Source organism: Amphibalanus amphitrite, unplaced genomic scaffold (genome assembly GCF_019059575.1).
Source record: "Amphibalanus amphitrite isolate SeventyFive unplaced genomic scaffold, NRLGWU_Aamphi_draft 000439F_arrow, whole genome shotgun sequence".
Lineage (NCBI taxonomy): Eukaryota > Metazoa > Arthropoda > Thecostraca > Balanomorpha > Balanidae > Amphibalanus > Amphibalanus amphitrite.
This window is the reverse complement of record NW_024881933.1, coordinates 159297-220764: the sequence shown is the minus strand read 5'-3', so window position 1 is coordinate 220764 and position 61468 is coordinate 159297. Positions and strand designations below refer to the sequence as shown.

The 61468-nt window shown below is 49.5% G+C and overlaps 2 protein-coding genes across 22 annotated transcripts; both read left to right on the top strand.

Annotated features, from left to right (window-relative positions):
* The first annotated feature begins 4621 nt into the window (after window positions 1–4621).
* LOC122391470 (aldehyde dehydrogenase family 3 member B1-like) lies at window positions 4622–33363 on the top strand. 11 transcript variants are annotated; one of them, XR_006258355.1, is made up of 13 exons: window positions 4636–4665; window positions 5489–5590; window positions 5771–5826; window positions 13921–14064; window positions 15851–15946; window positions 24095–24480; window positions 24904–25134; window positions 26299–26499; window positions 27772–27887; window positions 28732–28847; window positions 31216–31351; window positions 31739–31889; window positions 32447–33363. XR_006258355.1 is itself a non-coding variant. In XM_043385399.1 (12 exons), the coding sequence occupies exons 2-12, from the start codon at window positions 5533–5535 to the stop codon at window positions 32486–32488; spliced, it is 1617 nt and encodes a 538-aa protein (XP_043241334.1). In that variant the 5' UTR covers window positions 4622–4653; window positions 5489–5532; the 3' UTR covers window positions 32489–33363. The 11 variants fall into 11 exon arrangements, 10 of the variants coding, with proteins under 10 accessions (XP_043241334.1, XP_043241332.1, XP_043241333.1 ...); XM_043385399.1 differs by lacking the exon at window positions 27772–27887 and having other exon boundaries at window positions 4622–4653; XM_043385397.1 differs by lacking the exon at window positions 28732–28847 and having other exon boundaries at window positions 4624–4653.
* Window positions 33364–34241: 878 nt separating this feature from the next.
* On the top strand, window positions 34242–43109 carry LOC122391476 (ubiquitin carboxyl-terminal hydrolase 14-like). Of its 11 annotated transcripts, none has more exons than XM_043385412.1 (10): window positions 34242–34471; window positions 36081–36166; window positions 36457–36635; window positions 37011–37239; window positions 37491–37654; window positions 38019–38116; window positions 38384–38546; window positions 39120–39245; window positions 39459–39693; window positions 42683–43109. In XM_043385412.1, exons 2-10 carry the CDS (start codon window positions 36151–36153, stop codon window positions 43009–43011), a joined length of 1539 nt encoding a protein of 512 aa, XP_043241347.1. In that variant the 5' UTR covers window positions 34242–34471; window positions 36081–36150; the 3' UTR covers window positions 43012–43109. The 11 variants fall into 11 exon arrangements, with proteins under 11 accessions (XP_043241347.1, XP_043241348.1, XP_043241355.1 ...); XM_043385413.1 differs by having other exon boundaries at window positions 34257–34471; window positions 36068–36166; XM_043385420.1 differs by having other exon boundaries at window positions 34270–34295.
* Window positions 43110–61468: the final 18359 nt, after the last annotated feature.

Genomic DNA, 61468 nt, shown 5'->3' with positions numbered 1-61468 from the left:
TTGGACCAAAAGTCGGCAGTGCCGGCCCCCCTTAATTGAAGATGTTCCGCCGCTACTGCCCGCCGGACCTATTTGTTTTCTACGGCACACGCCGGCCGAGGGGGCGGGTACGACCCCCCCCCCCCATCGCCGTTTCGCCACTGGTGGAGCTAGCGCGTCGCGGAAAAAACGAGCGTGTGCGCCGCTACGAGCCGCAGAGATTAATACCCGATTTTAAGGCCTACTAGGTCAGGGGTCGGCATACGGCCCGCGGGCCGGATCCGGCCAGGTGGGTGACGGTTGGATCCGGCCCGCGACCATCTGACGTCCGGCCCGCGGCTGGTATCAGCGACTTACATCGTGTTCCGGCCCGCCCCCCCCGCCACACACACACCGCCTGGAAGGTTAAGCGAGTAGACCACGTGAAGCCGCCAAGTGCACGCAGCTGCAGCAGTCGTTGATGCTACGCGCAAAAGCTGCTGACCAAATCTTACCGTTGCAAGTTTTGTCTAGAAGTAGAATTAGACAAAAACACCCGCAAATGGTGTTGATAAACTCATGAAGTGTGCGAAGGAAGAACTGTTGTGCCAAAGCACATTTGAGTCACTTTTATATCGGAGTCGATTTATGAAGGAACCGCGGGCCGGAACACGATGTAAGTCGCTGATACCAGCCGCGGGCCGGACGTCAGCTGGTCGCGGGCCGGATCCAACCGTCACCCACCTGGCCGGATCCGGCCCGCGGGCCGTATGCCGACCCCTGACCTAGAAGGCCTTAAAATCGGGTATTAACACGCGCACTGCAGGAGGGGGTTGTTTTCAACCCCCCCCCCTGTGGTTTTTCGCAAATCGCGAGAAAACGGCGGCGCGTAGCGCCGCCAAATTTTGCATACCTGTTCTCGGTTCTCCCAACTTTTGCACACCTTGAGTAAAAATTTTGAGCCCAGGTGACCTATGGTCAGGTCACCAGGTCAGATCAAGTGACCCTACCTCGAAACGTAAATTTCGAAGGTTGCAATCCCACCAAGCCCACAGTTGTTGAGATATGATCTTGAAACCCACAGGAAATAGTAAAGTCATCACGAGCTACAACTTGTATATCTCAGAATTTTTATATCGATGACCTAAGGTCAGTACATTTTTGCGACCGGCCCATTATAAGTCAATGGGAGAAATTTCAACTTACTCTGAATGCCATCCTATGACTTCAATACGCTCAGGATCATAGTATTACAGGTCCCTGTTGGTGATTTCACCGAAACATATCACTTATGACCTTTGGAAGGTGATCTCCAGGTCATCTTAGGTCACCTGAGGTCACCAGCGGTTTTTCTGCAATAACTTGAGATTGAATAGAGATAGAGACTCCGTTCGACGTTTATCGTGTTTTTCTCGTCAATGCGGATCGAATGATATGCAACATGACCTATTTCGGTCAGGTCATGACCTTGACCTGAGGTCAAATTTTCAACTTGACCTTTCGAGGTCATATTATATATCATTCAATGCGCCTTGACGAGCTAAGAACGATGGCGTTCGAATCGATCCTCTGTCTTGTGTGCAAGACATGTTATTCAAGAAAAACTACCGCGAAATTCCTGTTGTGAAAATCGTAACATTTTGTCTTCGGTGACCTCTGGTGACCTCGTTTTTGACCTGACCCAAAAATGATCTTAGTATTTCTTGTAGATCTCATCTTAACCTATCCAACGCCGTTTACCGCTTGTCGCTACGTTGCGCCGTTTTCGAGATCTCAGGGGGGGGTTGTTTTCAACCCCCCCCCCCTGCAGTTCGTGTTCGGCTCAGACCCGCTGCAGTGCGCGTGTTAATCTCTGCGGCTCGTAACGGCGCACACGCTCGTTTTTTTCCGCGACGCGCTAGCTCCACCAGTGGCGAAACGGCGATGGGGGGGGGGGGGGTCGTACCCGCCCCCTCGGTCGGCGTGTACCGTAGAAAACAAATAGGTCCGGCGGGCAGTAGCGGCGGAACATCTTCAATTAAGGGGGGGGGGGCACGGCACTGCCGACTTTTGGTCCAATATGCTTTCCATGCAACGCCCATAGGGCTACCCAGTAAACATGCCGACGTCGGCCCGACGTCGGCTGACGTCGGGATGACGTCGGCAACTCGGCATCGACATGCCGACGTCGGCCCGACGTCGGTCCAACCTCGGCACGACGTCGGCTGGATGTCGGATATGCCCGCATGTTCCGACGTCCAGCCGAGGTCCAGCCGACGTCGGGCCGACGTCGGACCGAGATCAATTGCTGAGGTCCAGCCGACGTCGGGCCGACGTCGGACCGACATCGGCCGCTGTTTTGACCGTTAAAATAATATAAAATGCATGTTTCATGTTTCATAAAGAGCTTCTGTATTCAAAATATCCTCAGGAAACTCTTGAAACTTTTTTGAAGGTGTCCTTTAAATGAAAAAAGGTACCTTATCTTCCTCCACGCCGCAACCCCCTGATCCGGACTGGGCGGGAAACTTTATCCCATTTGGGATTGCCCGTAAGCCGAGCTCGCCCGTAGCCGGGTGCGGTGAGTGCTTGGGGGCTGCTCGGCCTATCCTTTGGTCAGGCTCAGCCCCGGCAACTCACCAGGGCCGGGCCCAGTTCATATAGAAAGGCCAGTCGGCAAGTGTCACTTTGCCAAAGTGCCACTTATCAAAGGGACACTTTGGGAAACGTTGGTGCAGGTGTGTAAGAGTGGCTATATGAATCCATTGTGGGATCGCCCTTTCCAATAAGTGTCACGTACCAGCAATGGGACAGGGACTCATATGAACTGGACCCAGGGTGCTCGCCAAGAAGACCAATGTCTCCATCCTATGATCCTTCCGGCTCTGAAATGGTCTTGTCAGACCGAAAGGGCATAACCCAACAAAACAAACCAGTTTCGTTATCCGGCTGCGTGGTGTAGTGGTTAGCGCACTAACCTCGCGTTCAAATGACACGGGGTTCGAATCCCATCGCCGGCTGATGCTTTTGGCGTGTTGTCCCAGTAAACATGCCGACGTCGGCGACTGGGCGGCTCGAATCCCGCCGCCGGTTGATATTTTTGGCGCGTTGTCCCAATAAACATGCCTACGTCGGCCCCGTCGGTCCAACGACAAACGATCTCGTCAACCTCGGCAAACGATCTCGGCCCGACGTCGGCTCGACGTCGGCTGGACTTCGGCTGGACGTCGGAACATGCGGGCATATCCGACGTCCAGCCGATGTCGGGCCGAGGTTGAACCGACGTTGGGCCGACGTCGGGCCGAGCCTCGGCCCGACGTCGGGCCGACGTCGTCATGTTTACTGGGTACTGTTAAAAGGCCAAAATTAAAGAAGGGAACGGTGCCCCGGTGCCCTCCCCGTTCCGCCGCCTATGCCGGCGAGGGTACAAGTGATTATATTGTCATTCAACGACCGCAAAAAAGAATGCCCGGGACACAAATGAGGAATATTACGATTGTCGGCTCCCAAATACAATAGCTTCACCTGGCTGACCTCATCTACCTGTCTTCAAAAGATCATCCATTCCTTGCATTAAATTCGTCATTCACTTGACTGTCTGATATTTCTTCATGGTTTTATTGAACCACATTTGTGGACGAATATTTGCGGAGACGAAGATAGCGCAGACAAAGGTTTGCGGACGAAGATTTGCGGACGAAGATTTGGTTGGACGAAGAAATGCGTGGACGAAAAATGCGGACGAAAATTTGCGGACGAAGATTTGCGGACGAAGATTTGCGGACGAAGATTTGCGGACGAAGATTTGCGGGGACGAAGATTTGCGTGGACGAAGAAATGCGGACGAAGATTTGCGTAGACGAAGAAATGCGTGGACGAAAAAATGCGGACGAAGATTTGCGGACGAAGATTTGCGGGGACGAAGATTTGCGGACGAAGATTTGCGCAGACGAAGATTTGCGTGGACGAAGAAATGCGGACGAAGATTTGCGTAGACGAAGATATGCGTGGACGAAAAAATGCTTGACGAAGAAATGCGCCGACGAAGAAATGCGGATACGAAGAAATGCGCTACGAATTTTTGCACCTACGAAGAAATGCGAGACGAAGTAATGCGACACGAATAAATGCGCCGACGAAGATTTGCGGACGAAGAAATGCGGACGAAGAATTGCGCGACGAAGAAATGCCATACGAAGATTTGTCCTGGAATCGTTATCGATCACCGTTCATCAAATCGCCTCCGATCAGTCGGGGATTCTGTTCCATGCGTTCCATGGCTGTTCAGGTACGCAGGAGTTGCGAATATTCACAAATCAGCTGACAGCATAAGCCGTTCACGTTTGCAAACACAGCTTCTTTTTTCAATAAAAGAACATGACAAATTATTAGTTTTGTTGGTCACTTTTTGAAATAATTCTGGCCACAAGTATCTATGACGTCACTAGTTAAATACCAAAATTAATCGAAGTATTTCGTAAATATTGCACGAAATGTTTTGCATTGTGCTTAAATTTTCGTATGATATTTTCTTTGCTGTTTAATTTTAAAGAAACTTGGCTTCAAAACCTGCAATTTAATCCCAAATAACTCTTTAATTTGTACGAGATCTGTGACGTAAAATGATGTGTTTTTTTGAACAAATAACTTCTATATTTTTGTTCCGACAATAACAACGCGTCTGTTTCAAAATATTTTAATGCCTTTTTGTGCTGTGTGCGTTGGACGGTCGATTTTCCCATTTTTTTTGTATATTTCAGCTGAATATAGTGCTACAAACTGTAAATAATTTTATCAGTAGCAGCGAAACATCTTCAATTAAGGGGGGCACTGCCGACTTTTGGTCCCATTCTTTCCATGCAACGCCCATAGGGGCCATAGGGCTAGTGTTAAAATGTCAAAGTCAAGGGGGGCACGGTGCCCTGGTGCCCCCCCCGTTCCTCCGCTTATGAATTAAATGCGCCTGATAACCTGCTAACCTTATTGTATCTTTCACTCAGCATTATCTTTCCTCGTATCCTTTAATCTGCAGCCCAGGCGTGAGCCGTGAAGGCTGAAGGCAGTTCCTTTTTTACGTATGTACCTGAACAAAATGGATTGCCAGCTGGAGCTGGAGTCCAAACCTAACACATAGTTTGAATGTGTGAATATGGATTGACAGAGCTGGAATCCAAGCCAAGGCTGAGATAAAGCAGAGCTTGTCATGACTGGTAGAAAAACACGAAAAAATAGTGCATGGACACCTTTCGATTATTAAATCTTGATAGTTGATCAGCATGACATAACCACAGAGAAAACAATGTATCTTATTTTTCTTTGGTTATGTCATGCTGATGAAGATTTAGTAATTGAAACGCGTCCATGCACTAGGTATTTGTTCTGTGCTTTTTCTACTTGTCTCTATCAATATACACTCTTCATGACTGTCATGAGCAGACTACAAGGCCTTCCAGTTTTAGAGTTTTAGGACAAGAATGCCCTGCAATTACATATCTCATGTCAATGTGATTCCTATCAACACTTCACTCTGTGCATGTGATTTATCCTACAGGAGCAAACCCTCAACCCAAGAAACAGTTAACTTTGTGAAAACATATGGTCATCATGCCTGAAAAAGATAAGTTGCTGAAGGAAAATGTTGGAGATGGTCCTGGTAAGTAGTTTTGCTTGAACATTTGATATAATTTCATGTTGAACTTTCAATTCAGTTGATATTTAAAGCATACTTAACCTAAAGCATGTCCATCATTTGAATGTGCATTGTTGTGCATTGAAATAATACATTTTTTTTGTTCAGAGCCCAGACATTCACTGCATCTTATTTATATTCCAGGAAGTCGATCTAGTTCCAAAGGAAGCAGCTCTCCAAAAGTGCTGGACATTCCTTTGGTAAGTAAGAACACATCTGGCCATCTGAGACCAGACCTGACAACTGTGAAACAGACAAGCTCAATCAACTGCAAGATAACTGATCTCATCAGTACCTCTTTTTAAAAACTAGTCTTAACATCAAGCATTTTACTGTCTTGTTTGTTACACTATGCTACCTAACAGTCACCATGCAGTCAGTTTTATAATCTATAACATTATTACTGCAGACTGCAGGGACAGAGAGGCAGTGGCGGATCCAGGGGGGGGCAAAATGGGCATTTGCCCCCCCCCCCCAACGGCATGATTTTAACATTACGCCTATGGACGATGCATGGAAAGAATCGATAAATTTTTATGGTTTGCCCCCCCCCCCCAAACCTCTGAGCTGGATCCGCCTCTGCAGAGAGGAACTGTCAGTGGAAACTGGGAATACTTCAACTTCCAGTAGCATTTATACAACAATACAAATGCTACTAAGTTCACTTTTTCAGGCTTCAGCTCATTACATATGAATACTTAAAAATTCCTGATGTCCCCGATTAGATGAAAATGACACATGCAGACAGGAGAAGGCCTGTTCAATGCCGTCCTCGTTACTCCCAAATTACCTACGGACTTGGGATTGGGCGTCGTTCTGCCTTGGTTCTGCCTCATATTTCGCCACGAATATCGGCTGACTAGAAGATACGAAGTAGCAACGAACCACCAACCAACCTCACAAGTCGCAACTCGGTCGCTTTAAAACAGAATCACCCCCCCCCCCTCCCTCCTAAACATAAGTCTCTTAGGCTTACGACTAATCAAATATCTAAATGTCGGCAATGATATCTTGCAGGCCGTTTCCTCCATGCCGCCTCTATGTATTGATGGGACAAGTAAAGCAAACCAATCGATATGCGCTCACGATCTTGAGGTGAAGATGATCGTAGTTCAACGGGTAGCGGAGACGGATTTTCCTGTGTTATGACTGATGAGCCTTTTCCGAGGTATTCTGGATCCCCCCCCCCTTCCGAAGAAAAATGTGTTTGTTGTTCTTTATCGCCGAAATTGATTTGGAATAACTGACACTTCTTCTTCTTCGCATCGTCTGGCCCGGACTCAGCTCGCTCTATCCGATGTCATACCCAACAAAGTGCCCTCTAGTTTCGATAGATCGGCTGTCCTCTAGTTTCGATAGTTTCCAGCTGCCCTCAGCTGTTCCGATGGTCCAGCTGCCTGCTAATTCCGATAATCTACCGACTCACCGGACCAGCCTGTCGCAGTGGGACCGGTGCGGCCGTCGGGGTGGTTCCTCCCACTGCGCCGGTCCGGCCGGCAACGACCCGGGGTCGGGACCGGGACCAGGACCGGGACCAGTCGTGGTCTCAGTCTTAGCATTCATCACTGAGCCGTCAACCGGTCGGCGAGACTGGACCTGACCGCGCTGACCTCTGATCCTTTGATTTGTCTCCTCCGCGGCTCCTCTGCCGGGCCCGAGATCGGACGCAGGCGTGAGGTTTTGGTGCGTTCGTCCAACATTGATAAGGCACGTGGGTTTGCTTGTGCGGTAAAGGCACACTGCTGTGCACTGCTGTTACAACATTTAGGCAAGATGCATTGCTGTAAGCAGGATCGTAAACAATGCCTGAACACGTCGCCCGTTCCAGCTGTTTTATTTATTTATTTGCTTTAGGTTTTGTTTTTGTGAGCCACGCCGTCCACGATGCAACCTCGAGCACTCTCAGGGCCCGGGGGCGCTCTCAACTGTCCAGTTTTCCGTGGTGAGCCATCCGGTGCGGCGCCGCGGGTAGCTGGTTATGGACCGGGACTCCCATCGACCTGGTAGACTGGACGGCTTAGCCCCCACCCCCCTCCTCCAGGGAACTGAGCTCTGAGGACCCCCCCCCCCCCCCAACTGACACGTTATGTAGCGGGTGTTGTGGCCTGTGATGGAACGGTGGGGGGGGGGGGGGCAGATACCGGTAGCTTTTATAGAGGTCGATGACCCACTAGCAAACATAGTGGGTCTACTCAGTGTCGAGCACTGTGAAGATGGCAGCTCAGCATTGGGATTACCTACTTCCTGAGCTTCGGGATTTTGTTCGTTCATAATGCTCAGTGAAAACACATGAGTACGATGTTTCGATGCATCGTAACTGCTTGCTACTAGCCAACCATGATGATTGATGTGTTGTTCATTGTGCTATGCATATTGTGTGTTATTGTATTTTTATGCATTATGCATGGGCGACAATGCTTAAACCAGGGCACTAAAGAGTCGCTTAAACAAAATGCACGTATGCTAAATGAAAACGTGAGAACTGGATTCGTTTGTTTAGTTTTTCTACCTCGCGAAATCCGATGAAAAGTAGGCTCAAGCCTAAGGTGACGGCCAACATTCCTGACCCCACTGCTGAGCTGAAGCTGGTTTGGTGGTAGTCGTGACGCTGGAGAATGAAGACTTCAGTTCTCAGGCTCATGATGATTTGGGTAGTTCGCCAGGGGCTCAAAACACCGAACGTGTAAAATGTGAAATGTCTCACATCGTCGGAAGACGGCGTCGTTCAAACGTCGTCGGTATCCTGTGGACTGGTCCGACTAGTCTGGCTCGAGAGCCAGTGTCATGATGTCTCAAGTCAAAGGTGTCCATTTGACCGGTTATTTATCTTTAATTGTAGTCCCTGTTTCGTTCGTCACTTACTCTCCATCCGCGCCCATCTCTGAGCTCCCCTGTCTAGTTTGGTTTCTGGCTGCGCCCCTGATCCGGCTATCAGCTGACAGTGAGTGGCATTGATGATAATCGATCCGATAGACCCACCTGATGGCGAGGCCTGGGACGGCTTTAAACGGCCTTATACATTTTTTGCGTAAAGCAAAGCAAGACGAGTTTTCACTTCTTAGATCCCACTTCTTAGAGGTTTTTGGAGCTTAGAGCTCTTCCATTCAAATGCTTCACAATTTATTCACGAATCCAAGCCATTTTGTATTGGGTTCCGCACTTCTTCCTCAGTGCTCAATGTTATAGGCATTTCTTGTTTTTGACGGTATTCCGACTTAAGCTTACGAGCTCGGTTCCTTCCACAATAGAACAAGTCCATCCTCAGTCTGTTGCCATGGATCATGGCCCTCCACCACCGTTTCCCCAAACTATGATGACTTGTCGTTTGTCGTGCTCTTGCGGACTTCGCACTGCCCCCCCCCCCCCTGCCGTCGGCGGGGGGCCCGCGGTGCGTCCTTGGCGTACAGTCGCTGTAGTTGTGACGTGGTTGGTCGGCGCTCGGGCTGGTCGGGCCGCTCGGACTGCCGCACTCGGCGGTCGGTTGCGGTGTGGTGTGGTTGCGCTCCGGTGAGGACGGTGCAGTGAGGAGGAGTGTGAGGACGGAGGAACTGCTGAGGACGATATGGCGGCGGAGAGGACATACGACATACCTGCGGTGAGCGATGAGGATGGGGTCTCGTCACTCGTGGTGTCCTCACTCTATGCCAGATGCCTGCGTCCATTCGGCGTGGCACTGCTGGCTCGGGAGAGTCGTTAGACACAATTTATCTTGTGAGCAGTCACCCTACAGGCCGGCGTATGATTGTATCGCAGATTCCGACTCCTGCATGCAGCATAACTCCTTCCATCGCATACTGATTGAAACCTGCTGCTAATTAAACGCACACTTTGAATTGTATTTGTAGGTTCCGGTATCGTTTTTGGTGCTCTTGTTTGTAGTTGACGGATGTAGATTTATTTGATGTGCTGTGCCACTATCCTTTGGGAAACGTTCTTTGGTTCCCCACTGTTCAAAAGTAATAAATAGCGCATTCGAAAATTCAAATTACTGATCGATATTGTATTGAGTATTGAATTAATTGGCACTAACTGCTGTTGAATAACGGAGTATTCTGCGAGCGTTTTGTTCGCTTATTGCGGCCTTAGGACGCGCCTACTGCAATGATCACTTGCACCGATACATTGGACGTTCAGACACTTTTCTGGCCGACCTGGATAGGTACTGGATGTTGGAATTTCTTGGATCACAACTTTGCTGATAACCAACTTTTGGCGACACTTCGAGAACGTCCTTTGCTAGTTTTCAACATTCTGCACCGCATGTTGCGACGGTCTTTCCCCGGCATCCGGCTAACGTGCTGACGCCATCGTTCCTCCCATGATACACATCCGTTCGACAACGGGAATTACTTCCTGGATGGTATCTGCTCCGGGCCGGACCTGTCCTGCCATGCTGCGCAGTTACGACGGTTAACAGCAGTCAATAGTGACCGTCTGTTGTCCCAATTAAGGCGGCACATACCACTGCTTTTTTCGACAGTTGATGTCCCACCAAACCGGCCGAACTGCCACGCGTGCTGTGGTCAGGGCGCTGACCTGTGCTGAGCTCTCAGTTGGGAAGGATTACACCCGGCTCGAGCCCGGCTCAGTGGCTTATTAAATGCAAAGGCCCGCTGACCGGTGTTTGAGGCTACTGAGCCTCGTTACTAATGCGATTTGACGTGTGTGACACCGTCCCGTATGCCACCACTGTTGGGGTGAAGTGTGTGTGAACCAGTTTTGGAAGGCGTGCTAACAAAGTACGAACGTCTTGGCGTCGTGGGATGCTCGATCGGCGCAATTATTACAGAGCTTCCTGAGCGCTCTCCGTATGTGTTGTAGTGAATAAGCCTTAAGAATCCACTGCAATCATTTTTAATGTGATGGCGGTCATCGATTCACAGAATAAGTCGATACTAGCAACGTAATTAGACAGGACATGCGTTATCTAGAGTGGAGTACATTCTCCCGCTTCAAAATTCGTCCAACCCGCACCTGGAATTGACATCAGCTGTGCTTTATCATGAAGATCTTTTCTTTTGTCTCTTGTGAAGCGTCCCCGAAGCCTTGATCTGCACCGTGGCCTTATTCAGCTGCCTGGGCTCTAACGTTTTGTCTCACCTGAGCTTGATACCGGCCTGGCCAGATACATCTATCTGTAGGTATCAATCTGGTCGACGTCGCGCGCTCTTTGCACTAGTTCGCCGGTCTCCCGTCCCAGCCTGAACCCTTATCGGCACTTGAGGCCAAGTGGCCTTCCATGCCACTATCCACTAGACTCCGGCGGATGCCTCCTCCCCGCCCATCCGCCCTGGGTTGGGCGGGGGCGGGGGCGGGTAGGTACCGCCGCCGGGCCGGACCGTAGTATGGGCGGCTGGTGCGGCCCGGGTCGGAGCTGGGGATGGGTGCGAAAGGCGGTGGGAGCGTCTCCGCCGCGCTCCTCACCTCACCTTTACCCCGCACCCACCCTCCCCGGGCTGCTGCCGCCCCACTCGACCCTCCCCGCTCCGCGCTGGGCAGTCCCAGCCCGCAGCGGTCCGTCCGCGCTCCTCCAGCCGTGAGAACGACTCCCGCCTAACCTGAATGGCAATAACCTGTTGTAGACGGGATCATAGCAGATCCTGGGTTCATGAGTTCAAACTTTGATCGGATCTGGACCAGTGATCTGTTCGTCCCGAGCCACATTGCAGACGCGTTATGGTTTCGGTGTTTGAGTAAACCAACCACTGGGCTTGGTCGGGACACAGTTCGAACCGGTGTAAGTGTCACGGAGCGCAGCAATGTTACCAATCGATCATATAGAATCCAATCTGATGAACTGGTTTGACCGCTACAGGACTGGCTTGAGGTCCAGTTTTTCCACTCCTACTGTTTTACGCCGGGATGGGTCAGCGGTACGCACCACATATCGGTAGTTTTGCCGATTCAGTGTGATGACGCTGGCCTGAGATCTTCACATAAACACTGGATAGCTGTTGGCGTCTGGGGCGTTTTTGGCAGCCATACCAACCATTGGCCGTCCAGGGGCCGTGGTGTGTTTGCTGGGCCACATTACGGCCTCTGCTTGGCATTTCAGAAGAAAAACTGCTGTGCCCTGTAATGCAAAGCATTTATAACCTCGAAGACATTTCTGTTCTTTGAATGAGTTCATCGCATAGCTTTCTTCAAGGGCATCAAACCGACAGACATGCCCTGAGCTGATGGTCTGATGGGATTAATTCGACTACCGCTCTATCAAATATCAGAACTTCATCTAATGTCAGGCACCGTGCGGAGGTCGGGCAATTCAGCCGGCTTACGAGTAATCCAGCAGCCGGTCGCTTTAGCAATGAACTGCCCAGTGATCACGGAAGTGTCGAGGTCGACGGTGATGTTCCGTATCCGTATAGCTGCAGCTCCCTGTCAGCGGAACGGAGGGGAGGGTGGGACGAAAAACGCGAGCGGCTGCGTGGCTGACCGGTGTGTAGACGGGTTTTTGTTGTGTCTCGTCTGTCTGAGTGAGGTTTAATGGGCTGGCAGTGTGTCCTCCCCTGTGAAACAGGTTTTCACAGTTACCTACTACAAAGGGTGGCGCATACTCAGCTGTCTGTATTGTATTGTATTGTATTGTAGGTGTATTGAATGGTATTTGCGACCATGAGCGATCCACACATGGCGTTTCGTGCCATGAGGGCTCGGGAACACAAACCTCGAATGCATTTAATGCATGTGAAGACTCCTCTTATTCACATTCACAGTTGCATAATCGTTGCCAGCGTTTCGGTTATTACAGGAAATACTCTGTATGCCATATAGGGATTCCGGGTGTCACTAAGGTATGCCGGTTGCGGGAGAGCCACACGCCAAGGCTGGCTTCGCTTTGTCATTGGCTCAGAAGGGCTTCCGGCTCAGAGCAGTACGAGGGTCAGATATGGGCGGCCTGTGTCGCCTTACCGTCTTATCGTGGAGTAGGAACTGTTATGTAATGTGACCTAATTCGTAACGTTGCGTTCGTATGCTTCTCGACAACATGCCTACGAATGGCATGTTGTCGAGAAGCATACGAAATATTCAGCAATGCGAGTAGGTATGGCGTATGCAATGCAAGTCTGATATGTAGAGCAGGGTTGTGCTCGACTCAAAAAAAAAAATTGCCGACTCGACTCATCATTCAACTTCAGAAAGCCCTGACTCAACTCTGACTCAAACAAGGAGCTGATTTTTTCCCTTGACTCGACTCATGACTCAAGCGGCTCGATGAAAATATGAGTCGACTCAAACTTGACTCATTTTTTTGTTGAGTCAAGTAAGTTGACTCAAAATTGACTCAGATAAAAAAGTTGTTGAGCGGGGGGGGGAGGGGTGAGAGAAATCCGGCAGCAGGGCCGGGGCTAAGTTGTTAAGCGGGGGGGGGGGGGGGGGGCGTGGAATAAAAAGAAGCTTTATATATATTGTTTCTGTAACGTTGAGTCAGCTGACTCATATTCCTAAATGTTTGACTCAACTCAATGTCAAAAGTTATTTTACTGACTCAACTCTGACTCAACTCAACAGCTCAATATTTTATCCGACTCGACTCAAATCTGACTCATTTGAGTCAGAGTTGAGTCAAATTTCTGACTCGACTCATGAGTCAAGCACAACCCTGATGTAGAGGGATCACTATACAGCAACGAAGGCAGTGAAGGCACCTCAGTCGTACGGTTATCTGGTGGACACTTATGCTGACCGGTTAATTTATTTAATTATTCGATTTTGGTCTATAGTGAGTGAGCCGGAGCTGCTGCCAACATCCTGGCTGCTATTGATAGCTCACGACGTGAACCTCTTTCGATCGTCTCGGCGTAATTGAAATCATGTGTCCACTGTCCATCTCCTATGTCCTGTATGGTTTCGTTTGGGGATACTCTTCTATAACGGGAAGGGAGAGGCATCTCCGGGATGCGTTTCTGATGACCACGTTATTCCGGCTCCCAAAGCTGAGGGCCAGCTCCGCGTGCATCTTGATAAAATTGATTACAGTGTGAGATAGGTTCTGCGTGATGCGACAGGGCGGAGAATAACCGGACATTTTCTCTGAAATGCGTCACTGGGGGTCGACGCGGACGTCTTATATCACGCAAAAATATTATCGCCAAAACCGGTTGTCGCTCGCAGTTTCACTTATCGTCCTCGTTCATCCGTACGAGCTTTCTTCCCGTCTCGCTGGCCGGCTAGTGACGTCATTAAATCCAGTGTCATCACTGGAACTAAGTACTTAGTTACATAGTTACAGTATGAGTTATATCAGTCCACTTGTTCCACCCTCTGACCTTCCCCATTTGTCGTGCCAACAGCTGGTCCAGCAGGCCCGGGAGGCGTACAATGACGGCGTCACCCGGGATCTCGAGTTCCGCAAGCGCAACCTGCGCGGCCTGCTCAAATTCTACAATGAGAATCGCCAGCAGCTGGTGGACGTGCTGCACAAGGACCTGCGGAAGGTGAGGGGGCCGAGGTGGTAACCGTTGTGAAGGTAGGACGTGTTTGATAGGGAACTTTGGAAAAGTTGAATAACGGCAATCCATAGAGGTCCGAGATAGAGTCGCATGGCTCAGAAAGGCAGAAACGCCCCGCCGCAGGTAGACCTCTCGCTTTCCGAAGTAAAAAAGGATAGCCTGCTGTCCTATGAAGCACAAACCAGAGCCTTGGAGCATATAGCCTCGTATGATGGTTTTATTTCAGTCTACACAGACGGCTCAAAAACATCCGAGGGAGCGGGTTGCTCTTTTGTCGCTGGTCGGGACACCCGCTCGTTTTCCCTTCCACCCAGCGCCTCGGTGTTTTCCTCAGAGCTAGTCGCCATCGAAAAGGCTCTGTGTTTTATTGAGGTGTCCGACGGTTCTTTCTATTTGATTTTATCAGACTCACTAAGCAGTCTGTTGGCTTTACGACGGTTTAATCCTGACGACCCGATCATTCAGGACATTTTAACTCGGCTAACTTCGGTGGAACAGTCCGGAAAAAACTATCCGGTTTTGCTGGATTCCCAGTCATGTTGGAATCCAAGGCAACGAGCTTGCTGACGCCGCCGCGAGACGCGCTGCCGCAGCGCCCTACACTCGGCGATTTCCTCTGCCTGCCCGGGATTACTATACTCTGTTCCGTTTCAAGTTTGCAGCCGAAGTGCCCTGCTGAAGGCAGTGCGTGATTTCTGTAGATACATCTCTTGCATTTTGAGACGCAAATTCTTGAGCGGAGGAGCGATCTGCCGAAGAAACTCCGACTGCAAGCTTGATATGGAACAGACTATATCCCGTCGTACGATCTTCCATGCTCTCGCAGTGGCAGGCAGAGTGGGACTCGCGCGCGAGCAGTAAGCTGAGAGATATCAAGCCAACTCTCGAGCCTTGGTCGTCATCCATGCAAAGTAACAGACATAACGAAGTCGTCTTATGTAGGCTGCGCATCGGCCATACGTATGCCACGCATGGTCATCTCCTCCGCGGAGAAGAGCAGCCCACCTGTCGCAGGTGTACCGTGCCTCTCACTGTCTCTCACGTGCTTTTAGCTTGTCCTCTCGCTGAACCGAACCGGACACGCTACCTCGGGCGCATCGCTCCGGGTACCACTATCCGCCGCTTACTGGGTGACGAGTCACCCTGGGTTTTATCCGGCAACATCTTTTCTTTCATCCGTTCGATCAATTTCCAAGTGATTTACTCGACCTGACCCCAATCCAACTAGCCCTCTCTAGTCCTTTCATCTAGTCAGTTGTCTAGGACGACACCTTTGCGCTGTTTTATCTTACCTTGCTATTTTATATCGAGTCTTACTTTCTAGTCTTAGTATCTAGAAGGTTCTTTCTTGTGGCACACTTGTTTTATTAGTACGACGTTATGGGCGCAAAATGACCTTAGCAGTCGGCGCGCCCTAAAGCCCCAATCAACAAACAAACAAGAAAGGCGTAGGAGTTCCAGAGATGTAGACGTTAAATGTGTTGGAACAGCTGTGACACTTAATTCCAAGGCGGTATTTGACGACGTGGTTCTCGTTGTCTTCAAATGGCATACAAGTTTACCAAAAAGCAACCCAATAACCTGTTTAGATCGTCCAGGGGATGATATTTTATGCATAGATGAGCCCTTGTCTTTTTCAATTTTTATTTTGTCTTTTTTTACCCTTTTATTTTGACCCTTTTCCATACGCTTCCAATGTCAAACTTCATTGTTACGAGTGCTCACATGAAGTGCATGAATTCCTAGTCTGACGGCACTGTACTGGTTTCAGCACGCCTTTGAGGCCATGATCACTGAAGTCAACTACCTCATCAACGATGTGAAGACCATGCTGAACAACCTGGACGAGTGGTCAAAACCTAAGGCAGTGAGTACTCGGACCAGAGGATGGGGCGGAGGATTTCGTACAGGCTACCCTGGGGTCCGTTTTTAATCTTTCCCCGCACATCATGCGGCGCTCATAACCACAAATCATCATCACATCGGCTCTTCTCATCAGTAACTGAGTATGACCGACCTCAGACGCTCTCCCCATTACCCTGTTCTAAACATGACTCTGCCATTCTCTCATGTGCAGCGTAACTGTGACATAGCACCATCGGCAAACTGCTGGGCGGGGCCGACAATTGTCCCTGCACACTGCACAATGCACACAGGGTGGCTGCAGCTGTATTGGCGGACGAGCACCCGGCTAGACGGACTGGTACTATTGGTCTCAAGATAAGGGTCCAGGCGGCCTGTAGGTTTGATGCGGTGAATACCCTCACCCTCGCCACAGCTGGAGTGGGGGTAGGGGAGGGGGTGCGTTCGGCCCGAGTCTGACAGCGGGGTCGCTCGCCGCAGTGTGGTGTCCAGCGGTGCAGTCGGAATCAGGCGGAATTATGCCGGCGGCGGTAACCGGTCGAAGGGCCTGGCTCAGTCGCGTCTCGGAGACGAGTTACCGAGTAGGGTGTCAGCGATAGATGGGAGGGGTGTGGTCAGGGCGCTGTTTGATCACCAAATCAGCATGCTGTCAGTTTGCTAGCGTTTCTCATCTTCTCATTGGTCGTTGATGAACCACACGTGGTGTGTGCGATTGACCAATGAGAGACTAAGAGACGCCTGTAACTGGCTTCCATATATTGGAAAACCGACAACAAGCAGAAAACACGACGGTGCATGGGGCGCACTAGCTTTGAAGGTCGCTCCGCAAAAACATAACTTTCCATAGATGAGGGTGACGGGTGTTACCTACCCCAGACTTCTTGCGATTGCTCTCAACAAGGAAACCTGAAAGCTGAAAAATAGCACACCTGCCTTGATTCAAGCCGATTCTCTGGTGACACCAACGACCAATTACATTTTCAATTCTTGTCGAGCCACTGACCTATGACGTCATAAAAGACTTCATTCGGTCCCAAAATATTGCGGCTTGGTAACTCCGCCATTGCTAGGTCAACTTCTGCAGATAAATAAAACTCACAGGACTTCATGTTCTTCCGATACCTTGCAACTTTTATGTCTCGTAATTTCTAGAAGTTCACGTAAAGCTAGGTCAATGACGTGACCTCCCTCACCAACATTATTCAACAAGGGAAATACTCAGATTTATGTTGATGACAAAGAAAAAAATGATTTACGACTATCGTTTGCACATGGAGTCGTGCTCGTGTCGCTTCACTCCTTGCAAGATCGATGCTCAACTTTTGCGTTGTGAACCATGTGCAACGTCATAAGCGACGTTACATAGATATTGGAGTTTTTTTGTCATTATTCCGCACCGTAGACAGTGTTTACAATTGCTTCACGTGCAAAAAGAGAAAATTGTCAGATGTCGTTTACCTGATTTGTTAACCCGCGCACCGACGGGGGTCTGCGCCAACTTCGCACCGACGGGGGGGGGGGGTGGATGACGCCCCCCCCCCTGAGATCTCGAGAACGAAGCAAGATAGCGACAAGCGGTAAACGGCATCGGATACGCACGGACAAGGTCTACAATTTTTACAAAGGTCATTTTCAGGTCAGGTCAAAGATGACGTCACAGGGGTCGAAAAAGTCAAAATGGCGGCGCTAGATATGGAGAGAGTTTTTCTCCAATAACTTTCGAATTAGTCAAGATAGGAACAAACTAAGGGCATCATCGTGATCCTCTCGTCAATCCGCATCGAATGAAATATATGTTGACCTCGAAAGGTCAAGGTCAAAGGTTGACCTCAGGTCACGTGACCTCGAGGTCATCATGTATATCATTCGATGCGTCTTGACGAGCTGAACACAATGAGACCATCGGCGCGGCTGTATCTTGTTTCTGTACGGAGTTATTGGCCAAAAACCTTTGGTGACCTTTGATGACGTCACATGACCTTACAGCTGCCCAACAGCAAAACAGACCTCAAGGTAGTGAAGGTTGATCGTATATGAAGTCATGTAATGTATATGGGTCCATTCCGACCCGTTTTAGTGGTAAAAACAGGGAGTTGATTTTTTCCCCATTGACTTATAATGGGGACTGGGGAGGTCGCGAAATTGACCTGACCTTAGGTCACCGATATCAAAATTCCGAGATATACAAATTGTAGCTACTAATGACCTAATAACATCCTGCGACTTTCAAAGGCCTCCGACATCCACTGTAGCTCTGGCACGGTGACAAAGTTGCAAAAAAGTGACTTGAGGTTGGGTCATTCAAAGTGACCTGGTGACCTGACCTTAAAGGGACCCTCCCACCTTAACATTAGTTTGAGTTAAGATAGCCAAGTTTGCGGCCAGGCTCAGAAACCACCATTTATCCTGGTCGCAACCCCCGCAGCTTTATGGTGTTCAAGAAATTTCTTCCTTTTACTTGCAGGGTGGGACCAGCGTGGTCCCTATCTCTTAACCATTACGGGAATCTGATGACGTCATCAGGCTTTCGAACGTCCGTTAAATATTTGACTAAAACGTTTTGTAGCGCGCGGTGGTATGTGCTGCTTTGCGCGCAACAAATGCCGCACTTTCAAATAAAGTCGCTAGGAACAGCGGAGATCCCAAGAAGTAAACAAAAGTAAAAGTCTGATATCTTGAAAACCGGTGAATATTTTTCGATGAAATTTGGTAGATATTCGTTTTTGCTCTTTCTGAACCGAGCGGCATCACTTTCATGCCAATTCAGTAACTTTTTTGAAGGTGGGAGGGTCCCTTTAAAAGTTAGGAGGTTCAAACTTGCACACCATGTGTAAAATTGATGAGAGAATAGTCATACCAAATTTCGCGGCGCTACGCGCCGCGGTTTTCCCGCTATCCGCGGAAAACCTCAGGGGGGGGGGGGATATCCGCCCCCCCCGTCGGTGCGCGGGTTAAACGTCTACCTACACGTTTGTCTAGTCTGAAATATGCCGTATTTTTACATAAAATGTATTTTTTTAACTTAAGTGACCGAAAGATGCCGGCGGTACGGGATAAAATTATTAAACCACTCGTAGATAACAAATATTTTAAACGTCTCGCCTATCGACTCGACGTTTAAAAAATTGTTCGACCTACTCGCGGTTTAATATATATTAACTACCGTTCCAACTGAAATACTACCGTTCCAACTGAAATACAGGGTGGTTATATTAAACTGCGAGTAGGTAGAACAAATATTTTAAACGTCGAGCGGTTAGGCGAGACGTTTAAAAAAAAAAAATCTTCCTACGAGCGGTTAAATAATTTTATCCCGTACCGCTGATATCTTTCGGGCGCTTAATGATAAAGAATACATTTCATATAAAAATACGACATATTTCACACTAGACGAAAAGTCAACTAGACGTTTAACAGTTTGTTAATCGTCTAGACGTTTAAAAAATCAGTTACACGACATCTGATAATTTTCTCTCTTTGCACGTGAAGCAATTGTAAACACAGTCGACGGTGCGGGATAACTCAAGAGTCCAAGAGAACTCAAGAGTCCAAGACCCTTGATGAACTGAACGCTGCCGTGAGTCGTCGAAGTCTGCACGATGGCCGGCGATCATTTGGGGCTCCAGCGGGGGCTTACTTTACGTCATTCGCTCCTGAACACCCTGCACTTGTGCACGTGACCTGACCTCAGAGGTCACATGCTTATCTGACACTTTTAACTTGATTGTGAATCGCTGGGTGTTGTTTTTGTTTGCAAGGCTTTTAGCTTAATAATGGGCGAAACGGCGGCGGGGTCCCCCCCCACACACACACACTCTAGACGTCTCTCGGTATTCAGAAAGCCGATAGGTCCAACGAGGAATAACGGATACAACGACAACGAGATACGTGCACTCTTGAAATATGTTTGTTACGTGTGGATTTGATTTTTTAGAACGTTTCCTTGTCTTGTCTACAAGCTGAAGTTCGCCAATCAGCCTTATGCATTACCTAGCTGCATCGCTTCGAGTCCAATCAGTGGGAATGGCTTCTACACTCTACACTATTAGTGCTTTCTTGGAATGATATCACGTTTGATAGAATTATAAAGCGAACGCATAGCGAAAGGGGCGAGAGTAACACTTAACATATTGGGTGGAGACTTCCACTGGCGTCCAACTGGCGTCTAACTGAGCAGACGTCCAAGTTGGCGTCTAACTTGGCGTGGACGGAGACTTCCAAGCTAGACGCGTCTAAAGCTAGCTGTCGCCAGCTAGACGCAGCCGCCGTCCAGCTAGACGCGTCTAAGACTTAGACGCGTCTAGCTAGACGTGAAATGGAAGTCTCCACCCATTGTGTAATGGTTAAAGGCCTGGCTACACTATGCGTTTTCTGCGTGCGTTTTTGCAGGTTTGCGTGTTTTGCGTAATATCGTTCTAGGAAAAAAGTTATAAACAATATAATTTTTACTTTGGTTATATACAAGAGCTAATATAACTCTTATGTAATTAAAATTTAAGGTGAAAAACGTCACAAAAACGTAATATCGTTCCTTTTTCTAGAACGATATCACGCAAAACACGCAAACACGCAAAAAACGCACGAAGAAAACGCATAGTGTAGCCAGGCCTTAACTCTACCGGAGGTTTAACAATGCAGGTATTGAAATAAACTGTTCAACACTTATTCAGCGCCATAAATGGAATTATATTAAACAGTAGGAAATTAAAAGTTATGAAGGTTGAAATATGAAGCCGTTAAGATAATGATATAAATAGTGACGTTCTCGGCGGTATGCCGATCATGACAACATTCATTGCTATGTCCTAAACAAATTCCCACGTCTTGCAGTCTAAGGTGAAACTGCAATGAATGATGCGTGGTCTGGCATAAGTTTTATCCTCTAAAAAAAAAATGTTCTCTCTAAGTTACTACATAGGGGACAGTGATTCTCTTTAGCGTTCAGCTTATTCCCCACGAACAGGGACTTACATACGAACGCAAATTTGCATGTTGGCAACTAGGTTGTGCAGTAAATACGGCTGGATTTTTTATCATGCCCGTTTGAGCTGTAACGACAAGGCGCCGAGGTTGACCGCCGGCTTCTGTTTGTCCAGGTCCTGCTGGACGACAGCCCGAAGTTCGTCGATCAGGATGAGGTCCGGAGGGCAGCCGGCTAGCATCTCTTTCCTTCAGAAGTCTGGCACGTTCAATTCGCACCACCGCTAGGCCTTGGCAGAGCGATGAGTTGGCGCACCGTCCTGATTGAAAATGCATGTCAACATGTCATTGACCATGCGTTGGCTTAGTATTTGTTTGTTTTGTTGGGTTAGGCCCTTTCGGTCGACAAGACCATTGCAGAGCCGGAAGGATGATAGGAATTAGGGGGGAGACATTGGTCTGGGCAGGCACCCTAGTGAGTCGCCGGGGCTGAGCCCGTCCAGAGGACAGGCCACCCAGCCCCAAGGCACTCACTGCACCCGGCTACGGGGTGCGCTCCCTCAGGAGCAGCGGTGCCGCTCCAAGGGAGCAGCCCGCATGAGATAAAGTTGCCTGTCCAGCCCGGAGGGGGTGGCGGCGTGGAGGAGAAGGATTTCAGTATCCTGAGGATAGAAGCACGGAAGGGTGACTTTGTATTGGGCCGAAGGTAGGTAATGAGCCTTGGAGACCTCTTCCAATTGCGTCTCACGGTCCTGTTTGGAGATGTGATAGCGCTTCAGCGCGAGCCGCTTGGCCAATTTTGTCGCCAACTACTGGCCCCTCTTCCCGGTCGCCTTTTTTTCAATGAGATTTCTGTAACGTTTGAAATGGTAGGCGCACGCCGGCAAACTGGAACGATCAGCAACACTGCCAGCAGCCGTATGCTTATCCCACCAACACCGGACTGTGCAGACAGTTCGTCTATAATTAAGACTTGCAAACAAAAACAACAGGCAGATGTCCTAACCAATCAGCAATGACATGCTGTGTCATTTCGGCCTGGAGCATGCCGACTGTCTGGTTCAGCTCCCTTGATAGAAATTTCAGACATTCACGTAGCGACGCAGCCGTTCAGGTGGACAATCTCTGTGAAACTGGCCGTAGCTCGGTGATCCGTGACCCGAGGTTCGTTCGTCACCTCATGCTCTGCGGCCAAGGACCGTGCAATGCAGGAGTGCAGCCTGAATCGTCATCCCTCAGGTGTGGACACGATTAGGAACAGGAAAGTGTTGTCATAGGCAGTGGACATAACTTTTGCGGAACGATATATTGTCGTCCTGTAGTGTCTTTCATTGTCAGCGAGACGCTACATGGAATTAAAATGGCGAGCGGCTCTCCCGCCGGAATCAGTGGGGGAAACTGTGGTCAAATCTTCTATTTTTGGAAGCCTTCCATTTTTGGAAGGACCTTCCATAAATGGGTATGCATTTTCCAAAAATGGAAGGCTTCCAAAATTGGAAGGTCTAATCTCAGTGTTCCCAACTGTGATTCACATTCTTTGATTTAAGTTACGGCCTTTTTAAATGTGTAACATTAATAGTTGATTTTGCCATTTATGATCATTGATATAAGGAGAAGCAGCAGTGCTAGTGTTGGTAATACAGGCATGCTATGTCAATGTACATAGTGATATAATAGCATGGTGTCCTGGCGCACTGCTCTCTTTTCTACTTCTAGAGGACACATAGAAATTCAGAAGAGAAAACAGCTGGTCAATAACCAACCAGGAGGAACACAGCTATAGCCCTGACAAAAAATGGTTTAAATTAAACTTACTATTCCTCATATAAATTGAAGATTCATGCTCCTTCGATAGAAAGTAACACGAAAAACGGCGCAGCAACGCCTATTTAATTCGTCCCATATTCCGGAAAAAACATTGAAAAATGACGAGACCTCCACCCAAATGTTTGGCAAAAGCCTTAAAAAATTGAAATCAACCACACAATATGCTAATAAATGCAGAAAACGGCAACAAATACAAGTTTTACTCGCCACTACACTCCCGAAACCGCCGCACTCTGTCCAGACAATTCCGCACTGTAAATAAAGTCGGCGGTATCGAACAAGCATGGCCCGTCACTAAAGTACTTTTAAGGATATTTACTTTTCGTTTTTGATGCTTTTTGCTTACAAAATGTTTGATAAAGTCTTATAAAACCATCGTTTGTCGGTAAATTTTTGTCAATTTTCCACGACTCATTACTTTGAAAAATTACCTAAAATACATCCACGCTAGGATTTAGGCATCCACGCTAGATTATGGACACTTCACTATGGCGAATAGAAAGCGACCAGGGGCGATAGTCGCATTTGCCTCATGTTCGGCGGAAATCGGTAAGTTCCAACATATGCGCAACATTTTCTATATTTGGGTACGATGACGTCGTCAGCGTACCCATTTTTGGAAGGTGCGTACCCATATATAGAAAATCCTTCCAAAAATGGAAGGCTTTCTAAAAATGGAAGATTTGACCACAGTTTCCCCGACTGGAATGGTGAGCGTCCTTCTCTGTCAAACGCGGCGCTAGTTTCCGCCTAAGCTCCGCTGGCCCGCTCGACTGCTATGTCATGCGGCACAGTCTACAAGTACAGGTGACCGGTCGCGAGATCGGAGCTCCGTAGCACCGAGCGAGTGTGGCGAAGGTGGGGGTATTCACCGCATCAAACCTACAGGTCGCCTGGACCCTTATCTTGAGACCAATAGTACAGATGTGCCAAGTACGGACCCTCGGACTATGGAGAGGGGCGCCCCGTTAACATTGCAACACAGCTGTGCGAGTGATTGGCGTTCGCCGTGTAATTACCGTTCTACTTTTAGAGTATCTAAATTGCAACACCACAGCTGCGCCTTTTTCAAAGCTCTGTTCCGATCAATATCAAGAAGACCTTTGGTATCAATGTAGATTAATGCTGAAGGTCTTTATTGCATGTCGAGCACAGCTGAAGCACATCTGCACCCGTTGAATCCCTAATCCTAATCTTAAAACACACACTGCCTGCTCACAATTATCGCCTTTTCCATGTCTAACTCTTCACTTCCACCTGTCTGCACGACCATCCGATGCTCTCCTTTAATGTTCGTAGGCCCAGAAATACCATCACGCTTCCCCTCTCTAACCCCTCCTGTTCTACCTCGGTCCTCAGATCCAGAAGACTCCTCTAACTTCTCCCCTTCCACCTCGTTCCGCAGGTCCAGAAGAGCCTGGCCACGATGCTGGACCGGCCGTACGTGCTGCCGGAGCCGCACGGTGTGGTTCTGGTGATGGGCGCCTGGAACTACCCCCTCCAGCTGAGCCTGGTTCCCGTCAGCGGCGCCATCGCTGCCGGCAACTGCGTGGTCATCAAGCCGTCGGACCTGTCCCCGGCCACGTCTGCCTTCATCGCCGACACTCTGCCGCGGTATGTGGACAGCCGCTGCTTCCCGGTGGTCTGCGGAGGAATTCCGGAGAGCACGCAGCTGCTGGAGCAGCAGTTTGACTACATCTTCTACACGGGCAGCAGCGCAGTGGGCAAGATCGTCCGCGAGGCCTCCAACAAGCACCTGACGCCCGTCACGCTCGAGCTCGGCGGAAAGAGGTCAGTTCAGTGTGGGCCTGTGGGGCAGGGACGGACTGTGACGCGAATCGAGGGAAGGAAGAGAGGCATTAGTTAGGTATATGTGATAGCTTGTGAGCTTTTTGTTATCGCGTGCCGCAGTACTTTTGGTGTTAGATACCCGTCAATGCTGAAAATTGTGTAGAATTAATCTTAGAAGTTTCCGTATCAATTTGTTTGCTTGGTGCTTTGAGGGGTGCACTAAAGTGCATGTAACGGGCATCGGGTGGTTAAATCGGTGTGATCTAAAAGCATGCATTTACTTTTTATGCTCGTATGTTTATCTATATATCGTTTAATCCTACCCTCGTTTTTATCTAACAGACGTTGAATATTCTTTTCCTCGCCATCTTCCTGGGAACTCGCGGCATCTGATCTAACCATATCTGATCTCTCCCTCTCCAGTCCTGTCTGGCTGGACGAGACGGTCAACATGGACTACGCGGTGCGCCGGATCCTCTGGGGCAAGGTGATCAACCTGGGCCAGACGTGCATCGCGCCCGACTACCTGCTCTGCACCAAGGCGACCGAGGCGCGCTTCCTGGCCATGGCCAAACAGGTGCTCAAGGAGTGGTTCGGGGACAAGCCGGAGGAGGCGGTAGAGCTGGGGCGTATCGTCAACCAGCGACACTTCGAGTGAGTGTTGGACTGGGGAGAGAGGGAGAGATGATGGGAGGGGTGGAGAGAGAGAGAGAGAGAGAGAGAGAGAGAGAGAGAGAGAGAGAGAGAGAGAGAGAGAGAGAGAGAGAGAGAGAGAGAGAGAGAGAGAGAGAGAGAGAGAGAGAGAGAGAGAGCGAGAGAGAGAGAGAGAGAGAGAGAGAGAGAGAGAGAGAGAGGAGAGAGAGGCTGACGAAAGAGTGAGGTAATAGCGACCTAAAGGGAGAGGCGGGAGTTGGTACGAGGAAGAGTTGTGTGAGTGAGCTCGAGTTGGTACCGGCCGGGTAGAAAAAGGAAATAATCCTTCTTCGTGATTTGGATGTCGGTAGACATTGGTAGGATAAGTAAATGTGAGGAAGCTTTAAATTTCAGATGTGAATTGACTTTTAAGATTATGTTTGGGGCCTGAATGTTGGATGCTATCGGAATAAGTTTGAGGATACTTTTGCAGGTGATAATGATGAAAACTTATTTGAGTTGAATTGCGGTAGGTGCACTAAATGTTTGCTGAGCTCAAGAGTGGCATTAGTGGGACAGACACGACTGTATGAGAGGCCATTATCGTTCAGCCATTGGAGGGCATGAATTGCCTAATGCCTAACCCGCCGTTGTTGAACCGAGAATCAGATAGACCAATCGACTCTGTATTGAGGGCCGGTGATGAAATACCATGTTTGTCGTTCGACTGTGGCTCTATGACAGCCCTCAACTTTGGTGCTCGAACTGAGGAGCACGTATCGAGTAGCCACTGATACTGAGGATATACCAGCTGATAGTCCGTCTCGAACCATCAGGCGACGCTACGTCGTGGTGACATTCCGGTTTCGTATCCGGACAGCCCGATTTAGAACGGCTTAAGTGCATTCTCCAGCTTTGATATCATGACTTACATGGTGTACAATTATTACATTGGTACATATTGTTCATCTTAACGATGACCAATAGTTTTAAATCTTTCAGTCTGGAGATGAATGACTACTCTCATGTCCTATGGTTTCATTTATCTCCCCCTTTTTCTTTATCCCCCTCGTTCATTCATTTTCGCCTGCATTCATTTCCCCCTATTCATCCACCTCCCACGATTTCTTTTCACGCAACCCATCAGTCACCCATCCCCACCCTCCCCGCGGCCGCCTTCCACAGACGCGTGAAGAAGCTGCTCGAGTCGTCTGGTAAGGTGGCGCTGGGCGGCCGCTCCAACGCCAAGGACCTGTTCATCGAGCCCACCGTGCTGACGGACGTGAAGCCAGACGACTCTGTGATGCAGGAGGAGATCTTCGGCCCCGTGCTGCCCATCGTTAACGTCCAGTCGGCCGCCGAGGCCATCCACTTCATCAACAGCCGGTAAGACGTGGGGACGGACAGGATGGAAGGGAGAGGAGGGAAATGTACGGAGTTGTGGGAAGGGAAACGTTGGGAGGGAATGTTTGGGTACTGGTGGGGTGAGGATTGAGTTGTGCGTAGGTTGAACTCATTGAAGAGAGGTTGTGGGTAGTCTTGGGTACTGTGTGTAAATCCTGAATGGCTAGGGGGAGGGAGCTTGGGGAGGGAAGTGTGTGTGCCTTGGGAGGGGGGCGGGGTGGTGTGAATACTGACGAGTTTGAGGAGGGTTTGTGAGAAGTTGAGCAGGGCAATTAGGTTGTTGTCTGTGAGAAGTTGATGTTGGTAAGGCTGTTGTCTGTGGGAAGTTGAGGAGGGGCTGTGAGAGTTGCTGGGGGCGGGGGGGGGGTCTGTTGGAGGAGTGTGGGAAATTCGCGAGAGGGAGGGGAGGGTGTAGCTCTTTTTTGTCTGGGAAGGGATATTCGGTTTGTGTAGCTTTTGAGGGAAGTTTAAGCTCAAGTGAATAGTAAATGCCGTGTGAGGGAATGGTAGGATCCCTGTTGAGTGTTGGGGAGGTTGACTTGGATGCAGGATGATGAGTGACCTGTTTGTTGTGTTGATTGGGTTGGTAGATAAGGTGTTCTTTGTTGGTACGAAGTCTCAGTGATTTCCACGCAGTGTGTGCTTTGTTCGGCTGGGGGTGGATCGTTGTGCTACTGACATGTATCTAGTGTGTATTGGTGTCATTTGACGGCCGCCAGGTCCCCGATTGCTGCCTGCTGTTTTTCCCACCTATCTACTGACGGCATGACGTGTCTGTGGCTGTTTGTATATCAACAGATGCCAGCTGTGACTTTGTTTTTGGCAGTTGCTCATGTTCCGTCGTAGTATCTAGATACGTGTCATGATTGTTCAATGTAAATTGTACGAATGTTATTGATGTCTGTTGATTGCAATGCGCATCCGCATGACATGTTACGTCCCATTTTTCATATTCAACTTAGTTTCATCACAGCTCCGTAGGAAGCACTGGCATCTGCCATCAACTAAGCTGAAATAACGCAGTTCTACTGCCACTAAGTCACTGTTTTCACTTATCTGCTTCTTAGCCTGTATATATTATGGTGAAGGCTCAGCTACTCTTTCTATAAACTGCATCTGAATATAGCATCGCTGTCTCCTCCCTCACTCTTTCTATCGGTGACGGCCGTCTCAGCATGTCTCCTGACCGAGACTCTCTCTCTCTCAATCTCCGACTGTCCCCCAAATATCACTGTCCCGGGGCCGACCTTGCAGAGACAAGCCCCTAGCGTTCTACATTTTCACCAAGGACAAGTCGACAGAGACGCTGCTTCTCAAAAACACTACCGCCGGCGGCGTGACTGTCAACGATACTCTGTTCCACATCGGAGGTATGTCACGTCACGTGACGGGTACGCGCGTCACGTCACTGCTGCTGGTGACGTCTGTGACGTCCGTGACGCGTCTGGCGCCCGGGTGACGTCACAAGTGACGTGCCCCTGTCGATGGGGAGGACGAGAGAACGAGTGATGTCCGCTAGAACTGCATGGCTTCTGTGCTGCATGCTGCATGCACTGTACGCTTCTTATGCTGCATGCTCTGCACGCTTCTTCACTGCACGCGTCGCTTATGGTTGGTTTTCTGTCATTGGTGCCGTGAATTCAGCTGGAGGGTTAGTTTGTCTGTGCTGTGGGCAGTCGGTTCAGGAATTGTTTGTCTGATCGAGGGCAGGTCGCTCAGGATTTGTGAAGTTGTGCTTTGGTTTGTCGTACTCATCTGTCAATCCTTGATCCCACCGGGTGACTTCGTTTGATAAGCTGGGAATCGTTTTTTTCTGATATTGTGTCCAATCATTCCAAATTCTTAACCCGTTTCCTTTAGCATGGGCCATCTGTTCTAGCATTGTTTACACTCTGAGTTGTCGGATAAATTAATTAACTGGTTTATCAGTTCCGCCTTACAGTTATCGCATTCCTTTGCCAAATGGCGTCTTTACTCAACCGACTTCTATTCCCTCCCCAGTCTCCCATATCCCAATCTCTCTGTGCTGCGTTCTTCAGTGCTCTGTCCCTACTGTGTGTATGGTCAGTGTCGGTGACAGGTCCCCGTCTGTATATATATCTGTGTGTGGGCCCGCAGGCCCCTTGTGTGTTCCGTGTGTGTCTGTGGGGCCTAAGCCGGGACTAGGAGGGGCAACAGAGCACCGGCTGACGCCTGCCGCGTGCCCATCTACAGAGAGCGCCCGCTGGCGGCCTACATTTTCACATCGGACGCCGACACGCACCAGAGGATGCTTTCCGAAACCTCATCCGGTGGCATTGTCTTCAACGAGACGCTGATGCACTACGGAGGTAACGCTTTGTGCCATAGTCTGTGATATAGCGCCATCAGGGGGTAATAAAATCCCCCTTTCGACACACCTATAGCAATGTACAGCTGGGATAGTCAAAGGTAAGGATTGAACCTTCAGCAGGCCGTCTCTATCATCAGGTAAACTAAGATAGTATTGTCAGTGATGGATTTCAACGAACTTCTGAAAGCTTGGTGCGCTGTATGTAGATACAAAAACGGAAGATGCGGCGGCAACAAGGCATACGATCCCGGCGACTAAAGATGATTCGTTTGCACCTTCCCGCTGACGCCAAGGATCTCGCTCGCAGCTGTAAACAAACACCTAACGCAGACGTGCTGAGAAAGCGCAGTGAACAGCAAAAGAAGAGAGCTGACTGAAAGGAGAGACGACGCACGTTACTTCGTACCCGAACATTAGTGTAAAGACGTCTAAAGCTCGTTCATATGTAAGGGAGCTGAGAGATGTGCAAACCGCGGAGATAGCATGGAGTGGAGCTGAGTTGGAAGCTGTTTGTGCGACGCCAGCGAAACACAGAACGAGAGACCGTGGTCCAACATTCGTTTTACACAAGAAGTTTTGCAGATGTAGTCGTTTTTGTGATCAAGAGTCGTGGCTGTCGAACTGGAGATCTTTGTCAGCGCTTTGTTGCGATAAAGAAGGAAGCATTTTGCAGGCTTGAAGCATTCTTTACTACATTTCCAGTCATCACTCTTCATATATTCTGCCGTACTCCAGCGCTGTATATATTTTGCTCTTCTGTTTACTATCCTTTTTGCAGTTATAATTCGCTTATAAAACACAACTGTTAGGAACTAGTTCCTCCTACCCTAAATTTCACATCATAGGAAAATACTTCATCCCTGCACACATCCTCCAGTTTACATGTTTACAAGTTTCACGATTTTTCAGTGACACAACAGGCACGCCATTCCCATGCACACCAACCCGCACCAACCTGGTCGAGCCCACCACCTCCCTCCCTTACCTCCAATCACACTGTTGCGTCCGCGCGGCCTCCAACACCCCCTATCTGCTGTAGGCCGTCCCCTCTGGCGCTGTACTCGTTCAGCAGCAACTCGGGCGTCAACGAGCGCTTCGTCAGGGACACCACGTCAGGAGCGGTCACCATCAATGACGTGCTCGTGCACATGGCAGGTATGGTGCTGTGACGTGGGAGAGAAGGGAAGGAAGGACGTTTTTGGGGCTTGAAGGATGTGTTAGGCTTGAAAGAGAAGGATTTGTTGAGAAGTGTAAAGTTGTGGGCCGAAACTGAGAATAGAATGAAATGTGGTTGAGTGATTCAGCAGATTCACACATCGGATCCTGCGCATGACAAAGAAGGTAGGTATGTGGCTTCTCATACGCTCGAGCTATATCTAACTTTTCAACAAGCTTTGGACCGGCTGCCGATTGATAACCACTACTATGCTAGGCAGTAGGCACTGTAATTTTTTAATGAATTGCGTGCGCCAAACCGGACAGCATGCTCATTGCTCACCTGGATGCGAGTTATCCTATGGATGAGGATGAGAGGATGCATCGTGTGGGTTGATGCGTAAATTGTGATTGATTTTAGTCACGCTTGATAATGTATTTGCTGTGACCCGGTTCGGTACTGTGCCAGGCGTTTGTAAAAGTGTAGGCAATGAAGGCTGCGTTCAGTGACGGCATTTTAGGGAATTGATGGCTCATTTTGGCGTGAAAATTGTTATATTTGATGTGGTCTTGTATCATATGTACCTACTAGACCATTTAGATTTATACCTAGATTGTGGCTCCAATTTTGCAATTACGTGTATACTACCGTAACCTAACACCTGTGACATTTGCTGCAAGTATTGGTCGATAGGGCGTTCCACACGATTTAATTTTACCCTGTATTGTTTCGGTAACACCCGGTTTTCTCCATCGCCGACACTGCTCAAAGTTCTTTGAATAATTATTATTTTGCCTCCACAGCACCCTTGTAATCTTGTTACCTTGTCAACCCTTACCCAGAAATGTCACTAATGCGTAATGCTTCTCGCTCTGATGATAATTCTTATCGTGGCTATCAACATTTTTGTGATGTTTACTTATCCAGTTTTGATAAACCATGGTGCATTCTCAATAAACATTTCATATTTTTAGTTGATTATTGTTGTCCAAGCAAGGTCAATCCAAGTGACTAAATCTGAACTACCCGGTCTGAAGCCTAATACCAGAGCTGTAAACAGCTATAATAGCATTATGCACCCTCGTTCACCTAAACAGTCCGTACCATTGCTGTCCGCTGACCCCTCGTGACCCGAGCTGACCTCCCGTGACCCGAGCCGACCTCTCTGTGACCTCTCCGGTGACATCTCTGGTGACCCGACCACCCCCAGTTGAGGAGCTGCCGTTCGGTGGCGTCGGGATGAGCGGCATGGGCGCCTACCACGGCAAGTTCTCGTTCGACACGTTCACACACTACAAGCCGGTGCTGGAGCGCGGCTTCAACCCCCTCGTCGAGAAACTCTGCTCGTGAGTTATGGCTCGTCCGCCGGAGAGGGGGAGGGTTGATAGGGAGATATCGGATTGGAGACGTTCGAGTGAAAGGGTGTGGGTTGGGGTGGTACGGTGATGCCTGATCCGTAAGTTGTGTTTACGAGCTAATTGGCGTATTCGGTGATTAAGCTGCTTTATATTACATTACATAGAACTTAGAAGCCCGGTACATTACATAGTGTTGTGATATAAGCCAACATCCTATGTGAGTTTTCTCACTGCAGGTAGGTCTAAATGTTTTGCCAACTGCCAGCCATGGTTCATACTCAAAGCATAATTTCCCGCTGAATGACTTTTGTGTATCTCTCTCATACCGTCTTACTGTCCTGTCAGCACACTGACCCCTCCCCCTCTCCCCGACAGGGTGCGCTACCCGCCGTACACGCCGCAGAAGATGGAGCGTGCCAAGAACCTGCTGAAGAACCCCAAGCTGCCCAGCCTGACGCCCCTCAAGTACCTGTTCACCTTCGGAGTGGGCGTGGCTTCCGTGTTCGCGCTCAAAGCCGCTGCCAAGGTCAGTTCATGGTCCGGGGTCAAGGTCATTTTAGGTCGAGAACAAGGTGACGAGGCTACAGTCTGGAAAACCTGATATGGAAGGATGGGATGCCGGCGGGCTCCCCGGATGTGATAATGTTGATAAATGGCTGTAATTTGTTGTTGATATCCACAACCAGAGCCTAGTCCTGCTGAATGCGTACGCTTGTGCTATGCCGAATACTCACATTGTCCCTTATTTTGTGCCGCAGCTTTTCCGATGAGTTCACTATAAGAATGGCGAGTATCATAAACTGGTTTAATCTCACTTATATTTAGTATTGCGTAGCACGTTTGCTGCTCAGTGCTAACGCTTGAAATTGTCAGTTTTTATTTCTCTCGGCGGTATCTTCTCACGTTTTCCCTTCTTCTGAGCATTACGATTAATTTAAAATTGTATGCAGGTGTTTTGCCGACTACCGCAACCTGTCCTGCATTGTTTCTCTGGCCGCTGATTTTTAGTACCGCAACCTCAGTAGAGTTGACCTTTAGCTTTTCTTTGACCTCTATCTGACCCTTACTGTATCCCGTTCTCAGAGGTTCGGTTTCGACGACGACCTGCCGTACGTGCTGCAGTGAGACGGGTCCGACGGGCGCCTTCGGATCCGTCGTCGCCACCCCGACCTCCTCTGGCGACCGCCGGGCCGGGACCAGTGGAGCCGCCGGGGCCGGGCCAGGGCAGCGCGCAGTCTGGGACAGCTGGCGTGGGCTGAGACTGGCTAATGTGGCGGTCCCGCTGCTTAATTTGAGCGGAGCAGAGGCTGAGTCAGTGCCGTCTCGCCGCGATTTTGCTAGAATTCTCCCTCTTCTGGGCGTGTGTCCATAAAAATGAAGACTGCCGGTTCCGCCCTGGTCTCGTGGCGCGGGGTATTTCGACCAAGATCACCGGGTCTGTTAGATTTTAGTCAGTTATTTTAATGTAACTTGTTCTACCTACGGTGTAAATAGGTATCACTTTAGAGCGTATAGCATATATGGATGCAAGATGTGATCTTCAGGCGGTGGGAATCGAGGTTGCGACATTTATTTTGAATGTGCTGTGTAAGTGGAGCGTTTGCTGAGTTACATTTCTACAGACGCCATTGCTTTGATTTGCTACGATCACTTTTAGGGATATTTTTCTATGTCCATTGTCCAAAGATTATCACTTGAAAAAACTGGCGATGATAAGTAGACTATAGGTACTGATGCCATACAGTGTCATAGATACGTGTTATACTGAGCGTAACTGTTCCCAATCTTTCACTGGCACGCGTCGTACTCTGGACGCCCTCGCCCCTTCCCAAACACCAGCCTAGATAGTAGTGCAATTCCCGAATTTACGGACTCCATAAGTTCAGCTGAACTGAGTTATCTTATTGCATGTGATTGGTCCAGCGATTTTAGTTCAAAGCCTTCGTTGTTGATTGCTTTGTGCATCGTGAAATGAAATAAATCGATGTTTTCAGCGTTCATTCGCGTTTTTGTAGTGAATGTGGCATGTGAAAGGCGTGGGACCTATGAAACGGCAGGCTGATGAGTGATGACACCTCTGAAGTCTGACGTCATGTGGAAGGCCTAAGCGATCATCACTCCGGATCAGTAGCCTGGAAGGTTGAAAACCGAAGGGTACTTTTATGTTTTCTTACGCATTCTGTTCCGTTACCGTGTCACGTAAGATACCATCACCGTTTCCCCTGTATGAATCATGTGCTACCTATACATTTATTGCAATTGCTGACTGTTATCGGCTATCGCTGTCCCCAAGGCATTCTTTTCGAATAACCTCAGAGGCAACTCAGAGGTGCAAGTTCGGAGAATGACGAGCTTTGAGCACAATTTGCATCTCTAGTTCCCATTCCACCCCTGCGTTTACTCGAGACGATATATGGCGCACTCTGTTCAGCTGGTCTATTACATAGCACCGTGAGCGGCTCTGAGAAAAATAATTTCTTGTCGTTTTTCTTCTCATAAAAAATAAAAATACCAATATGTTATGTGTTGTTACCAATAGGTATATTGTGTTGCATAAAATCAAAAATTCTGAAAATAAACTTTGAAATAAAAATAGTTATAAACTCAGAACATTTAGTGTACATCAAAATAATTTTGTCATAATGGTTCTATCAACTTTATACAAATATAGCATTGGTACAAATGAATCAAAGCGTTGTTTCCCCGAGTGCGCGTCTCATATAAGATTTTCTCCACGTTTTCTGACTTTTGAACAATAGGAAAGCCTTTTATCGAAAATATACAATGATACAAATAAGGGTAAAGTAAGCTAGTTAGTGTCTTCTCAGTAATTTTGTAACCTAAAGTGAGCACCGGCATAATAATCAGCTGGCGAATTCTACGCATGTCTGTTACCTTTCATACATTGCAGGGAGATACCGAATTCCCACGAGTTTGAAGTGCTAGGTCATCGCGCTGGCTGCTGATTGTATTCTTGCGAATCCGAGAGTGGGTGGGCTTTGCTGCTGCTTTGTTGCCCACTTTTTGTCATTGTTTGATCCGCGAGATCATCATTGATAGTTGTGCGGCAGGGGTAAAGGTCAGACGTATTGCTGTGTGCGTTAATTGGTAAGCATTTATGATTTAGGTTGGTGATGCATCTTTTTCCAAAACCCATTTCAATTTCAATTTGGCTGCAACACTGCTGTTATGATGGCAACATGCTGTAGTAATTCAAGTTTAACTTAAGTCTGAAAACATCATGCTACAGTACAAACAGAAATTGCAAACAAACCATTGAAAATAACAACCTATTGTCATTCTTGTGTGCAACTGCTCGCTGCTCAGCAGCATCAGTCTTGAGGAAATATAGGTACAAACCCTGTCTGTCCATGTGTCTTAGGGCTCATAGCAAGTGTCCTCTGGGCTCATAGCAGCGCGAGTCACTGAATTACCCAAAAACAAATACGTGTAATAGTAATTAAAAAATTAATTGCCTACAGAGCCTTATAATTCACAAGCTACAAGAATTTGAAATAATGCTAGAAAAATGCCACAATGTGGGTTTTGATCACCAGATATACGTGTATGTCCTCAGGCCACCTGTGACCTCAACCTGCCCCAAACAGACACCATCCTAATTATTCCTAACTGGGCAGCACATGTAATTTGAGCCTTGGGTGCTAATGCCCCCACTCACCCTGCACTCCACAGCACCCAGAGAACAGAATTGATGACATGTTGCTTTTCTAGCGAAGAAAGAAAAGTTAGAAGTTAACTTTAAAAAAAAAAAAACTTAACGACTTTGACTGTGAAAACTTCACTTTTACAGTAGTACAGTAATGTATAATGAATAAAATCCATTTTTATTAAAGGCACTTTTTACCTATTTGGTATATGTCTGTATCTCCCTGTATTTGTCTCTGTGTGAGTTAGGTCTATCACTTGCCTTGCTACCCTCCTCTGTTGGGTTTCCTTGCTAGATAGGATTGGGAGAATAGGTGAGGGAAGTTGTGTTAGAAAAAAAGATGTTTTATTGTCTTTTTTCTCTCTCTCTCTCTCTCTCTCTCTCTCTCTCTCTCTCTCTCTCTCTCTCTCTCTCTCTCTCTCTCTCTCTCTCTCTCTCTCTCTCTCTCTCTCTCTCTCTCTCTCTCTCTCTCTCTCTCTCTGTCTCTCTGTCTCTCTGTCTCTCTGTCTCTCTGTCTCTCTGTCTCTCTGTCTCTCTGTCTCTCTGTCTCTCTGTCTCTCTGTCTCTCTGTCTCTCTGTCTCTCTGTCTCTCTGTCTCTCTGTCTCTCTGTCTCTCTGTCTCTCTGTCTCTCTGTCTCTCTGTCTCTCTGTCTCTCTGTCTCTCTGTCTCTCTGTCTCTCTGTCTCTCTGTCTCTCTGTCTCTCTGTCTCTCTGTCTCTCTGTCTCTCTGTCTCTCTCTCTCTCTCTCTCTCTCTCTCTCTCTCTCTCTCTCTCTCTCTCTCTCTCTCTCTCTCTCTCCATAGATGCTGGCTACCATCTCTTTGTATTTGTCTTTCTCTCTGTATCCACTTGTCTGAATATTTGTCTTAATCTGCCTCTCTTTCCTTTTGCCTCCCTACTCAAACCTCAAAGGGATCAATATTCAGTTGTGATATCTTAGCCTTTTCAGTGGTCGACATGTCAGGTTTGGGCAGTTTAAACTAATATTGTGTTTGAGAATGCCTGCCAATGCATGATAATTTTCACATGCCAATCAGCATTATTTTTCAGAGGTAGCTGTGTCTCTGATTCTGAGGAAGTGATAGCAAGCTTGTTGCTATACATTCCACGTCAGATCAAAATGCCTAGCTTCACTGGTAAGTGTACAAGATTCAGCAAATAAATCTATAACATTGCTAAGGATCCCTGGACAGTTAAATTTTGTTCTTTTTCCCATTTATTCTTAAAATATTTGTGGATCATTGGGCATTTCATTGTTGTGCTACACCTGAATTAGGTAATTCAGTTATTGCATGCTCAATCTGTAGAGTATTCTTTTCTCTGTAGGTCTGTGTTTTATGTAGGATTCCATGATTTACTGCTGTAATGTCAGCTGACTTGCCCAGCCATATATCTCTGCTGACCGGCCACACCCCGCCTCCTGCAGTGAAGGTGAAATGGGGGAAGGAGCTGTTCAAGGACGTGGAGCTGAACACAGACGAGGAGCCGGTGGTGTTCCGCGCTCAGCTGTTCGCGCTAACCGGCGTGCAGCCGGACAGGCAGAAGATCATGCTGAAGGGCATGACGCTCAAACCGGATTCGTGGGATAATGTCAAACTGAAGGATGTAAGTGGAATAAGAGTTTGATGGGTGCAACTCAGGCAGTGACTGTAGGACTGCTGAGTGTCTCGTTAAATTAAAAAAAAAAATGTTGTAATGAATTTGATTAAATCGTTATTCGTGAAATCGGTAATAGTTAAATCGATATCTAGCGCAAACACTAAATTCCCGACATTTTGTCGTATTTACTTTCTCAATGGCTTCTAAAAAAATCAGAACTATCTTTTGTCTCGTTGAATGATCTTGTAAGTGCTGATTTTCAGGCAACACGTGACAGCACATTGCTGTTCACGCTGCTGAGCTGTTTCACCAACGTCGCAATACTCTATAATTTCACTCTTTAACCCCCACACCTCACACACTCCTCGTCCCCCTCCCCAGGGCATCACACTGCTGATGATGGGGAGCAAGGAGGAGGACATTGCCCAGGTGCCGGCCGAGCGGACAAAGTTTGTCGAGGACATGACGGATAGTGAGCTTGCCACCGCCCTGGAGATGCCGGCCGGTCTCACCAACCTGGGAAACACCTGCTATATGAACGCCACAGTGCAGTGCCTGAAGTCGGTGCCGGAACTCGCAGAGGGTCTCAAACAGTTCAAGAGTAATTATGGTGAGTAGGAGCGGCGGTTAGGAGGGGGAAGGGATATTGGGACTGGGCTACCTTAAAAATGAATGGAGAAACAAGACGCCAATATGTTGGATTGAGTTCGAGTTGTTTGACAACGCTATCGAGTTGTATCGATGTCGAAGGATCAGTTGATATTGTTGGTTAGTGAAACTAAAGATGTAATCTCAAAATCATGACGATCTGCAGTCTCTCCGACTGTGCCTCACTCTTCCCTCCCCCTCCCCATCGTACAGGCGCCGAGGGCGGTTACGCGCAGGCGGTGACGTCTGCGCTGCGCGACCTCTACTCGAGTATGGAGAACGTGGCCTCAGTGCCGCCCATCATCATGTTGAACGTGCTACACACGGCGTTTCCGCGGTTTGCCGAGCGCGGCGAGCAGGGCGGCTTCCAGCAGCAGGTGCGGGAACGCTGTGCATGGAGGGGAAGGGGAGGGGAGGGATCGACACTCAACAGGGAGGTGGGTGTGTGGATGAGGCAAAGTCGCTTGGAACTCACGCGTGTCGAAACTCGCTGGGTTATGAATAATGAATTAATTATTAATGTAACCGGGGGCCGCGGGTATTAAACTTTATGGAAGTCTGCTTTAATATCAGACAGATGACTGTCTTCACTATAAATTGCTCATTTACGTAGCAGACTGGGGCGTCTTTGCGTCATCTCGTGCTATATTATCCACTCGTGCTATCCGGCGTCGTTTACTGGAATGACAGCGAACGGGGGAGCCTGTCGGAACCTGACATTACTCTCCCACCCGACCCCAGGACGCCAACGAGTGCTGGACAGAGCTGGTGAGGATGCTACAGGAGAAGTTGAAACCCCGGCAGGAACAGGGACCCGACGGCCAAATGGTGCCTTCAAAGTGAGTGAATCAGGTACCCTTTATTTCCCGTTCTCATGGGATGGAGGATGTTTGTTGCTATGGTTACGATACATATTGTGACAAAATCGGTGTTTCCACGCCCTGGCATCTTGTGCTCATCTTCCTTGAATCACATCACTCAGTCTCTCACGCATTGTGTCAGTTTTGTGTCTTGTGCCACATTACACTTCTTTCACACAGCGTGGGTGGCTCATGCCACTCAGCCCTAACCGTCCCCACCGCCCGTCTGTCTGCGCACCCCTGTAGGTACGGCTCGCTGATCGACCAGTACTTTGGCGGCGTGTTCAGCTCCGAGCTAAAGTGCGTCGAGTCTGACGAGGAGCCCGTCACGCGGTCCACGGAGAAGTTCCTCCAGCTCAGCTGTTTCATATCGCAGGACGTCAAGTACCTTCACACCGGGCTCAAACTGGTGAGATTCCCCGGGCTTAGGCAGCTGTGGTTTGGGAGGGAGGCAATTTCAGCTCGTGCTGAGAATATGGTGATCGTCTGAACTGAGCACGATTGTCGTAGTAGTGTGTAGGACCATGCGATTTGGAGACCCAAGTGTCTTAGAGATATATCTTCTTAGAATATCTTAGAGATATTCTTAGAGATACATCGTGAGGTGGGTGCATTTTTTTACTATTAGTGTTGCTAGCTTTTTAGTGCTGCCCAGGCATCATTTAAGCGTTGATCATGCCATTCTGGAGAGTTCTCACTTTGCTGGGTCACTTATTAAAATATGCGGATCGCCTGACCCTCGAAGATTTTGGGGCACGCGTTTCTCGGGTACCATTGGATTCATTTCTTTCCAAGTTCTGTGCGAGACCCTCGCTGTCTCCTCTTCCTCCACTGCTAAAAAGGACCACTTCCCACATTTTTGTTCCTCCGTATAGCAGCTGCCTCCTAACTGATCCTCTCTCAGTCACTTCTCGTCTTACTCTCGCCTTCCCCCTGCAGCTCTCCCGTGTTCTAACCCTTTCCTTCCCTTGTCCGATTGCAGCGGTTACAGGAGCAGCTGACGAAGCGGTCGGCCCTGCTGGACCGTGACGCAGCCTACAGCAAGACGTCCCGCATCAGCCGGCTGCCCGCCTACCTCACTGTCCAACTCGTCAGGTTCTTCTACAAGGTAACTACGACGCTACGTACAGATCGGGCGTTGGCGGTTCTGTTAGTAGTAATTCTGTAGGAAGAGTATTTTCTTTAGCGTTATCGACTATAAAGCTACAAGATGCTATACAGGTAACGTTATCGGGGCTCGTGTTCCTCTTGTTTCATTCGATGTTATTTTACCACTCAATCATATTTCGCATATCACCCACCTCTCCCGTCCCATTTCCAGGAGAAGGAGGGTGTAAACGCCAAGATCCTCAAGGACGTCAAGTTCCCCATGTTGCTGGACGTGTACGAGCTGTGCTCGGAGGAGCTGCAGCAGAAGCTGCTGCCGATGCGGACCCACTTCAAGGCCTGGGAGGACCTGAAGGCAGAGGAGGCGCGCGTGCCGGCCAACAAAGCGGCCACGGCGCCGGCGGACAAAAAGGAGGAGGTGGCCTGCGTGCCCTTCAGCTTCGAGGACGGTCAGTGGGGGAACGAGACCGGGTGTGGGGAGGGGGGGCTGGTGGCCTGTGAGTTTGGATAAACGCTTGCACCACATATTAAATATGTCTTGTATTTTTCAATAACATTGACAAACATGTCTAATGTGACGGCCTGGACGTTAACCCGCGAGTTGCTGGGGGGGGGGCGTTAAACGCCCCCACTTTTTTCGCCGGGCCATAGCATAAAAACGGCGCGCCGCAGGCGCGCCAAATTTTGGGTACCTGTAGGGAATTGATTGAAGTTTATCATGACAAAGTTTCAAAAAAATCGGTCGGAAAATTTTTGAGATATCGAGGTTTTAGTGACGTCATGATTTCTGAGTTTTCGACCAAAAACGGCATATGTTCAAAAAATCATATAAAATCACAGAATAGGCATACAGACATGCCGTAAACGCCATTAGACTGCCAATACCATGATCAATCAAATGGCTATCTTCGATTATTGATTATCGTTTCGCATTTTCCATAATCTTGAACTGAATCTTGGCAATTTTTCGTGACTACTTCACGACCATGATTCATGCATTTCTTAAATTGAACTTTTTGAGCCAAACACGTACACATATGATAAAATGAATGTCACCATCGTGTTCTACGCCCCAAATTACACATAAAACATGTGTCACAGGCTGCGAATATCAGTTTTGATTTTCGGGGATATGTGCCTACCCGGTTGACCTGACCTTGACCCTGACCTATGATTGACTGACCCCTACATGGAGCTGACACTCTTGTAGGCCTTATATCAGTGGTCGGCAGGTCATTCGGGGTCGTGCCCCCTTTTTGGGCGCCAGGCAGGGCCATTACCCCCACCTACCAGACCCCATTGCTGACACAACCAAGTTTACTGAAATTCCTTACCGTCCTGGAACTCTTTGGGTATTTGTGCATTTCCAATGCATCAAATTTAAAACATGACACTTGCTCCACAAAACATTTAATACCTATATCCCAGTAGCGGCGGAACACCTTCAATTAAGGGGGGGGGGCCACTGCCGACTTTTGGTCCCATTCTTTCCATGCAACGCCCATAGGGCTAATGTTAAAATGCAAAAATCAAAGGGTGCACGGTGCCCCGGTGCCCTCCCCGTTCCGCCGCCTATGCTATATCCCATTTAACCCTTGTACGTATAGGGGTGGCGGGTGGTTTTTCGTTAAAAGCTCACGTAAAAGGCATTGGATCACGACCAAATTGTACCCTCGAGCCCATCATTTTTTTGTTACCAGCCCGGAAAATATCATGACCTGAGACCACTTTTACCACCAGAAAAATAACCGCCTGCCGGAATTTTTGCCTCAAGACCGCTTCACATACGGAGCGTAAACGCGATGGGCTCGTAAGCGGATAGGGCTTTACCGTTTACGCTCCATATGTGAAACGATCTTTAGGCAAAAAATTCCGGCAGGCGGCTATTTTTCTGTTGGTAAAACTGGCCTCTGGACCCATAATGACCGTTGGCTTATGAGCTTTTTCTGGAGATCATCTTGAGCCATAAAATCTCACTTCAAGAAGTTATAGCGGGTCCCAATTTTCTCGACACTTGTCATTGCCCTCTTGAATGAGACGGAATGACCAAGGACCTTAAAAATGGGCAGCAGCGGCTTCCTATTGTCACGGTTAGCACGCTCGTCTTTTTTATGCACAGCTCCATCTCAGAGTCCGAGAGGCCGCGGGGGTCCGATCGATTCCTCCCCCTTACGTTAGCGGCTGTTGAAACGCCAACAGACGGGCGACGGTTAAAAGTTGCAGCTGCTTTTGTACGACTATACGGAGGGGTGAGATGGTGAGGCGAGCAGGTACGTGAAAATTGGTATCTATGAGTTCGTTTTTTTTCTTCAAAAGGACGCTGGCTCAAAGTGCATTATCGAAGCTCTCACGTGAGTTTTGGCAACTTCAGCGTCTGGCTAAGAATTTCTTGCCGAAAAAAATGATCGATTTCAAATTGTGCTCGGTAAATGGTAAATACATGGAAATTGTGACTTCAAAAATGAGCATACTACGATAGTTAGAGCATACTATGATAGTTATGCGTTGCATTGCAATGCAAGTTCCACAGTATGACGTCACCACTGTTCTCATGTCTAGTTCCAAAACGCAGGCATGGAATTTATCGGGAATAATTCACATGTTAAAATAAGGCGACGTTCGAGTTTCTCAGGTTCAGTTTTTGCCCGTTTTGCTAGCTAAAACACGTGCTTGTTCGAAAAACATACTTGGAGCCAGCGTCCTTTTGAAAAAAAAAACGAACTAAATCAATGTGTGCTGTGCCTTTGGCCTGGGCTAATCTTTGAACCCTGGGATGCAACAGTCACGATGGCCGCTCCATCGCAGGAGCTACAAACTCTAAAAAGATAGGCTTTCTCAGAATCCCTCATTACCCCCACCGAAAGGGCTCCATTACCCCCAAAGGGGGCATGCCCCACCATTTGCCGACCCCTGCCTTATATGATGGATTGTGCACCGTTTTGACAGAGTTTATGACGAGAAGCGCCCATTGCGAAGTCCTGAAGTCCATGCTACTGAAAGCCCGATTTCAGGTGTTTGACCTGACCTTGACCCGACCTGTGACCTCAAAATTCAACTTTAAAGTACTCATCTGAAGCGTCTCGTCGCGCTCTTTCGTTTGCCGCCTCGTGCGTTTCGCTGCGCCTATTGGTTCTCGAGTTATCGGCTGGGGGCGTTTAACGCCCCCCCCCCCCAGCAAACGGTGGGTGGCGAAATACCCCAGCAACTGCCGGGTTAATTTCATTATATTCATTGCGAGACCTAACTGTGCCACACTTTTATTATTAGAAGGTATTTTAGCCGACAACAAAGCGAACGTTACACTTTTTCGGACAGAAGCTATGTTCGGTGTTAGTCGAGTAAAAACTGTTTTCAACATACATTCGTGTTTCCGTTATTCGCCTCGCACGTATTTCAACGTAGCCGTCAATATCACCGTGTTCTCCCCCTGTTTCTCAGACATGGGCTCGAACAACAGCGGCTTCTACGAGCTGCAGGCGGTGTTGACCCACCAGGGACGCAGCAGCAGCTCGGGCCACTATGTCGGCTGGGTCAAACTCGCCACCGGCTGGGTCAAGTTCGACGACGACACGGTCACACCGGTCGAGGAGGCCGACATCCTCAAACTGTCGGGCGGCGGCGACTGGCATTGTGCCTACGTGCTGCTGTACGGACCCCGGCGACTCCCTGTCGAGGCACTAGAGAAGGTGAAGGCAGCAGCGGCGGCGGCAGCGACCACGGCGACAGCAGCGCCCTCTGGGGACAGCGGGGAGAAAATGGAGCAGTAGCGCACCCTGGTGGTGCGCAGGTGGCGCCGCCACGCGGCGAGTCGGCAATACTGGGCCGGCAGTGTCCCAGTCATCAATCAATACATGGTTCTTATTTACGCATTTCTTTGTGGGAAAGTCGTACGTGTGCTTTCGTGCTACTCATGTTTTCCTTCAAAGTACTGATCCGTATAATATGTGTAAGATACTGCATGAGATGATGACTGATATAAATGTTTGGTTTCGAATTTATCGAAGTGGTTCAGTCGAGTCCGAACGACCATTGGAGTGTTTGTTCGAGCAGAAGACATTTAGCCGTATACAGGACAGTGGGCTTTCTATATTCAGGTAACCATAACGAAGCAACCACAGATCGTCTTCGTCCCTGTGTGCAAAAAAAAAAAAAACGAGGGATGCAGCTGTGGCCTATACGGCATCAGCTGCCGGCGCTGCCGTCCCCTCGCTCGGACACCGTAGCGCCACCATACTCCAGACGCAGCTGACTGTCGGGACTGACAGAACAACCCTCCCTTCTCTACAGACCACGGTGTCTTCTACCCTAACCCCTTCCCTCCCCTCCGCTCCCCTTACGAAGGGTGGTAATCACCGTAATCGCCCCCAGACGACCAGTTTCCGTCACCTTCCGCCAGGTGGCAGCTGTCTCCGTCGGGCGGTGGATGGCACGAGCCCTCGGGCCCCAGGGGCGTCGACACCAGTCCGACTTTTCCGACTAGTCGGACCACTTTTTCGACTAGGCGGTGCCCTGCTGTGGCTCGCGGGGGCCCCTGCTGCAGACCGCGGGGGCCCTACTGCGGCTCGGGGGCCCTGCTAGAGACCGCGGGGGCCCTGCTGCGCCTCTGGGGCCCTGCTAGACACCGCGGGGCCCTGCTGCGGCCCGCGGGGTCCCCTTCTGCGGCCGCGGGGGGCCCCTGTTGGGGCTCTCGGGGGGCCCTGCTGCGGCCACGGGGACCCCTGCTGCGGCAACGGGGCCCCCCGCTGCGGCTCGCGGGGGCCCTGCTGCGCCTCGCGGGGCCCTTCTGTAGCTTGAGAGGGCCCTGCTGCGGCTCTCGGGGCCCTGCTACGGCTCGGGGGCCCCTGCTGTAGAATGCGGGGCCCTACTGTGGCTCGGGGGCCCTGCTGGGGCTCGCGGGGCCCTGCTGGGGCTCGCGGGGCCCTGCTGCGACCGCGGGAGCCCCTGCTGTGGCCGCGGGGGCCCCTGTTGGGGCTCTCGGGGGCCAGCTGCGGCCACGGGGGCCCTGCTGCGGCTCGCGGGGGTCCCCGTTGGGGCTCTCGGGGGCCCTGCTGCGGCCACGGGGGCCCCTGCTGCGGCCACGGGGGCCCCGCTGCGCCTCGCGGGGCCCTGCTGCGGCTCGGCCCCCCCCCCCCTGCTACAGAATGCGGGGGCCCTGCTGCGCCTCTGGGGCCCTGCTAGACACCGCGGGGGCCTGCTGCGGCCCGCGGGGGCCCTTCTGCGGCTCGCGGGGGCCCTGCTGCGACCCGCGGGTGCCCTGCTGCGACTACGGGGCCCCTGGTGCGGCCACGGGGGTCCCTGCTGCGGCCACGGGGGCAGCAGGGACCCCCGGGGGCCCAGGTCGACACCTGGGGGCCCCCACCGGTGGGGGCCCCCCGAGAAAAAGTCGGACCAGTTTTCCTTACGCGTCGACGCCCCTTCCTCTATCCCCACGCATCCGGAGGGGGGAGGGAAGACACCAACCGGCGTCTAAACCCAGGCGCGTGCCGCGACCGTGCGCAGTGCTCCCGTCGGGCTCAAGATGAGAGACCGGCTGTTGGTAGAACTAGAGACGTCCCAGAGAGGGTTATGTGCGTCCCTGCTGTGCTGAGGTGATTTTGGGCCACGTGTGTCCCGTCTCTGTCCTGTCAAAGGAGTCAAGGACCTCTCAGCTGTCGGGGTTTGACGGGAAGGGTCAATACGGGTGTTTGAGGCCAGGTGGATGTGTTTTGGACGGGGTGCGAAGTCCTAGGTAGATGGCTAAGGCTTTTCTAGGGGAAGTAATGTGTTTTTGAACTTGTTTGTTTTTATTTCTCGCTGCCCGTCGACGTCGTCCGCATGATGGCAACTAATACTCGGCGCAACTTGAGAAGGTAAATTTACATGGTTTTGAAATTTGAGTTAATCTAAAAAGGACCATAAATAGCAGAATTTCACGTCAATGGCGGATAACATCTTCCGTTTAAAACGGCATTAAGCGTCACACCGCCTCAGTAAAATAGCATGCCGATTCCAGCAATCGAATTTTGTAAAAACAACGATTTCATATTATATATTACAATACTCAAATCGAGGTAAAAAATAACGATTTCTTCCAGGTATTTTGATAGTACTCGTACCTAAAACCGGCCTTCGGTATGTGGTGTGTGCGATGCGCAATTCACCATCGCTTGCTTATAAGTTAATAGTTAGGACCTTGATTTTGACTATTCATTCGCGCCACCGGCCACTTAAGCTGATGGCCAATATAGGTATTCATGCCTAACATCAAATATGTCCGGACTGAGCGGTAGAAATGGAACGACCGCGCAAACCACACATCGCTCGAGGCATGTGCTCATGCAGTACCGTCCCTAACCACAGCCCACATCACACTATCGACGAGATTAACTGCTTGACGATGTCAAAGCCGCGGGAGATCATACTATAACTACACTGATGACTGAGCCGTGTCTTATCACCGATTCACCCAACGAAGACCTCTTCTAGCTCTGCGGTGGAGAGCATGTGGGCTGAACCCGCATCAGCTGCATGAGATAAAGAACGCCCGCGCCGGAAACCCTACCACAGCGACCTCAACAGAACCCGACCCCCTCTCTCTACCCTCCTCTCCTCTCCCCTACCCGCAGCGCGTGCCGGCGCCGACCCCCCACGGAGGTATCGCCCCCTCCACCCCTCGGCATGGAGGGGGGGTGTATTCTGTGCAGCAGATGCTCCCAACGCACCGCGACGAAGATGGGACGAGCAGGATGAGGGGGCGACCGGGGGGAGTGAGGGGAGGGGGGGGGTGATGAACGAGGTAGCTGGCGCCTGGAAAGGAGACGGGGGGTATTTTTTCAGGGGTTCGTGGAAACGAGCAGCACAGACTCCGCGGCGGGTTTTGTCGGATGGGCTGGCATCAGTTAGTGCTCATGATGGCACTGTACTTGTAACACGATGGAAGCAAACGAAACTGAGTATTTGAATGAATGGCCAATGTCCCGTTTATCGTAATAACGACAAAAATAATTGGATTTCAATAATAACGTACGTTTTAACGTTTTTTTTTTTAACGTTTTACAAATAACGTTTTCGGTGGAAGATGCTCCTGCCATGAGGTTTCGCTGAAATGTGAGCTTAGTCTAGGTCAGTATGATTCAATCCCAGTTCCAGACAAGCAACATTCCATGGAAGCCGGACAGTGGACTATTGATGGGTAGCGTGATAGCCCACGGGCGGTCATTACCATTAGGCGACGAGTCGGCGCCAGCCGGCGGCTATGGAATTTAGACACGTCAGACGAAGATGATTCGACGACGGGCAGGTGCCGTTCTGAGAGCTCCCGTCCACACCAGCTGCCCTTCCTCCCTCCCCAGAGCTGCGTCAGCTGCCGCCCGCGCCGCGCCGGTCCGTTGCACGGATTCTCCCACGGTGTTATTTGGCCCGCGCCTGGTGTCGGTACTGCTCGCTGTTTTTGCCACCGGACCAGTCCGTGGAAGGGGCAGGTGGAGCCGTGACGTCACGCTCTGAAGGCAAGGGAGGGAGGGAGGGAGGGAGGGAGGGGGAGGCACTACGGGTCAGGCCCACCTGTCTCCGGGTCGGCAGGATTGGGGGGACAGACACCTGCCCCGCACCTGTCCGGGAACCTCACGCGGTATAAAGGCTGCCGAAGGTCAGGGCCGGTAGGCGAAGGACGAATGGTCGAGAAAGGACGATAACGAACGCTAATGGATCATGACGTTGCGTGTGATAGTGTGTGACCAGTGGCGTATCCAGGGGGGAGGCCAAGAGGCCATGGCCTCCCCCTTTGGCATCAAACATGCAAGTGGGCCCTTTGGGTGCAGTGGCGTACCCAAGGGGGCCATGGGGGCCCTGAGGGGTGCCCTGGTTACCTGAGGGTCCCCTGGTCACCTGAGGGGTCCCTGGTTATGAGGGGTCCCTGGTTATGAGGGGCCCCTGGTTATCTGAGGGGCCCCTGGTTACCTGAGGGGCCCCTGGTTATCTGAGGGGCCCATGGTTATCTGAGGGCCCCTGGTTATCTGAGGGGCCCCTGGTTATCTGAGGGGGCCCTGGTTACCTGATTGGTGCCTGGTTATCTGAAGGACTCCTGGTTACCTGAGGGGCCCCTTGCTACGGGGGCCCTGGTTACCTGAGGAGTGAGGGGCCCTGGTTATCTGAGGGGCCCATGGTTACATGGGGGGCCCCTGATTACCTAAGGGGCCCGTGATTGCCTGAGAGCCCCTGACTTTCTGAGAGGTCCCTGGTTACCACTGGGGCCTCTTGGTATATGAGGGGCCCTGGTTATCTGAGGGGCCCTTGGCTACCTGAGTGGCCCCGCCCTCGTTATCTAAAGGGCCCCTAGCTACCTGAGGGGCCCCTGATCCCCTGGGTGACCCCTGGCCAGTGATCTGAAGAAGCCCTGGTCACCTGAAGGGCCCATGTTTACCCGGGGAGTACCTGGTTATATGAATGGCCCCTGCAGTCACATAAAGACCCTTAATTACCCGTGGAGCCCTTGGTATAACCGTCCCCTGTTTATCAGAGGGTCCCCTGGTCACCTGGTCGGCCCCTGATCAATTGAAAGACCCCTGGTCAATTGAAAGGCCCTGGTCAATTGAAAGGCCCTGGTCAATTGAGAGGCCCCTGATTACCTGAACGGCCCGTGATCACTCGGATTCAATGGTATGGCCAGGGGCGAGGGGGCACGTGTCCGTTATAGGTTAGGGTCCCGTCGGACCCGAGAGGCCCTGCGGTTCCAATTGGCGGCAGACGGCCCGCGCTGGCAACGCTTCAACTGGAAAGGAGACCACAGGGCTTGTGAGAACACCCCATGGGCTCTTGTGTAGCCACACTTATCTCCAGAAGGGCCTCACGCCAGGTTCTGAGGGACCTTGCCGGTCGTGAGGACTCTTGCCGGCCAATAAGGGATCAGCTGTAAGGGCCCCTGCATACCCGTTTGCTATGGCCCCACGGCCCACACCGGTGTTTCTAAGGGCCTTCACAAGTTGTGAAGTTGTGAACTCACCGTTGTGAATCACAACAGCGCCTGCGAGGGCCTCCACTGCCACCTCTAAGGGCCCCACATCAGTGCCTCTTAAGGGCCTACTTCGGCGGCTCTGAAAGCCCCCACACCGGCGCCTCTGAGAGCCCTATGCATGGCGCATCTTGCGGTCACTTACCAGCGACTCTGAAGTCTGAGGGCCTCTTACTGACCTCTGAGGGTCCCTTGCAGGCCTATTAAGGGCCACCAGTAACTTTCAGGGCCCCTCACACGCCTAAGTGATGGCACCCACCAGTGTCTCTAAGCCCTAAGGCCCTCACAACGGCGCCTGTGAGGACACCACACCAGCGCATCTGATGGCCTTTCACCGACGCCTCTGAAGGACTAACACAGGTGACTCTGAGGCGCTCGCTCGCTTCACTTCCTCATAATATACCGTGCATTTTATGAATACTTCTCAAGCAAAAAATGATATTTTTACCTGCAAATTTTGCACATTTTCTCAGGGCTTAGACAGACAGACAGACAGACAGACAGACAGACAGACAGACAGACAGATAGAAAAACAGACAGCCATACGGACTGAGGGGCCGTTTGCAAGGGGGACTGGACCCACTGTGCCCAATCCCCTCATCGAAAGGTTCTGGGTACGCCCCTGCCTGGGTTGACAGCGGCATCCGGGTGACCCGTGGGCCCCTTTGAGAGCAGGCGGCCCCCTCCTGGGCGAAATCCTGGGTACGTGCCTGCTAGAGTGTCCCAAGTGAAACGACCTTCAGGGGCTCATCCAAAGTACTGGCTCAAGCATAAATAAAGTCAAACTGCGTCAACCTATCTTAACCCGCGCCCTGCTGGGGGTCCTGGATTTCCACGCCCTGCTGGGGGGGGGGGTGTTTGAACACCCCCCCTTGTAACTCGGCTTCTGGGCCACGTAGCGATACGCGGAAGGCGGCGTTCGAAAGAGCGTAAAAAATAATGACGAAATCACTTCGGTCAATTTTTTGGTCAGGTCAAAGGTCAGGTCACCAGAGGTCATTGAAGGCAAAATTTCGCCGATTTCCAGGTCGAATGTCGAAAATTTCCAAGAAGCCAACGCATAACTCGGGAACCAATAGAGCTACAGCGCCGCGGAAAAGCGCATTCGATAGCCCTATTAACGCCCTTTCTGAGTAATTTTCTCAGATTTGACCTAACGTCAACGGTTTTGCCTGCAGGGGGCAAAAACTGCAAAAATAGCCGATTTTTTCGAAAACAGTTTTTCTGCAATAACTTTTGACCCAAGCCTTGTACGAGCTTACTTTTACCGGCATCGTGTTCCTCTCGTCAAGACGCATCGAACGAACTATAACTTGACCTTGAAAGGTCAACTTGAAAATTTGACCTCAGGTCAAGGTCATGACCTGACCGGAAAGGGTCATGTTGCATATCAGTCGATCCGTATCGTCGAGCTGAACACATCTAAGGCGTTTTCATCGCTCTAGCATGCCTCTATCAAAAGTTATTTGCGAAAAACTGATAGATACCATTCGTGACCTAAGATGACCTCAGGGCATAAACAAGGGTCACGGACACCATTTTCAAGTTCAGTGTGTCTAAAACACTTGTAATTCGGTGTTTGGGAGTGTTTATAATGTCTTTCATCCAAAAGAGGCGCATTTCAATTTTCTCCCATTGACTTATAATGGGGAGGTCGCAAAATTGACCTGACCTTAGGTCATCGATATCAAAATTCTGAGATATACGTTTTGTACATGCTATTGCTCTTAGCAATCGCTGAAAGTTTCAAAGCGATCGGTCACTCGGTGTAGCTATGACAGACATTGAAAGTTTTTATGAGGTGAGGTCACTTCAAGTGACCTGGTGACCTGACCTTGAATGACCTTGGTCTGAAATTTTCACAACATGTGTAGAATTGATGTGTGATAAGGTATACCAAAAACGGCGGCGCTCCGCGCCGCCGTTTTTGAGATATTCGCGAAAAACCACAAGGGGGGGTGTTCAAACACACCCCCCCCCAGCAGGGCGCGGGTTAAAAGGCTATTTGATGGCCCTCATAGGCCCTCAGAGGCCAAGGCTAGCGTGGGCCCTCAGAGGTCGCTTTGGCGGCCATAAAGAAGCTTAGACTCGAGCGTGGGATCCTTTGACGCTGGTGTAGAGCCCTAAGGAGCCAGCGCTCAGCTCTCTAAGGCCAGCATGGGGCCCTCTAAGGCCATTGCGGGGTCTTCTAAGGCCAGTGTGGGGCATTCTAATGCCAGTGTGAGGACTTGTAAGGCCAGTGTGGGACCCTCTATGTCCAGCATGGGGCCGTCTATGTCCAGCGTGGGTCTTTTAAGCCCAGCGACATGGGGCCTTCTTAGGTCAGATTGAGGCCCATTGGCCACCGAGACTAGCTTGGGGCCCTCTGAAGACAGTGTGGAGCCCTTTTAGGCCAGTGTGGGAGACTCTGTGACCAGCGTGAACCCTCGAGGCCAGCGTGGGGCCATCTGTCATCTGACTTCAGACTTCAGAGACTGGTGCTGGGCCCTCAGAAGCCAGCGCGGGCCTTCATAGGCTGGCGTCGGGCCATTACCTCGAGGGCCTCGTCAACCACTTTTCAGATCTGATGCATGTTTGGGCCCCCTGAGGTAGGAGTGGCCCTTAAAGGCCGGCGTGGAACCCTCAGGGGCATCATGGGCTTCTAGAGACCGGCGTGGGTTCGAGAGCGGCATAGGGTCGTCAGACTGACTCAAAGACTCCTAAGAGCCAGCGGGGGGGGGGGCTATCAGGTCAGCCATAGCATGGGTCTCCTGAGGCCATTATGGGGCCCGGAGGCCAGCGTGGTTCACTCTGTTGCCGGTGTGGGGCTTTCAGAGGCCAGAATGAGCCTTCAGAGGTCGGAGTGAGGCCAATGTGGGCGACATAGAGCCATCAGAGTCTGGATCAGAGTTCAACCCGAGTCGGGCCCTTCTAACGTTAAGGGTATCAACCAACCAAGACACTAACCAGCGCAAGACACTAAGCGAACTGCCCTTTGAACAATGTTACAATCGTAAAAAAAAATTGACAAAACATTTTGCTTTTGATAATCTTTAGTGGCCCAGGCAACGACCAAAGCAAAAAAAAAAAACTATGCCTACTGCTGAAATAAATTGTACACTACATACAGAGCTATCGATATCGATGGCTTTTTCACGTTTTTCTTTTCTTTTTTAGATTGCCGAGTGTGCCTAAAAAGGCTCCCTCACATGGTGAAAGTGGCAAATAACCGCACATGGGCGTGGGTTAAGTACGCCACTACTGGGGCCCCTAAGGTAAGGGTGGGGCCCCTTGAGCAGGTTTGGCCTCCCCCTTTTCAAGATTCTGGATACGCCACTGTGTGTGACGTGTCACGCACGTTCTGACCGGGCTGCCTGTCTTGCCATCTTACCATTATTGATGCGAACTTGTCTATTCTGAAACGCGTTATAAGACGGAGCTCCAATGCACATCTCGTAAATGTTTGAGCAGACGCATCGCGTTATATGTTCCACTTTTCACTGAGCTTCATTGAGCCTGCGGGAAAGTAGCGTCAACACTAAATGATGATTAAAACCATGTGCGTACAGTGTACACTAATGACACCAAAGGAAGAGCGGGAGGGAAGACCCGGGACAGGGAAACTGTCCACTTTGGTGAAACACCTACCGTTTGGCAGCATTTGTTCAACGACTGACCTCTGTGTATAAGCATATACGCTGTTTCCTGGAGGGTTAATTAGCAACTGTCCAGTGGGAACGGAGCACTCGGACATGCACCACCGTTATGAGCACAACAAAATGATGTTGAACAAGCTAACAAAGTTCAAGCATGTGTTTACAAGCCTCTATGCCTATCATATAGCTATGGCTAAATGATTTCTAGCAAGTATACTGTATGTGTTGGACAACCGTTTACGGTTTCAGCGTGTCAGAACGCTCATCATTTTTGAAGCTGTTTATCACTTCCGAAGTTCCTATTTCCTAAGTAAAGTGCGATTTTTTGTATACGTTTCTCTATCTACCAGCTAATATGTTACATGCTCATTTGCGTTCTCCTTGACTCCTTGCGTACATATGTACCTATTTGTGCTACTGGTAGGTATAACAATGGTGAGAAAGTTGATTATCTAACAACGTCTTTTATGCGTGGAGAGTTTCGCCATTGTGAACACCTGGACCGTCTCTAACGACTTTGATCACTATTAATAATAGTCCTTTATAATTTCCTGCCATTAGGAGCTTGCAGACCATTCACGGCCATCATTTAAGCTGAAAGGGAGACCCACCAGGAACACTTTCTAAGGCGGCTGCCACCACAGATAGACCAGTCTGTGGTGCGTGGACTCGTCTGCTCGTCAGTTTTGATTAGGACGCGTGCCGCCGCTCCATTTAGCTGGGGCGCTGAGCACTCTCATTTCCTGCTGATCATGGGCCGGTGAGCCAAGCGCGGACGGCCGGGAGGCGGTGTGTGGTCCTTAGACGGGGGTCAGGTCACAGCTGACACCACCTGACACAGCCTGACACACCGCTCGTCACAGGCAGACACACCGCGGGCTCAAACCGGCGCCAACGGCCGGGCAAAAGTGAAACCACAGGAAGCGCCCGAGCGAGCGCGCCGCACCCGAAGACGCCGTATGTCTCCTGACTTCCGCCGGTGGGCCGTAAGGAGGGGCTGGCCAGGATGTGGCTACCGCCGTGCCAGTTTCTCCTTCACACCGTTTGTCTGAGTTTGGCCGGGATTGATGGGTAGGTGAGCCACTCTGGGGCGTGCGGCGCGACCCTTCATGGCTCCGCAGAGGGCTCGTTGCAGCCGGCAGTCACTTCCCTGTTTCATTTTTGGACTGCCGATCAATTATAGGGTGAGGTAACTCTCTTACACAGGTGGTGATTACATCCCGGGTTCAGAAGTCGCGATGCTATTTGAGCTACGATTCGCTGCAACCGGCTGGCTGTAGCACATTATCAAGTCGAAAGTATAGCTATCAATATTGCTTCGCTAATTATTTGATGCTTATGAGGTCATACTACTCGACCATGACCCGGAAAAATTATCGGCTTAATTTCGGACCAATGCTGCGATGGCGAACCCAACCAATTAAAACAGGCAACTTAGGGTTATTAAAAACTGTAATGCATTAGTATGCATTTTTTTGCACGTTTGCTAAGTGTCGAACACCATTTATGGCAATAATGTATTCTGTGCTTACATATAATTGATATTTTATAGTTCAAAACACTGCACCATAAGGTGTGACTGTGGTCCATCAACGGATGTGTGGATAAGCGGCAATTGTCCACAAGCTGCTCTCGCAACGTGCTAAATACCAAATGAGATGTATGTAAATCTTATGCTAGGGATTATGGATGCAGGTTACTGGAGGAGTAAGCGCCACTTCAGCTCAACTTCAGACGATGGCGATGCAGGGAATGCCTTTATGTCATTGCGGGCAAGCTGAAATGGTCGTTGTGGGGACCTGAGGCTGTTGAGAAGGCGTCATACTCTAGCTGCCACAGTATACGTTCAGCTGCTGTGAAGCGTGTACTTCCCTGGCATGAACCGTTGCAAGGATGCCGAACATGTTAATAACTGTAACGGTAATTACCCAAATGGGATATCATGGCATTAGTGAAGTGCTGCACTGACGATTGAACCCGGAATGGTATCGTCGGTAATTATACAGGAAAGACTTAGCTGAACAAACTCATGGTCAGTCGTGTTTAGTACTTCGCTCCTTTATCGTCATGGCATGAGCTTCGGTTTCGTTTATAAGGTTGCCCTGACACATTGATCATATGGAAGCAATGTTAACCCACAGGAAATAACATTGTGGTTAGCAATGAACTCGACATTAGGCTTAACTTACAACCCAGTCCGCTATCATGGCAAGTGTTACGCATGGTTTGATGTAGGCTGAACTGTTAGGGCTGAGCCCTATTTGCCAGCGGTTGATCTACGGAAACTCCAGTGGCATAATCCTCACTGTCCCCATGCTTGTGGTCATCACAGACCTCGATGAACATTCTACCTTTGGAGTAGTGATATAAGCCGTTTTCACGACGGGCTATCCGGCGAATGCACCTTATTTCTTTTACAGTAAATATCTTCATTTTATGAATTTATTTCAGTGTTTTAATCGACGATGTTCTCTGATAATATTATAAAGCAGGCATATAAGCAATTAGGGTAACCCTAGCTGATAGCTGCTAAGAGACACACTGAACCTGATTAGTGACCAAATCTGCACCTGATCTGCACCAGATGTGCACCAAATGTGTACCAGATGGCCGTCGTGAAAACGGCTATAGTCTGCATGAAGTGACACCACCTGGACAGATTGGCTGGCTGTCATGACATCGTCTGGACAGGTTGACGAGCTGTCATGACATGTTCCGGATGAATTGCTTGGTGTATTTGGACAAACGGCCTGGTATATTTCATCAGCAAGTCCAAACTGTAAGCTGGCCATGCAGATGCACACCAGTCAGCCCACTATATCGAGAGAAACCAGATGTCAATGAAGAAATGGTATGCAGTGCTCTAGCGAGGAACATCTTGATATATGTAGTTAGGATTTTAAATGACCTTTTCCTCGATAATTAATTGGAAATACAATAAAAAGTAAATATTATATTGTTTGGCAAATTTTCGAACAACAGTTCATTCTCAAGCCACATGAAACAATTGACAACAATTGTCAATTGTTTCATGTGGCTTGAGAATGAACTGTTGTTCGAAAATTTGCCAAACGATATAATATTTACTTTTTATTGTATTTCCAATTAATTATCGAGGAAAAGGTCATTTAAAATCCTAACTACAGATGTCAATGAGATATCAATCAAAACATTGGCGCGGCTAGAATAACTTGTGGGCAATATTTCGCGAATTTGTCACACGTCCGTTGATGGATCGCGTTATTTTACGTCGTGGAATTTGGACAGGTGTCTTACACCGGTACAGCGTTCAACGCATGCCTCTCTGAACCCTCTACTAATTCAGGTGTTTGTTTTGACACCTGGCCGACCACATATCACATTCTCCCTGCATGCCGCCCTCTATAGCAGTGTGGTCCGCCCCCTCCTCGAGCGACCAAACTCTTCAAACATCCACGAGCCTATGCGGCCGACGGGTGGCCCGTCACGCCTGGATCCGCTCGGAAATGACCTGGCCGCTTTTTACGGCGCCATCGGCGGCAAAAACGGCGCTGAATGTGTCTGCATTGTCACGGTGCATCCTGGGGTTCCTGCCTGCTCCACCTGCCGTTCCCTAACCCGCCCTCTTCGAAACTTCGACAGGTGCAAAGAGGAGTAGTCCGTTCTTCCATCGATGCATGACAGAGGACGCCGGGACAAAACGTTAGAACTTTAATGTTTGGATTCCGGTAGCTGCTGCCAGTGGATGCTCATTTACTTTAGCTTTGTTTTTGATAACATTCAGCTTGTTGTTGCAGGTGTTTGGTGTTTGGAACTTGGAAGGTGTTTGGCAGACAAAAATGAAACTACTGTAGCTGTTTTCATGAGGGCCACCTGGTACGGGGACCTGCAGTTGCTACTGTACAGCGACCCTGAGTAAATTGTCCCAGCACCCTCAGAGGGAACAACGATAAGCTGTCAGAGGGCACGCACAGAAAACCTCAGCTGCTCTTGTACAGGGACCGGCAGTCGTTATCAATGTTATCGGTTGTTACTGGACAGGACAGACGGTTAGACTTGGGGTTCGCGTACAATAGCAACTGCGGGTCCCCGTACACATTTGGTGCAGATTAGGTGCATATTTGGGTCAAATTTTGTCAAATTAGGTCATTGTATTTCTTAAAAGTTGTCTGTTTGGGTTGCACAGACGCTTACAGACCTCATTTTCCATGTCATCAGAAATTATTTCCGATTAAAAGTCTAAATAAACTCATGATATGAAGATAGTTATTTGTTGTTACGAGCGAGCGAGCGCAGCGAGCGAAGCGAGTCTTTTCAATATAACGGAAAAATCTCAGTATGAGCGGCCCGGCCCGGCCCGGCCCGGCCCGGCCTGTAACGCTTTTGAGAGGCTGATATCTCAGCAACCGCTGGACCGATTGGTCTGCGGTCTTTTTTGCTGGGTAGCCCCATCCCTTCTACCCTGTAATTGACTACTTTTGATACATCTCAGTGACCGTCGTGGCACGTGCCACGTGAAAAGTCAAGGGTGTTCAAGCTGTTTTGCAAAAGTAGTGATTTTGAGAGGCTCATATCTCAGCAGCCGCTTGGGCGATTGACTTGCAGTAATTTTTGTAGGGTAGCAGCATCCCTTCTACCAAAAATAGGATACTCTCGATGCATGTGGGTCACCCCCAGTGCACGTGCAAAATACAGCAATAAGAGGTGTCAAATGTGTTCCCATTTTAATAACTCGGTAATTACTGGGGCGATTTCGCTGAAACTTGGCATACAGGTAGGCACCCACCAGGCAATGCATGCCCATGTGTTGCGGTTAAGGTGCTACTGCACGTGCGCACGTGCAGGGGGCGCTTCCAGATCTCGAGAACGGCTGGGCCGATTGCGCTCAAATTTGGTACACGGTTGGGGACCAGTTAGTAGGACTAGGGTGCCGTGCAAAAGTCAGTTTGGACCCCGTTTGCACGTGCGCACGTGCAGAATGCCGCTTCCAGATTTCAGGAACGGCTGGGCCGATTGCGTTCAAATTTGGCACACCGCTAGCGACCGGGTAGAAGGGTGCTTTGCGCAAGCCCGTTGGAAGTACCCTCTCGCCCTTCCGCACGTGCACTGTGCAGGGCTCACTGTCTCGCTCGCTCGTTCTTCGCCCAAAAGGCGTTTTACTGGTAAAATAGCTTTGGTGCAGATTTGGTCAAATTAGGTGCACCGTGCATTCGCCAGGTAACCCGTCGTGAAAACGGCTACTACAATGCATACGGCATTAATTCTTCGTCTTTAAATTTTAGCACCACTGTGAGTTTGTGAGTTTCATGCTCCCCACAGGTAGGTATACAGCAACACTGTTGATCATTTGGTCTGTGTACTCTATCAAACAGCTCTTACAGCTCACCCAATGAAATCGATCACGACACATTTCGTTATTTCCCATATGTCATAACAGCGTTAATTCAGTCATAGCCGAGCTGTCATTGAACGATCATTGAGGTGTGAAGAATTCCATGTGAATTTCTCCAGGCTCTGACTCATTTATGTCCATGCATTAACATTATCCCAGCTTGGATCGGTATAATCTCTGATTGTTGTGTTAATGTTTATGGAGACCCGTTATGAAGTCTGTGCCCATACCTTCGGTGGTTGAAGAGCCGGTATTCGTCAATTATTCAATAACATAGGAAACATGGATCCGGTGACAGTAATACAGAGCCAACGTGTAGGCATGTACTGTTTAACATGTTTGTCCATCGAAGTGCAGTAAAGTTTATGTCAAATCATAATTACTAAACGGGCAAAAGCAAATTACCGTCATATATAAGCAAAATATCATTCTTGTGATAATCTCTTCAGTTGCAAAAATAATAACTTTTATGTAAAAAAACACCCATGACCAGGCTAACTAATGTCAAATGTCTCGTTATTCACCTACACACAGAAAAATATTGACACCGTTAGCGGTGTAATTGCACAGTACATATCTGAGCACTTGAGGAAAGTTAATTTAGTCCCTTCCCCGCTTAAATTACTCGCGCTTCTAAATGAACACCAGGAAGAAGGTAATAGAACACTGTTAGGAGGGTTGGGTGTTTTACTACATGTAGCAAAACACCCAACCCTCCTAACAGTGTTCTATTACCTTCTTCCTGGTGTTCATTTAGAAGCGCGAGTAATTTAAGCGGGGAAGGGACTAAATTAACTTTCCTCAAGTGCTCAGATATGTACTGTGCAATTACACCGCTAACGGTGTTAATATTTTTCTGTGTGTAGTAACACTGCCAAGCCTCATGCCCCTCCCTCTTATGCAGAACCCCGTCCCCTCCCCTGCCACCCACTCAGTTGACCAGCCATCCCAACATCACGAGGCTGGGTTTTTCTCAGTAGTGCCGTCTCGGTGGCACGCAGTGAACTGAGTGGGGTGATCCCTGGACCAGGTTTTGTCCGGGTCGTCACTAATTGCACGGTCGAGGACGGGCGGTAGCCTCAGGGCGCGGCCGTAACGACAGGAATGCAGCTGCCGGCAACCAGTCGCGCCGACCGACCGCTCCGGAAGGATTGCGCCGTGGAGGGAACGGCACGGTGGCGACAACCGGCGCACAAGCAAAACCTTGGGCAAGTGGAAATGAATTGAAAATGTTAAAGTAAACGAACAGCAAAATAAAACCAGCACAGCTGTCAACGTAACTATGTCTAGGTACAATGTCAATAATAATAACTCATATGACACATCGACCTCTAAAATATGGAAAGGGTTGCATTGGTCATTGGAACACCATATCAAGCCTTTGTTTTGATTGTTCCACACCGTCAAAGAGTCAATTCTGTAAGCACAAAACCATGCTCTCAAATCGAGTTCCTAATCACCAGTCTCTGTGGAGCAGCATGTCAAGGCCACCTCTCAGTCCACTAACGAGTCCAATAACATGCCGAAGCGGGCTCATAATCAGACCTCGGGTACACCTCCGTCATCCCTGTGCTCGTTTGTACCGAGGCGCTGACATATTCCGACGGTATGGACCCGCGCGGCCGGCTGGCTCTTTGTTTATGCATGAGTGGGGCGGAGCCCGATCACTGAGACTTTCTCTGAGGACCGCGTGTGTCTTCATTATGGGGAGGAGGTGAGACGTCAACCGGACCCTAATGGCCCACCAGTGGGACACGCCGAGAGAGACTGAAAAAGGTGGTTCACAGACGGGAGAAGTGGCTTGGATGCTGCGGTAGTGCATACAGCATAGTTTAAAACTTTTCTTGATAATTTAGCTTTTATAAGCTAAAAGCTAGTTATAAGGAGTACCTTATATAAGTTAGAGTTTTTTATATGAGAGCTAGCAGCTTTTGCATTTGGATGCATGAATCAAATGAAGACAACACCATTTTATCTGACATAACCTACATAATCGTATAGGATAGGTATCAAATTGACGATCTACACGAATAATCGACGAAAATAACTTACATGTATAGTCGACTACAGAATGATGTTCCACACCTCAGAAGCTATCAGAATTGACCGGAGGGCTAAGTTGTGCCGTTTATCACGCAACGTGTCGATTGTGAGCATTGGGACAAAGCTATAATTTTGATTTCAGCCCGTGTGATGCGGCACAGCCTACCACTCCAGGCAAATAATTGCCTGTGAAAAGTGGAACATCATTCTGTAGTCGACTATACTTTCGTTTTACATCTGCATACAACTGGACTTCCTCTTGAGCCCGCTGCTCGCTGCCTCATGGCCAATCCCTCTGTTATGCATCCGCTGCTGGTTTACGTGTGCTGAGGTGCACGCTCACCTCGCCTTGGGCACTGCACGCGTGTCTGCAGGCTGCCTACCAGTCATCTCCGCCAGGGGCGGGCCAGGGCGGGGTACTTACTGCCTACCAAACTGCTGCGGGGCTCGTGCAAGGCGGTAGCGTGCTGATGGGCAGGTAATGGGTGAGTAATGGGCGAGTAATGGGCGAGGAAGAGCCGAGTAACGGGCTGTAACGCAGCGGTAGCGGCTGTAACGCTAATGTAACGGAAGGGAATGGAAGCATGACGGCCGACGGGTATACAACGGCTGTGTAACGACGCTGTAAGGGCGATGTGACGGGAGGGAATCGGAAATGAAGGTTATGCCGTTGTTGCCTGCTGGGTAATGGCAACATAACGACCTGTAACTTCGATGACGCAGTCACAGTGGTTGGATGACTATGGAACGATGGTGTGGTAACAGAACATGCATCATGAAGAGGAGAGCCTCAACAACAAACTCAACGGCGGTGTGACGTCGAAACAACCACCGATTCCGAGTCAGCTGCACGCAGCAGCTAATTGACGGAGATCCAGCGCCGCATTGCCTTCGAGCCACCGTCGAAATAATACCCGCCCGGCTCGGGCCGCTCGTTGCATGTCGATTCGCCGGGATGATTTGGGCACGCCCTCCTGTGTAATTTGGGGAGTGTAAGTGGTAACGGTGCGGCCATCATTGCCCAGCTGTTACACCTGTTAGACATATGGGAGGTGGCAGTTAGCCGAGCGTAAAAACCACGGAACTGAAAATGCCCAAACGGAATGGTAAGGCAGCATGAAATTCAACGCATGCAAGGGCTTTTGTCTTAAACGTTTTATGGGGTATCATCAGTGTGTAAATATTTGCATTTCGCTAACTCATTTGGAGTCGGCAAGCTCGATAGGGAAGTCAAACTAAAAAAGCATGCATTTATATAGTATCGCATCGAATTCAAATCAATATTTCTAATGTCATCTGCAATCTGCAATCTGCATGCCGTACCTCAGCAATTCATTTACGAAAGTATGTTAGTTTTGCTGAATTCTCTTCATGACTGACTCTTCTGACTCCCATTCATGTGTCATCTGTGTCCCAAATAATTCTTTTTGTACCACTGTTTCTCTCTCGAAGGTAAGACGACTGGTCGGCTGATGGTCACCCTCATCAACTCCCCAGCGCGTGCGGCTCCTGCTCACGGGTGGGCGATCCCTTGTCAGATACAGAAAACAAATGTGACTCGTAGCCCGGTGAACACGCTGTTCTGCTCACTGACTGCGACAACAGGGCGAGCGAGGGACGTTAAAGGCCGATTATCAACACGGAGCTGGTCCCGGGGCTTGTAAGTAACCGGCGAATAGTCCAAGAGGATGACATCAGAGGGTCGATCACTTGTTTGCGATCTGGCTAAAGCTCATTACATTATAGCTTCACGCTGTTTTAACTGAGCTGTTTGGGTAAGGGTTGGCATGTGTTTAGGCGTATATTGTTCGGATGGGACACAGATATCCATCTGAAATTAGCTAACTGCAGAGAATGACAAAACTATAGTGATATACATCATATGCACACGACCACGCAAAAGTCTTAAAATATTTTCTTTTTTTTAACTACTAAATCTTTTTGTCACCTCATTCAAATGTGCTCACTAACTAGGGCGCTTTTGTTCCATGTTATATAGTCATAATAAACTTATTTAATTTAAGGGTTGATTCTTAGCATATAGCCTAGGCTTTGGACGATCCTGCACATTATTCATCAACAGGCAATCCGCTGTCGACCAAAACAGCAGGCCAGGGTAACGCATGTAGTTATCGCATTGTCGTGTTTCTTTCCTCACGCCTGTCGGATGTTTCCGCGCCCAAATC

What these genes read in the sequence shown, in the direction of transcription:
- LOC122391470 (XM_043385399.1), top strand. Translation starts at nt 5,533, where the DNA reads ATGGTCATCATGCCTGAAAAAGATAAGTTGCTGAAGGAAAATGTTGGA. An exon ending in TGCACAAGGACCTGCGGAAG is followed by an intron (nt 14,065 to 15,850) that starts GTGAGGGGGCCG and finishes TACTGGTTTCAG; the next exon opens with CACGCCTTTGAGGCCATGAT. An exon ending in CGCTCAAAGCCGCTGCCAAG is followed by an intron (nt 31,890 to 32,446) that starts GTCAGTTCATGG and finishes TCCCGTTCTCAG; the next exon opens with AGGTTCGGTTTCGACGACGA.
- LOC122391476 (XM_043385412.1), top strand. An exon ending in ACAGTTCAAGAGTAATTATG is followed by an intron (nt 37,240 to 37,490) that starts GTGAGTAGGAGC and finishes CCCATCGTACAG; the next exon opens with GCGCCGAGGGCGGTTACGCG. An exon ending in AGGGCGGCTTCCAGCAGCAG is followed by an intron (nt 37,655 to 38,018) that starts GTGCGGGAACGC and finishes ACCCGACCCCAG; the next exon opens with GACGCCAACGAGTGCTGGAC.